We start from the raw sequence: 71,585 nt of genomic DNA on the forward strand, positions 1-71,585 counted from the left end.
TCAGACTGATAGAGTCAGTCCTAGATTCAATGACATGTGTCCATGAAAGGCAGAAGAAGATCGAGACTCAGACACACAAGGAGAAGGTCATGCGAAGATGGGGGCAGAGACTGCATCCAAAGGAAGGCTTTGGCAGTGATGCAGCCAAAGGAAGGCTGGAATCTCCAGAAGCTGCAGGAGTCAAGGAAGGACTCTCCCCTAGAGACATCATACAGAGTGTGGGCTTGTCCACAACTTGATTTCAGACTCTAACCTGCACAGCCGTGCGACCATCAAGTTCTACTGTTTTGAGCCACTAAGTGTGTGGTAACTTGTTACGGCAGCCCCAGAAAACTAATTCCAGGGGTGAAGGATAAGGGGTACAGGTTTCTTTACTGGGTAATCAAAATGTTCTAAAATTGATTGTGGTTGTTGCCAAAACTTGGCCTCTGTCCACCAGTGCCAAACAAAAACTCAGAGACAGAGTTTGGGGTGAAGGAGAAAAAGGTAGCTTTTATTGCTTTGCCAAGCAAAGGGGGCCATAGCAGGCTAATGCCTTAAAGACGGTGTCCTCCACTGGGAAGAATTGCGGGGAGTTATAGAAAAAGGAGAAAAACAGGGTTCTGGAGAAGAGTCAGGGTTGAGGGCACATACGCCTTCTTCTTTCTTTGGGGGAAACTTCACTCACTGGGGTTGGTGTCGTGAGGTCTCTGGGTGATCCTGGTGGCCTCCTGGGTTATCTATTGTATCTCGATTTTTCCTAAAATAAAAACACCTGTGAAAACAGCATATGGATCAGAGATTAGGGCAATCCAGGAAAGTCCTCAAAAAAAAAAAAATCATGTGCCTATAATCTTTGACCCACCAACAACTGTGCTCAGGGTGCCTAATCTGTAGCTTACGGGTGACGGTGTGTAGGGTGCAGTTAAGCCAGTTAGAAGCACAGGGAAGGCCTCCAAGCTGTTTAATTATAAACTGGTCATTTCTAAAAGAAGCATGAGGCATATAACTTTTCTCTCAGGTGTATAAGGTGCCTGCATCATGGGGACGGCTACACAACTCAGGGCATATTCTAAAAGCCTTTGAGTTATGCACTTTAAATGGGCGAATTATATGGTATGCGAAGGATATCTCAATAAAGCCATTAGGAAAAAAAGCGGTCTGGGGATTTGTTTTTCTTCCAGCAAGACAGTGGCAGAGGCAGGACCAGAAGATGGAGTATTTGCTTCTTAGCCCTGGGCTGTCTGACACTGCCAAACCACTTCCTCTGGATAACATTTGTTGCCACTGACCCGTGGCGTCTGGGTCCCTGGTCCCCTGGGCCACCAGGGCACCATCAGAAGACAGTATATTCAGACAGTCGAGCCCTGGTTGTAACTCTCTCTCATGCACGTCATCACCCCCTCCCGCTTGTGTTTACCTTTCTCTTTTCTCTAACCCTCACATGGACACCAAGCCGCACGGCCCCCCCCACAACCCCGTTTCATGTGCCAGCTTCACTCCCCTTTTCCCCTTCCATCACCCCCTCCACATTGGAAACCTCCAGGGGTGGAATCCATTTCCATTCTCTCAGATGTCAGGGGAATTGAAAGCATGGCAAATATTTCCTAGATCTAAATTACCCCGACCCCGGAAGGCTGAACTTGCAGTATAATCCAGGTTATGAATTGTAAATCAGAAGCCATGCAAAGTACTTGCAAAAAATTCAATAAAGGTCTTGCTCAGAGCACAGCAAAGCCTGGCCTAGAGGGGCAGGAGGAAGCAGCTGGGGCTAGAAGGAGGGAAAGGAAGAGGGTGATGGGAGGGGGGCAGTAGGGGAATGAGGCTGGTCCTGGCTCTGCTTGGGCAAGGCTCTCATGGCCAGGAGCTGCCCATCTTCCTGTTGTGGGAGTCAAGACGTCTCCCTGGCCTTCGGATAACATGCCCTCCTAGATTTAAACCAACCTTGCAAATAAGAATGCTATATTTACCAGCCTGCCCCAGGGAGGTTTCTCCTTTGGTATTGTCAGACCTCCTGCAATGCGAGGTATTTCCAGGTGCTTCTGTGGGTCCATAGGGGTGACAGTCACTGCTCTGTATGTAGCAGGGAGCATCCTGCCTGATGTGACATCTATTTTCATTTCTGTCTTAGCGAGAAAGAAGGCAGAGAATTCTGTGGACTCGCAGATGTAGCCACCCCTTAGAACAATGAAGGAAATGCAAGGTTCGCTGGGCCCATCCAAAAGTTTTACTTAAGACTGGAGGTTGAAGGGTGAATGGCTCCACTCTATGGCTGGGAAGAGGCTGTGTGAGGGGCTTTGTGTTTCAAGGACTGGTGATTCCAAGAGAAAGGATGGGGGTGGGGGTCAGGGGGCAGGTACTTCTGATCCAGCTGCCTGGGGCTGGAGGTTCACAGAGGCTCAGCAGTAGTTCTGGGTCCTGGAAGGGCCATATTATGTACAGTTACATCTCCATGGGCACCCAAAGTGTCCATACTTATAAAAGCCCAGGACCAGTTTATCTCAGGGACTTCATTTCTTCCTTGGTCTTCTGGCCATAAGATAGTCCTTCCAAACGTCTTACTTGGTCAAGGATGGAAGGAAAGCAAGAACTGGTGATTGGGTTTTCCCGCTCAAACTTGGCTTCACAGGTGTCCCATCATATCTGTATAGATGCCCCATGTGGGTGACCATTGGCTCATGTCACATCCAACTGAAGCCCACCTGCTGGGCACTGTGCCACCTGCCAGGAATATAAGGATAAAATGAGGTCCTTGAGCCGGTCTGATGGTGACAGGTTGAGTCCTTCATCCCTGCCTCCCAGATGCTCAGAAGACCCAAGTCCTGGGCGTGGACTGTACCAGCCTCTGGGAAGAGTGTGTGCTGCCTCCGGTCCCAGCAGGACCTCGAAGCTGTTGTAAAGAAGGCTTGAATTGCCTGGGTTGGGAGTGAGGGCTGCTAACCTGGGGCTTGAGGAGCCCCAATGTTCCCAGCCTATTAATAGTCATGATGAGAAGGATGTGGAAAACCTCTTTGGGTGCTTAGGGCTCTGACAGGCAATTAAAATGCAGTGCTGCATGTGGCTGTAATGAGGACATCGCTAATATTGGGGGCATCCCTAGCTCTGGGCTGCATGCTATAGGACCAGCCTCATCAGTGAGGCTCGGCCAGGAAGAACTCAGTGCAGCCTTTTTCCTGTAGGAAGATCTCTCTCTCTCTCTTCCCGTCCTTGCTTCTCACCCTTAGAACATGGAGGAAGTGCAGTGCAATGATATGAATCCGAATCTGTTTACAAAATCTAGGGGAGAGTTTTTATTGTGGCTCAGAGGGTTAAGAACCCAACTATTATCCATGAGGATGCAGGTTCCATCCCTGGCCTTGTCCAGTGGGTTAGGATCCAGCGTTGCTGCAAGCTGTAGCATAGCTCACAGATGTGACTCAGATCTGGTGTTGCTCTGGCTGAGGTGTAGACTAGCAGCTATAGCTCCTATTTGACTCCTAGCCTGTGAACTTCCATATGCCTCAGATGCGGCCCTAAAAAACAAAAAAACAAAAAAACAAAAAAAAACTAGGGGCATACATGGCTCAGTTCTGCAGTACCCATGGATCTTTGGCAAGTGTGGCCCCCATGATCCCCACCTCCTCATATTCATGTGCTCATATAATCCCCCAGCCCTACCTCGCCCACCTTCCCGAGTGTGTCTTAGCCTAGGGCACTACTTCTCTCCAGCAGAATACAGCAAAGGCAATGGGACATCACCTCTATGATCTGGCCACATAAGGTTGCACTATGTCTTAGACCCTCAGTCCAACCATCCAGAAGGACCTGAATCCTGCCAACACCCACATGAGCTTGGATGTGGATCCTTCCCTGGTTGAGCCTTCAGATGAGACCCCAGCCCCAGCGGACTCCTTGCCTAAAGATAGAGGACCCATGAGCCTTGCCTAGACTCCTGACCTACAGAAAATGTGAGATAATAACTGTGTTTTAAGCCACTACGTTTTGGTATCATTTGTTACTCAGTGGTTGAAAACTAATATAGCAAATTATTTAACCTTTCAGTGTTTATATTCCTCATCTGTAAACAGTTCTAATCTGACGACTTTTCAGGGTTGCAGAGAGGATTAACTGATTAGAGGCACGCAAGGTGTGTTGTACAGTGTCGGGCACCCAGGAAGCAGGGAGTAGCAGATGCATTATTAATTTGCATCATCCTAGATAATAACGGCTGTTCTGCGCCACTATGTGTAGATCCTTGGAGCTGACTGGCCCTTAATGCACATACATTTATGCAGCTCACTCACTCCTGTACGGCCCTGTCTCAGATGCATCCAGGAGAATACCAACAAGACCACATGTAGTGTTTCAGTAACAAAGTCTGCTTACATGTGCAAAGAGTTTCTAGTTTACGAAGCGCACTAATATTGCACTCACTTGACAGTGAGAATCAGGACATTTGAATTTTTGGGGGGAGGGTATAGCTTCAGAAAGAATGGTACTTTCTTTTGGGCCCCACAGCCTGGTTCCTGCCTTTCCTGGATCTTAAACAATCACGGAAGACTGAAGCCAGAAGGGACTTTTTTCCTTTTCCTTGTTAAGAAAATTGAGGGAAAAATCTTGTAAGTTAAAACGCGCCATTAAAAGCGTACAACACAGTGGCATTTAGCACACTCGCAATGTTTTGCAGCCACCACCTCTACTTAGTTTCAAAACATTTTTCAACACCCCGAAAGGAAACCCCAAGGCATAAGCAGTCATCCCACCCCCTTCCTCCACCCTCCAGCCCCCAGTCTGCTTTCTGTCTGTGGATTTGCTGCTTCTGGTTATTTCATAGAAGCAGAATCATGCAGTATGTGACCTTTTGTGTCTGGCTTCTTTCTCTTAGCACATTTGGGTCTGGCTTCCTCCTCTTAGTATGTGGTGTCATACATGTTTTTGCATGTGTCAGTGCTTCATTTTTGTTTATGGCTGAGTCATAGACCACTGTGTGGGTATAACACTATTTGCTTATTTGGGGTCTTTGAGGAGAAGGAAGCTGAGGGCTCGCCCAGGTTAGGTGGGCCGTCCCTGGCAGTCAGGGCCAGGATCAGGTGACGTGGCACCAGTGCAGCTGTTGTTTGCTCAGATCTGGGGGCTTGTCTGGGCTGTCTGCTGGGTCATATTTACCCTTTGTGGTTAGGTAGGGCCAGCGGCCTGGGGGCAGGAGTGATGACAGACATTTCCAGGGCTGGCCAAAACAATCCTGCACACTCTGTCCCTTGGTTCATGGTCCAGCTGGATGTGAATGATCCGGTGGAGGGACCTGGGCTTAGGGGTCAGTGGGCTGGAAGGAGCCTGGGACCTAGATGATGGGATAGAATCCTTTTGCCTTGGGAGGAATAAGCAATACACCTTCATTATAAGTTGATTTATTTTATTTTTATTATTTTTTTGTCTTTTTGCATTTTCTGGGGCTGCTCCCGCGGCATATGGAGGTGGGAACCTAGGGGTCGAATCGGAGCTGTAGCTGCCGCCTACGGCGGAGCCACAGCAACACGGGATCTGAACCACGTCTGCGACCTATACCACAACTCACGGCAACGCCAGATCCTTAACCCACTGAGCAAGGCCAGGGATTGAACCTGCAACCTCATGGTTCCTAGTTGGATTCGTTAACCACTGAGCCATGACGGGGACTCCAATGATTTATTTTAAAAGACCAGCTCAGTGGTGTTCAACCTGGGGCAGCGCCCCCCCCCCCCTTTACCTCCCAGGGGACATTTAGCAACGATTGGAGATATTTTTGATTGTTACTGGGGGATACTACTGCCATCTAGTGGCTGGAGGCCAAGGATGCAACTAAACATTCTATGATACACAAAACAGCCCCGGCAGCAAGGAAACTCACATCTGTAGGGTCATGCTGAGGAACCCTAGTACTTCTGTCCTCTAGTTCTGGATCCTTCTATGCTGTCTGTTCACGTGACCTGAGTTTAGACTTCTGAAGACTTGCCTGCTGACCATCAGAGCCTGTCCCTGCCTGATCCCTGATCTGGCCTCATTCCCTGTCTCTTCTCTCCTCACTGAACTGGCCACCAGAGTCCATCTCACCTCAGCATCTCTCCATGACCCCAGACATGCTCTTTGCTGCCTCCATCCAGCACAGCCTTCCTGGACTTTGGAGAGAGTGGCCATAGTGGGGCCAGTTTTTGGATTCTTCCAGCCTACATCACAGTCTCCTGAAGTCTTCTCCAGCTTCCTGGACCTGCCATCTTACCAGACATCCTGAAGCATCTTGCATCCTTTCATGAGGTTCTCTCTGGCTCATAGCTCCTCTGGCTTCTCCTGGGCCCCCAAATGGTGGTGTCTGCTGAGTTTAGTCCCATCTGCTCTTGCTGCCCAAGAAATGTGTCATCAAAGCTCCAGCTTGTGTGCTGTACTGACAACAGCTGATCCAATTTTTCTTAATTAGTACTTTTGATTATTAGTAACATTTTACTTAAGTAGAATTAATTACCCCATCACTAGCTCTGGCCAGCTATGTCTTCTCACCACAGTTTCCTATTGATATTCTTTTGCTGAGACCATAGCCCCCTCTCCTTCTGAGGGGGGCAAAGGCTCCTGGGAGTAAAGTCCCCCACTCCATGCACCTGTTGGGGATGCCAGCCAAGACATCCAATCAAGCCAGCAATTGAAGGGGGTGTGTTGCTGGACCCCAGGCGGAGAGACGGGCAGCTGCCCAAAGTGATTAGCATCTTTATTCTTCTGGGTTGAGTCTAACTCCTGGAAAGGTCCTTTTCTGCATGTGGCTGGGAGGTTCCAGAACTGGTATTCAGCCAGGGGGTGCGGTGATGGGAAAGATAGTGGAATCCATCCAGCTGTTTTCAGCTGCCTGCTTTAAGGTGGGTAGGGGAGAAGGCAGAGAGGTGGAAGCAGTGGCCTCAGCCCAGCCAGTATGTCTGGATTTTTCCAGGAGCTCCCACCTTTGGATCCAGACTAACCATAGCCCAGGCACTGTCTTAGGGAAAATGCCATAACGATGCCTTGGCAATGTTTTTCCTTCCACGCCCTGCTGCCATCACTCCAACTGGGACAGGCACGGTGTGCAGGACTGAAGCCCAAGCATTCACAGCTTCGGGAACGAGCATTATTATGTGCTGTGACAATATTTGATGAATTCATATGCGCCTAGGGGAGTCGAATAAGTAGGTGAATAAAGTGAGAATATTCTTTGTGACAATCAATATTCCCTCAATTGAACCATCTCTGCAGATCTGACATTTTGATTTTTCTTTTTTGGACACATTAACCGAATTTATGTTTCCATACGGTGGCAATGACAGGGAGAAGAGGTGGAGGCAGCATCCACAGGCCAGGTATGGCGGTGCTTTGGGGGCGCCTGGGTAGGCCGATGGGAACAGGGCCATTTGCATCAGATCCCAGTTGAGTGGGAGCCAGCGCCCCACCACTCGGCTCACTGCTGCGCCTCAGTTCTGGGAGGCCCACCTGCCTGTGGTTGTTTCAGCTCCAGCCTCCAGCCCTGGAGCCCTGCCTGATTCAGGCTCCTAGGGCAGCAGCCCCCTCTGCTCTGGGCAGGAGGGGCTTGACGACTTCTTGAGGGCCCTCCCAGGGTCCGGGTGAAGCAAACAGTCTCTGATCACTGCCTGGGTTCAATTGCTGACCCTGCCCTTTTATAATAAATATGACAAGTGCATGACTCTGGGCCAAGTTCATGACATCCTTGGCTCAATGGAGCCATTTGCCAAATAGAGCTGGTAATAAAAGGAACTTGTATTGAGAACTTCAGGTGCCAGGCAATCTTTTCAGAGCTTTGGATGGATTGATGCACCTAATCTTCACAATAACCCAGCGGGGTAGGTACAATAATAGCCCCATTTGCAGGTGAGGAAACTGAAAGAGACAGCTATGTGTTTTAGGCAGGTGAGGTTTTAAAACTCAGCTTGTCACTTAATAGCTGTATAAGTCAAGATTCTTCATGGAAAAAAGTATAACTCAAAGGCACCTAAGGAAAAAAAAAAAGTGACAGCTTTGGTAGCTGGAAACGATACTGGGGTTTCTTGAAGATTGGGGGGGGGCAGCTCTAGAACCTTCTAAGAACCCCTTCCGGCCTCAGCACCTCTGGGGTTGGAACAGGTCCTCAGCCCCATCCGCAGTCTTGTTCTCCATCGTAGCCCATAGTTATTTACCTCTGCTTTCCTTTGCAGAATGCTTTACAAAGCGGGAAAGCACAGAGCTTCAGGCAATGACTCTGGAATCGGATGGCCTGTGATTGCCTCTGGCTTGGCCACTTACCAGCGATGTGATTTTGGGCAAAGTCCTTTGCTATATGAACCGCTCTTTCTCATCTGTAAAATGGAACAATAGAATCTTCCTTGTAGGTCTGTCATGAAAATTCATTGAATTAGCGCATATAAGGCACATACATGACCTAGTGCCTGGCACATTGGGAATTGGCTTCCTCTTGAAGCTTTCCCTCTGCAGGGCTGGCAGCCTTAGCTTGACCATACCGGCCGAGATCGTTATTTTTTTCTCCCTGAGGCTATGAATTAACCCCTGGGGAGGACTCTGATTGCTCACTCCTTATATCAATTGCTGCTACCAGGCAGAGTGAGATACTAAGATTGTCTAGAGCTGGTTCAAGTACATCTTTCCATGAGGCGATCTGGAATAAGCCCCCAAAGATCACGGGGTGTTGTTGATAAAAAAAACAAAAAAAAAACAAAAAAAAAACAGGCTGTGGAGAGCACACCCTTGCAGGTTGTCTGCTTCTAGCCTCTCAGCACCTCAATGCTGTTTTACAGTCTTGTAAATTGTAGATAACTGATAGCAATGCAAAATAATTCTTGTCTATAGACATGCAAATAAATTGAGTCCAGCGGTTCAATAGATTTCCCACCTCCCAGAGGAAGGAGGGAGTTTCTGTCTATTTGTAAATTCACCTCCACGTTCCTTTAGTCCATATAAATTCATGCTTTTTAGAGTTCTCCTTTGGATTGGTTGTAACTTCTGCCTGGTTCTCTTACTAGTATTAAGCCAAATAAAAGCTCTAATGTTGAAGTAGAAGAGTCATGATGTTGTCTTTTTTGGGGGGGAAATTATCCTTTAGTCCTGACAATTGGAAAGTTCCTAAGCAGACTGAAAAATGCTTACCAAGAGCCTGTTTCCTTGTGCCATGACATTAATCCAGGCTATTTTTCTTCAGGCCTCAGTTTTTTCATCTATAAATCGGGAGTCACATTACATATCCAAGAGGATGCTATAAGAATTTCTAAGAAACGCACGGGAAGCATCCACATAGGAGGCACCCAGGAGATGCTTTTAAAAAGGGAGATGCTGTTGGTGCAGGGTTATGGTTATGCTCTTGGTACAGTGGGTCTTGGTCATTTGTAATAGCAGCCAGTGGTGATCACAGGTGTTGAAATATAAAGAGAGGGTCAATGCACAAGATAACATGTGGCCAAACCAGACCTTCTGAGAAGAGCTGCCTGCTACCTACCTGTGCAGTAAGAGCTTCTGCAGGTGTCAGTAGGTGCATCCCACCCAAAGCGCATTCAACGTGGGAAAAAGCCACAGACAGGGAAATTTCGGTTCAGTGAAAGTACATCACCGGACTGGGTTTGCATTTGTCAGGTTGATGGTGGGAGATGGTCATGGAGGCAGCTGAAGAGAGGTGGGAACAGAAGTGGGTCTGTTTGTTTGCAGGAGATGCCTGGGCAGCCAGCGTTCCACAGCTGGTATGAATATCTGGCTCTTGGTGCAATCTCCTCCATCTTCCAACAGTCAACTGCATTAGCTGTCTGCTGTGTGGCCTCTTGGATAACTTGAATCTGTTCCTTGGTTGGGAGAAACCTTGGGTTCCCTCATTAAAAAGATCTGTCCTTGCAATGGAGTATTCCTCAACTACAAAAAAGAATAAAATAATGCCATTTGCAGGAACATGGCATTGCTGCAAACATAGAGATTATCACATTAAATGAAGTAAGTCAGGCAGAGAAAGACAAATACAATGTAATAGCACTTATATGTGGAATCTAAAAAAACGAAAATAAATGAACTTTTTTACAAAGCAGAAATAGATTCACAGACATAGAAAACAAACTCATGGTTACCAAAAGGGAAGGGGGGTGGAGGGCTAAATTAGGTGTTTGGGATTAGCAGATATACACTGCTATATATAAAAGAGATAAACAGCAAGGACCTACTGTGTAGAGCAAGGAACTATATTCAATATCTTGTAATAAACCTATCATGGAAAAGAATCTGTGAAAGAATATGTATATATACTTTCATAGATTCTTTTCCATTATATATGTCTTTATATATAGAGAGAGATATTCTTTCACAGATTCTTTTCCATATATATATATGTCTAAATGAATCTCTTTGCTGTACACCTGAAACTAACACAATATTGTAAACTAACTACTCTTCAATTAAAAAGAGGTTTTTTTTTTTTTTTTGGTCTTTTTGCTATTTCTTTGGGCCACTCCCGCGGCATATGGAGGTTCCCAGGCTAGGGGTCAAATCGGAGCTGTAGCCACTGGCCTACGCCAGAGCCACAGCAGCGTGGGATCCGCGCCGCGTCTGCAACCTACACCACAGCTCACAGCAACGCCGGATCGTTAACCCACTGAGCAAGGGCAGGGACCGAACCCGCAACCTCATGGTTCCTAGTCAGATTTGTTAACCACTGCGCCACGACGGGAACTCCTAAAAAGTGGTTTAAAAAAAGTCTGTGACTTACTGCAGGTGCAAATGAAGAAAATGGTCAGGTATGGGAGTGCCCATCGTGGTGCAGTGGTTAACAAATCCGACTAGGAACCATGAGGTTTCAGGTGTGATCCCTGGCCTTGCTCAGTGGGTTAATGATCCAGCGTTGTGAGTTGTGGTGTAGATCGCAGACGTGGCTTGGATCCCACGTTGCTGTGGCTCTGGTGGAGGCTGGCAGCTACAGCTCCGACTAGCCCCCTAGCCTGGGAACCTCCATATGCCGTGGCAAGCGGCCCTAGAAAAGGCAAAAAGACAAAAAAAAGAAAAAAAAAAGAAAAAAGAAAAAGAAAAGAAAATGGCCAGGCAAACCGTCTTGGACTTCATCAGGCAAGACACATGACCAAGGAGAGCCTCTAGGGGGCGGCTGTCCCTCCTGGCTGGAGGACAAAGCTGGCCATGCCCCCTCCCACTCATTTCCAAGCTCCTGGTGGTGCAGATCTCCAGGTGTGCATTTACTGGAGTCCTCTAAGTAGGCTCCAAATTGCTCAAACCCTAGTTACTGGATCCAATGGGGCTGCAACGAAGGACTTTCCAACCCCACCCCTTTTATCCTGGCTGCCCAGCTGGTGGGAGCTGTGGAGACCATTCATCTCTTATAGACAGATAAAGCTGCCATGTGAGTGATTTTGCAGCCCTCTCCACGTGGCCTGGCAATTCTTATCTTGCCCCCCCCCCCCCCCCCCCCGCCCGGGGTAGTCTCTCTTTGCACACCTGGGCTGGCCAGAGATGCTGCCTTTTCCAGCGTCCCCAAGGCAACCACTCTGTGTGAGCCAGGATGCCTGAACCATGGCAACCCTCCAGTTTCTGCTCCTGGAAGCCGTTCCCCAGCAGTGCTGCTGCCCTCAGCCGGTCAACATGACCTCTTAGGAGGGTACCCAGCTCCAGCGTAGGCTCCCTTCTGGAAAAAAACAAGTAACACAATCCCCACAGCCTCCCACTTCCCCCAACTAGTAGATCTGATGTTGGCTTTGTGAGGGCACTCAGTACACCACAGTTCTGATGGGTCTTGGAAATGAAGTGGAATTTTGCTGATCTTGGTAGGGGGAGGGCAACTTATGCCTTCATTCTGTTCTCTATGGTGACCCTCAGGCTTCGCTTAGGGGTCCTCCCTTTCCTTACCCCCACTCTCTTTCTTCGTAACCTGAGTTTTGGATATGGATCTGTATTTCTCTGCCTCCATCCATCCACCCATGAATTTACCCACCCACCCATCTACCCATTAATCCAACCCATCCACCCACCCCTCCACCCACCCATCTAACTCACTTACCCACCAACTAACCCATTCACCCACATATCTATCCACCTATCCACTCTATCTATCTATGATCGATGACCTATCTATCATCTTCCATCCTTCCTCCCTCCTTTCTTTCTTACTTTCCTACCTTCCTCCCTCCTCCCTCCCTTTTCCTTCCTTTCTTTCTTTTGCTTATCTATTTATCAATCTTTCTTTATATCTAATCCTATCTATCTATGATCTATCTATCCGTCTATTTTCTCACTCTCCCTCTCCTTTTGCTTCCCCTCAACACTTCCCTGATAGAAGTTAGAGTTTCCCAAAGGAATTTCAGCAAGAACTAAAGAAAAATGAAAAGTAAAACTTTTCCTCCAAACTACAAACAATGCATGACACAGTCAAGCTTCAGAAAGTCTAAGCACCTGCCTGACCCCCTGACAGCCAAGGCTCTTTCTCTTGGTGTGATGTCGCAGATAAGGAAATGGACTTGAGAGCCAGACTGTCTGGGCTCAATCTTGGCTCTGCTGCTGACCTTGGGAAAGTGTCTTAATGCCTCTCTCCCTAGGTGCCTCTTCTATAAAAGAGCAACTATAAGAGCATCACATGGGACAGTTACTTAATATGTGCAAAGAACTTAACCAGGGCTTGGGACATAGTCAGTGATATGTTCTATGAGGGTCAGTTTTATTGCTAGTACTGGGCACATAAGCTCTGTCTGAAAATCCTCTCTCTGAAGATCCTCCTAGGCAACAACCCAAATTTTGGTTCTTGAACAAGTCCTCCTTTGGTTCAAGGCTCCTGACCCCCTGGGGGTCTCCCTGGCTAGCACTTCAGGCAGAGAGGTGTGGCAACAATCAGACTGTCTGTGTTAAGACTGATGGGTCACCTGCAAAGCCCTGGATGTGGCTCATTATTTCAGGAGTACAGACTCAAGGAAGACTCTTCAAGCAGGATTTGGGGAAGCCAAGAGGAAGAGAATAGCAGAGGATGCAGGGATTGGGGATGAGGGCAGAGGCACTAGAAAAACTCCAGAAGTAATGGACCCTGCAGGTAGGGATGGCTGCCCCCTGGAGAGACTCCTTGAGACTCCCCAAAGGCTCAGCCAACAGAGGAGAGCTTTCTTTGCTTGTCCCCTTTGCCCAGGGGTGGGAGGCAGTGGAACCCCTTGGTCAGTGGGATGTGTCTCCTGGGCTTTGCCTGGTTGAAGCTGCTGACCCTTTCCATGCTTCATTCATCTTTCCCAGTTGCTGGGAAACCAGCGGATTTGTGCTGATGGGGGAAGCTGTCAGTGAATCCAGATGGCTCCTCCTGGACATGTGGGGACTCAGGGGTTTCTGAGGTCATGAAACAGTGATGGAGCTGCCTGGGCAATACCACCCCAAGCTCCTGAAGAACCCCCTTCTCCTCTCTGCCCCCTAAAAGCCATGGGCAAGCAAACCTAGATAAAGCAGCATGTCTCCACTGAGTTGGGCACGTTGCAGATGAGACATCCCCTTGAGTATTAACTTCATGAGGTGAGCATTTTCATTCTCATGTAATAGATGAGAAAGGCACCCTGTTAAATGATTCTCAGCTAGAAAGTCACAGGGCAGCCTTCAACCCAGGTCAGTCCGACTCTGAAGACTGTGTATTGTTCACACTCCACCTGCCAGGCTCTTCACCTCAGCCTCATCGCTCAGGCAGGCAGGAGCCACTGCAAGATGAGGCGGTACCTACTTGGAGAGTCAAGATGCGTGTTTCTCAAAGTGTGGTCTGTGGGCCAATAGTGTTAGAATCAGCATCTCCTGGGAGCTCCTGCTGTGGTGCAACAGGATCGGCAGCATCTTGGGAGTGCTGGAATGCAGGTTCGATCCCCGGCCCCCCACAGCTGTGGCGTAGGTCACAGCTGTGACTAGGATCTGATCCCTGGCCCGGGAGCTCCATATGCCGAGGGCGGTCAAAAAAGAAAAAAAAAAATTCGAACTCGCACCTCCTGGGGGCTCGTTAGCAATTGCAGATCCCCAGGCTCCTCCCCAGACCCACCGTCATCCTCAGCTGGGGCTGCCGTAACAAAACATCACAGACTTAGGGGCTTCGACAGTCTTCTGGAGGCTGGAAGTCCAAGATCAGGGTGTGGCAGGAGCCAGTTCTGCTGAGGACCCTCTTCCTGGCTTTCAGACCAGCCGCCTTCTTGCTATGTCCTCACATAGCGTTTAGAAAGAGAGCTCTGGTTTCTTCCTCTTCTTCTTAGGATGCTAATTTCATCCCCAGGGCCCCACCCTCATGACCTCATCTAACCCTAATGACCTCCCAAGGGCCCCATCTTCAAATACCACGACATCCGCGATTAATGACTCAGCACACAAATTTTTGGTTGGAGGGGCAGTCACAGGCACTCAGTCCATAACACCTGCTGAGTCAGTAGGTGTTTCTGTCGTTCCCCAGAGTTTGGGAATTATGGGAGATTCTGTTTGGAGAGGTAGAGCCCTCGGATCTTTCAAGCCATGTCTGCCACCTTCTTGGTCTGCTCCTGAGGAATGTTCTGTAGACAATGAGACGACACCAAATGCTTTGAGCTGCCGGGCGCCCCAGAGGCTTTTCAGCATTTCTCAGAATAGCAGATCTTGAAACCTGGGTCCCGACCAGATAGAAGGCTGCCTGGGACCAGTTGTTGGAAGAGAGACGGCCTTGTTTCTCTTGTGCCTCTGCAGAGAGGATGGGAATTGGTTTGATTCAAAAAGACTGAGCTGCAGCAGCAGAGTCTGAAATTAGACATCTTGAAGAACTTCCAGACTGTTAGGAGCCTTAATAATTTTTTCGAGTGTCAGGGAGATAGAGATAGAGGATAATTGACCCTGGAAGTGTGTGTGTGTGTGTGTGTGTGTGTGTGTGTGTGTGTGTGTGGTGTGTCGTAGAAATGGCTATTTTTCATTGATCTTCGACAGCCTAACCTCGCAGACATTCATGACCTGTTGTAGCCGAGACATAAACAGAGCCGTCATCAAATATCACTTTGCTCTCTGTCTTCGAGAGAAGGGAAAAAAAGCAAACAAACAAGTGGAGGAAAGAGATTTCATGTTTTTCTAATAGAACGAGGTAAGGAGCAGGGGAGAAAAACAGTTTCTGTTCAGCACTTCGGAGCATCTGTCGCAGCCATCCCCCCATCCCCCACCCGCGGCAAAGCAACAAGAACCGCAAAGCCAAGTTCGATAAAGATGAAGAACGGTGTGTCTGGGCTTCTCTGGAATGAGCCGGTCGTTGTCCCCAGTGAGGCCTGGAGGGAAGAGAGAGACGAAGAGCTTTTGGAAATTGGCCACATCTTGGAGCTGGTGGACGCTTCTGAGCTCTGGAAACAGAAAGGCAGCTAAGAGCAGATGAAGGCCGTCGGGGGCTGGGCCTGCGGGCGCCCGAGAGCAGCTGGGGTTGTGACAGGTGTCAGTCAGCATTGACAGCCTCCAGGTTCAGCTGCCACAGCTTTCCAGCCTCTCCAGAGCCTTGACTGCCGTCGGCCTGGGAGTGGCAGGTGGGAGGGAGAGTTTGGGGGACTCCAGAGAGAGGGAAGTCCGGAGGGGGGGCATATACTTTTGGGGAGCATTTGGCTCCTGGCCTGGTTCTGTCCAGGTCATCTTTTTTCTTCCTTTCTTTCTTTTCTTTTTAAGGCTGCACATGTGGCATAGGGAAATTTCCAGGCTAGGGGTTGAATCAGAGCTGCAGCTGCCGGCCTACGCCATAGCCACAGCGATGCTAGATCCAAGCCTCATCTGTGACCTACACCACAGCTCACGGCAATGCTGGATCCTTGACCCACTGAGCAAGGCCAGGGATGGAACCTGCATCCTCACGGATACTAGTTGGGTTCTTAGCCCGCTGAGACACAATGGGTACCCCCAGAGCAGATTTTTGACTCTGCTCTGGTCCCTGCCTTTCCTGATCCGTAACCGGCTGGGGCAGGGCTGGACCAGTGGTTCTCCACATGGTGGGGTTGAGCCTGGGCGCTGCTCCTAAGCTGGGCTGAGAACCACAGGTGTGGAGTCTGCATGGCTGGACTTGGCCCCCAACAACCTCAAACGACTCTCTGAACGGAGAAAACACAAGTCCAGTGGGTGAGACTCTGCTCTCTCCACTGGAAACAGCTGAGGATGCTTTGAATCCTTGTAACTGGGGTCACGCCAGGGCCTCTTGTCACCATGGGAGGGAAGGCGGCATGGATTATGTGGTGGCCGAGAGGGACCCAGATAAGTTGATGGCAGTTCCAGCTCAGGGATCTGTGGGGTCAGCCTGGAGCTTGATCGTCTAGCTTCTCAAGGATGTGACTTCTCCGTGCCCACCTCCTCACCTGCGAGATGTGGATGGTGCCTGCAAATAAAGTTCAGTGTCCCTAGTTTTGGTTCCCTGATGCGACCCGCACCCTCCACAAGGACAGGGATGGTGTGAATGTATGAACGGATGGAAAAAAGGAAGGAAGGGAGGGAGGGAAGGGAAAGGAGAGAGAGAAGAGACCCACGACTTCCAGAACCTGGCCAGTGGCAGAATATGCCCATCTGCTTTGAGGCAGCCCCTCTGGGAATGAGCACCCACAGAACAAGTCTGGACCCGTGTCAGGATGAAGGGAGAGGGGTTCCTGTCGTGACTCAGAGGTAACAAGCCCAGCTAGCATCCATGAGATTGTGGGTTCAATCCCTGGCTTCACTCAGTGGGTTAAGGATCCGGCATTGCTCTGAGCTGCAGTGTAGGTTGCAGATGCTGCTCAGATGCAGCATTGCTGTGGCGATGGTGTAGGCTGGCAGCTGCAGCTCTGATTTGACCCCTAGCCTGGGGACTTCCATATGCTGCAGGTGCAGCTCTAAAAAGCAAAAAAAAAAAAAAAAAGATGAAGAGAGAGGGAGCCCCACCCCGGACGTCTTCCCCAAACCAAGTCTTTGCCCCCCTGGTGGGCAAGATTCAACATGAATCGCCATTAGCACGCCAAGAACTGTGGTTGAAGCTCGGTTACTTTTCACAACTAGACAAAGACAACCTTTTTTACTTGCTATTTCTTTCTCTTGCTGTCACATCAAAGCTATTTTATGGGTATATGTTCAAGAACTGTTTTTTAATCTTCCAAATTATAGCTTCTCTATGTGTTCTTGTCAGTGTAAATCACATCACGAATCCCCAAGCCAATTTTTTTCTTTCTTTTTTTCCTGGTGTCAAATACGACTCCCCTCAGGACCTCCACTGTGTTCTATCTGCCCACTTAGGTCCCTGCCGTTGTGTCACTGCTACCTCTGTTTCTCCCCAAATCTGGCTTCCTGTACTGGGCAAAAACATCCACCCGGTTCTGCTCCTTATACTGGGGCCGGCTGTGACATTTCCGCATAGTGGTGGGGAGGGCAGGAGCCTCTCAGCAAACCACATCCTCAGGCTTCCCCAGGAGAAGTTTGACTCTCAGAGGCCCAGGGCTCCTGCAGCCTGGGCACGGCTCTGGGCTCGGTGGCCCCAGCCTCCCTCCCCACCACCCGCAGGCAGCGCTAATTGCCTGGCACCTCGGCCGCTCTTGTCGCATCAGCCAGCCTCCCCAACTAATGAGTCATCCGTACGCGGCCATTTGTTTGTACTGGTTTCAGACAGACTAATGCTTTTAATGGCACATAATCATTTTTCAGAAGTCATTTGATGCCACTAATCATCTCCGTAATACGCCGCGATGGAACGCGTAATGACATTCGGAACAGGACAAATGGCAGTGCGATGCCTGGCTTTCCCCCTCTAATCTATATTTTACCACGTGCCCGGCTGCTAATGACACCAAGGGCTGTTAATAAACAACAGCCTTAAGGGCTTATTCCCCCTCGGGGTTTGGAAGGGCCACTGAGTGCCCTTTAAAAATAATTCCTGAAGGAAAGAGGAGAAGAAGCTGTTTCTAGAAAGTCTCTCCCCTCCCTCCACCCAGGGGGTCAAAGGCCCGGCTCAGATCTGATTTGCTGGTGGCGAGAGTCCAGTGGGGAGACCCTGCAAGGAAGCGAAGGAAACACATGCATGCGAGAAGGCCTGATCAGGGGGGTTCACGCTGGTTCTCTAGAGCTGGAAATTTCCAAGGAGAAATGGGGCTTCATGGAGATAGGTGAAGACTGGCCTCTGGGGTGATGGGCTGGGGTGGGCAGGGTCTCTTCTGGCCTTCTCCTGCCCCACCCCAACTTCTGGGGCCTTGAGTCAAGGTGAGGGGCCAGGGTCAATGTGTGGTCTGAACCATCCCTCGAGCCATCCCTCCCATTAAAATGGTTGCTTGGGGCTCTCAGAAGCCTTGGAAGCATGTAGGCCTCTGCCCTGGATTTCTGTCCTGAGGGGGTTCAGCTCAGCTCTAAAGGAAATAAAATCAAGGTCCCGATGGGCCCCTGAGTGCGAGAGGCCTTCACATTTTCCATCATCAGATGGCTTCACCGACTCTACCTTCTTCGGTTTTCTTGGGCTGCACCTGTGCTGTGCAGAAGTTTCCTGGGCCAGGGATTGATCCTGAACCACAGCAGTGACCGTGCCAAATCCTTAACCATGAAGCCACCAGGCAACTCCTGACTCATCCTTCTTGAGGACAAGTCTTTTGAGTAATGACTTACTCGAGATAGCATTTTACCCGGACGTCCAACCCAGGGTTGCAGAATAAATTGCAGCAATTACCATAAATAGTCACGGTGGACAGGCTGGACGCCACTTCAGGAGACCAGGGTGCAGGGGGGCCACGACAGCAGCCCCACAGCAAACGTCTTGGGTCCTGGCAGAGAGCATGTCATTCTCGGGGTCCCCCGCACCCTGGCATGAGGAGGGCTGTCTAGATGGGAAGGCTGAGCTCTTTCTCCATCATTCTCTTTCCTGCCTCTGCCTCCTTCTTTGGGGTCTCCAGGGAGGACGCTGGCCAGTCTCTCCGTGCACCCTGCTAACACACTCTCAGATCTGGGGTGCAGGTCAAGGAGAGTCTCGAGGGGGCTCAGGAGTTGGTGGCCAGGGGCCAGGGAGGCAGCACGGGGTGGGGCAGTGGTTAAGAGCAGGCTCGTGGATGTCAGAGGGATGTGATTTCGGCCCTGGCCCTGTCACTCAGCAAGTGAGCGACGCCGGGCAGACAGTCCACCTCTCGGAGCCTCGTTTGCTCATTTATAAAACCGCAGGGATGACATCTTTCTTGCTGAGAATCACGGTGAAGATTAAATAAAACCACACATGAGAAATGCTGAGCGCAAAGTAGGCCGTCATGCAACATTAATTATCACAGTTGCCGCCCTGGGCAGGTCCGAGGGCCTTGTTGGATCAGAGAGCCCCTGGGTGGGGGCGACAACGGGAATTTGGACGCAGGTTGGTGACTCAGGGAAGGAGCTTGAAGGGACGCGTTGAGCAGCATCTGCGGCCATTGACAGGGGTTTCCTCTCTAGTGCTGCACCCCTTGGGCTCCATCCCCTGTTGCTATTACGTCAAGAAGAGGCACTGAGATTCAGCTGAGTGTCATCTGTTAGCAAGTGGGAAAGCCCCCAGCGTCCTTACCAATGTTTAATAATTTAGCTGAAGCTGCTGGATGAGGGCTGGCCGCAGTGTGGACATCCATTTTAATAATGTCCTTTCCCATCGCCCTCAAGCTCAGGCCCCGGGGATCCTGGGCTCCAGTGAACCCAGCACTTCCCTGTCTGCCCAGCTTCCCTCCTTTGGGTGGGGCAGGCGGTGCGGGCAGACAACCCAGGGCCTGGCTCAAGGAGGAAAGGCCTTAGGAAAACGCACCTCGGAGCTGCTGGCCAGGATGGCTGACCCCGAGGGGCACAGGCTGCGGCGTCTGGCCAGCCTGCACCAAGGCCTGCCCAAGGGGCTCCTGCGGAAACCCATAAAAGCATCAGTAACTGCCACTTCGGCATGAGCGGTTTTCCGTGCCCTGCGCCGGGCTGAGGTCTTCTCTTAGACGATCTCAGGCGGTTTTCCCCCAGGTCTTGACAGATGCACATCAGAAGGAAGCAGGGTCTCAGAAAGGTAAAGTCCTTTGCATGGTTGGGAAGTCACAGAATTAGGGATCCGAGCTGGTGTTCAAATCCAAAATTCTCTCTCTCTGCTATATTGGTGAGATGGTTCTTCTCTGTTGAATAAAAACTGAGAGGGTTCCTGTTGTGGCTCAGCAGGTTCAGAACCCGACATAGCGTCTATGAGGATGCGGGTTCAATCCCTGGCCTCGCTCAGTGGGTTAAGGAGCCGGCGTTGCCGTGAGCTGTGGTGTAGGTGGAAGATGTGGCTCGGATCTCGCGTTGCTGTGGCTGTGGTGTAGGCCGGCAGCTGCAGCTCCGATTAGACCCCTCGCCTGAGAACTTTCATGTGCTGTGGGTGCGGCCCGGAAAGAAAACACGTATTGTTCCATTGCTTTTATTAAACTCTGCTGGGGGCAGAGAGAACACATATGTCGGGGTACTTTCCAGTGGATGTGCTGCCTGGGAAGGAAATGATGGGAGACACCCCCCCCCGCCCCCCAGCCAGACCCGCCCTCCCCGCAGATGCTCCATTTCAGGACACCTTCCAATGGTTCAGGCCAAGAAGCCGAGTGTGACAGGGTTGTCAGTGCTCAGAAAAAGCTCAGCAAGTTCCAGGAGCCCAATCCCCTAAGCAGAGTTTCAGGACCGCTGGCCCCTCTAGCTTCTCCCCCGGGAACATGTACATCAGCAAATGGGTGCTTGTACAGCGTCGCCCCGAGGACTCGACAGGTGTATCCACGGCTGTTCCCGAGAAGCTGTGAAGTGGGGGTTGTCTCCCTGGTGGGATGACCGGCCTCAGGTGGCGCTGCCTGGAGCGGGGGCTGGGAGAAAAGTCCCCACGGTAGTGCCTGGACTGCTGGCCCCCCCCGCTCTTCCCCCCCTCTTTCTGTTTCTATGGCCCAAGTGTTTCGTTGGAGCCTGGGCGTCCGAGGACAGCAGGCCACAGGATAGCTATAATTACCTGCAGGCAGCGGCTGGCATGTCTGTCTAGTAAAACCCTCAATTTCATTGTTTCAGGAGCACAAACATGCTGCGTAAACACATCTCAGACTGCCTCTTCTTTCCGCCTCGCGCTGTCAGTCCCCCAGGGTCTTACGGCTGGCTGAGTTTTTTTCTCCCTACCCACACCAGGAGGACTATTTTTCCCGGGTCACCCGCCCACAAAATGTGGCATTTCAGTGTCAGGTGCAAGAAAGCTTAGAGAAATCACCCTGTGAGGCAGGCAGGTGGCGGATCCCCACACTGAGGTCCCCTGAGTGTGAGTCCCTCGCACCCTAGCACCCCGAACGGTGCCTGGGCTCTGGGAGGGGATCCGTGAGTTGCTTGCTCAGGAAAGGAGTGGGAGAGGGATTGGACTGCTCCACCTGTGGTGTCTGAACATCCCTGTCTCTTCCCAGCTCTGTTTTGGTTTTGGTTTGTTTTGTTTTTCCTTTTTCAGGTCTCACCTGCAGCACATGGAGGTTCCCAGGCTGGGGGTCGAATTGGAGCTGTAGCGGCCGTCCTTCGCCGTGGCGACAGCGATGCTAGATCCGAGTCACATCTGTGACCTAGACCACAACTCCCAGCAACGCCAGATCCTTAACCCACTGGGCAAGGCCAGGGATCAAACCCATGTCTTCATGGATACTAGGCGGCTTCGTTAACCACTGTGCCACGATGGGAACTCCATCCCTTTCTTCCTTTTAAAAGGAATTTACCACATTTATTCTTTTTTTACCATAATTGAAGAATAGCTGATTTACAATCCAATGGTAGTTTCAGTCCATAGCAAAGTAGTTCAGTTACATGTATATATATAACCAGATTCTTTCCCATTATAAGTTATTATAAGATATTAAATATAGTTCCTTGTGCTATTAGTAAATCCTTGTTTGTTTTATACACAGTGATGTATATCTGTTAATCCCATATCCTAATTTATCCTCCCCCATCTTCCCCCTTTGGTATAACCATAAGTTTGTTTTCTATGTCCATGAGTTGTTTTTTTTTTTTAATATAATTTTATTTTTTTAAGCCCGCCCCTGTGGCATATGGAAGTTCCCGGGCTAGGGGTTGAGTTGGAGCTGCTTGATGCGATGCTGGGTCCTTAACCCACTGAGTGAAGCTGGGGATCAAGACCGTATCCTCACAGAGAATATGCCAAGTCTTTAACCTGCTGGCTTACAATGGGAACCCCTATTTCTGTTTTTTAAATAAATTCATTTGCATTACTTTTTAGATTCCACATATAAATGATATAATATTTGTCTCTCTATCTGACTTACTTCACTCAGTATGATAATCTCTAGGTCCATCCATGTTGTTGCAAATGGCAAAAGTTTCTTCTTTTTTATGGCAGAGTAATATTCCATTGTGTGTGTGTATACGCCATATCTTCTTTATGCATGGATTCATCTTAAATGCAGTTTATTAAGTGAAAGTAACCTGACTCAAAGTATACTCTGTGTATATGATGCTGGAAGAGGCCAAGCTGTCGGGATAGAAGACAGACCAGTGATGTTACAGGGCCTGGGAGAGGGAGGACAGGTTGTCACAAAGGGTGAGAGGGAACTTTCTGGGGTGATGGAACCATTCTCCATCTCGAATGTGATGGCAACACGACCGTATGCACTTGGTAACACTCTCAGAGCCATCCATTTAAAAAGGGTCCATTCTACCATGTGGAGATTGTATCTTTCCTTTTCTTTTTCTTTTTTCTTTTTCCCTTTTTTGGCTGCCCCTTGACATATGGAGTTCCCAGGCAGATCTGAGTCACAGTTGTGACCTACACCTGCAGCAGTGCTGGACCCACCAACCCACCATGCCTGGCTGAGGATCCAGCCCGTATCCCAGCGTTCCAGAGATGCTGCTGATCCTGTTGCCCCACAGGCGGAGCTTCTGGAAATTATATCTTAGTGAAAGGAAATGAAACAAACAAAAAAGTCTATGGACTCTGAAAGAATGGCAAACCCTTCAAAAGCCTCTCTCTGGCCTTTGGGGTCTCCTGTGGTCGTCTGTGTCCTGATCTCTCTCATTGCCTTCCGCCTGGCAGCCATGGGAGGTGCTGGCTTTTCCTGCGGATGCAAAGGGGTTCAGGACTCTGGCTCAGCTGGACACTCCTTTGGGGAAACGTAGCCAAAGCTGAAAATTCAGACCTGGATGCCTGAGTGTCAGCTAATGGAGACCTGATGGTTCACAACCAGGAAATAACTAATGACATCAGGCTCATCAGGTTAAGAAAGCCAGAGCCCAGGAGGCAGGAGGTGGGGCGGGCGCGGTGGGGGGCATCGGCAGATGTGAGTGTGTGGTGGGGGTGCGGTCCCCGCTTGATGGATGGTTTCAGTCAAGTGGCAAACCCACAGGCGTAAAATTGTCTCTTGTGATAGGTCAGCTTCAGTTCCTGCAGGCGGCAAAGGTCCAGTTAGAGTCTCCGTCATTAAGCAATATAGACACAGGTAATTTGCTTCACTCTTCAGATGCACAGTTAAATGACTCATCATTATCTTATTACTGCAATCAGGGGGTGAAAACGTAGCTTGCCTGCCATTTCGCCTCGGCAGCGCTTTCCAGAGGGGTCAGATGTTCACAGCCTCCTGGCTCCCTTCCTTCACAGTTTCTCTCCCTTCCCCAAAGCCCACCCTCTGCTCCCCCTGCCTCCTTGGGCCACTGGCTGGATGCTCCCCCAATGTGACCTTCTGCAGGTGAGGACATTAGGGCTCAGAGAAGGGGTGTGTTTGGCTGCAAGTAACAGCATCCAGCTGAAAGTGGCTTCAATCACCTCTTTTTTCTCACTCAAGAATCTGGAGGCAAGTGCTCTGGGGTGACTTTAGCATCACCATCAGGCCAGGGTGCTGGTCGGCCTCTCTGAGGTTTTCTCAGCCTTTCTATTTCATTGAAAGATGGTGGCAGCAGCTCCCAGCCTCCCCTCCTCACCCATCCATGTCCAAAGGTAGCAAGGAGGCATCCTGAGCAAGGGCTACTTTTGCTTCTTCTTCTTCTTCTTTTTAATCTTTTTTTGCTTTTAAAGGCCTTACCCGCGGCATATGGAGGTTCCCAGGTTAGGGGTTGAATCAGAGTGCAGTCGCCAGCCTACACCACAGCCACAGCAATGCCAAATCCAAGCTGCATCTGCGACCTACACCACAGCTCACGGCAACGCCGGATCCTTAACCCACTGAGTGAGGCCAGGGATCCAATCCGTGTTCTCATGGATACTAGTTGGGTTCATTACACTGAGCCATGACGGGAACTCCTGCCTTTGCTTCTGTCTCTCTCTGTCTCCCCACCACCTCCTCCGCATCCTCTGCTTCCTTCTCCCTCTTAAAACATAATGCAGGACAATCCTTCCCAGAGACCCTGAACAGGTTCCCTCATTGACCAGGACTAGCTGTAAGGAAGGAGGGAAATGAAGCCCTGGTGATTGTAGCATTTAGAGCAGGAGGTGAGCTTTGCAGGAAGAGGATGCGAGGAGGGCCATGGAGCAGAGAGTGGATGGTGCCACCGAGAGGTTCAGCATCTTGCCTGAGACCAGCATCTATGCAGTGGTTGGGGGGTGGGGATGCTCCATATTTGCCCCCAGAGCCCATTCTCTGCACCCTCAGCCCCAACTTCTGAGTCCTCCTTTGGACGATGTGGGGGGTATGAAGAGCCAGAACCAGCTTCCCCAGCCCCCACTTTGGAGCCCAAAACTACTCAAGGAGAATGTCATGCATACAATTAAAAAAAAAAAAAAGACCTTAACACTCTTACAAAGCAAAGTTCCCAATAAGTCCAACCTCACAGAAACCTCCCAAATCCTAATATCTTGTTAATTTACTGTGATCAGGGACCCCGATGTATTAGATGAGAGAATGTTTCTGATATTAGGGGCTTTCTCTTTTCAGTGGGAAAAATGCATTGAATTCAACTACTTCCTCTACTGTGTCCTAAGCTCCATTCCCTCTGCTTGGTTTCTGGCCGCACGTGCAGCCTATGGACGTTCCCAGGATAGGGGTCGAATCAGAGCTGTAGCTGCTGGCCTACGCCACAGCCACAGCAATGCAGGATCCAAGCTGCATCTGTGACCTACACCAAAGCTAATGGCAATGCTGGATCCTTAACCCACTGAGTGAGGCCAGGGATCGAACCTTCGTCCTCATGGATGCTAGTCAGATTCGTTTCTGCTGAGCCGCTAAGGGAACTCTGGTTTCTGGGCTCTTAAATGGAGCCAGTTTCCTTTCCCATCCTCATCCATCCCTTGATTCAGAAGGTTAGAAACAAATAAAATCAAACAAAGCATGTGAAACCAGAGACTACATTTTCACACAGTATGGCATCAGAGGCTCCAGGCTCGGGGCCTTAGTATATTTTCACTCCTCTCTTAATTTACTAAGTCTCAAAAGATATGGTCTGAGGCGTTCCCACTGTGGTGCAGTGGGTTAAGAATCAGACTGTAGTGCTTCAGCATCCTTCAGCGCTGTGGGCTGAGGATCCTGCGTTGCCGAGGCTGTGGGTCACAGCTGCGGCTCAGAGTCAATCCCTGGCCTGGGAACTTCCATGTGCTGCCTGTGCAGCCATTAAAACATACAAAACCAAAAACATATGGTCCAGTGGGACAGTCCTCCACATTCAGAGAGCATTTCCTCTTATGTGTTCTGATCTGGCCTCTCCCTCAGATGAAATTGCTAAAGGAAGCTGATAACCCACCAATGGGGAGTCTCAGGCTCGGCTTCTGAGACTCTCCCGGCATGGCTCCCTTGTCAATCTGGGCCGTCACCTGCTGGGAGGTGACCTCTGGCTTCAGGTCCTCGTCGAATCCCCTTCTGTTTGGTCAACCTGATGGTTGATCGTCAAGCTCAGCATCATGGGACGGGCAGCCCAGCTAGCCCCTGTCTTCTGAACGGCTAAAGAGCAAGGACTCCACCTTCTGTTTAGTGATGCAGCAGGCGTGCCCTTGGAAGCAATGGCCCTGTGTCCCCCTCCCTAAGAAACTGCAGCTGCTGCGCTTTTCTAGTTAGCGCATCCTTTGACTCTGTCTTCGTTTCTCCCTGCTCTTGTCAGGATTGCTTTGGTTCCTATAAGCTATGCCTGATTTGGAAGGTAAAAAGCAAGAAACAAAACTTGTGAAACCAGAAACATTAATTTTTCACACTATACTACATCAGAAGCTCTGGACTGGGTGCCTGCAGGCCCTTTCTCACTTCTCTTAGGGAATGCAGCCCTGGGGCTTCCCTTAAGATTCAGAGGGTGTTCCCTTGCATATTTCCAGCCTCTGATTCTCCATCAGATGAAATTGCCCAGGGCCTCGCCGTCAGATGAGCGGGCCATCGCTGCGCAGGTAGGATGCTGAAAGGTGAGCCATCACAGAGGCATGAACAATACTGAGCTTTAGGCAGCTTTGAGGAAGGAAAGAAAAACAGGTGGGACAAGAAGGGAAGTCAGGAAAAGGAGAGGAAAGAGAGCGAACATTTATTTATGATTTAAGTTCTTTGCACACCTCTGAAGGAAGCACTTTTGCTCTGTTTCCAGATGATGGAGAGACAAAGAAGGGTTAGGTAGCTTTCCAGGGGTTACACAGTTGGAGGATTTGAAGACATCTGCATGTAACTCCAGCACCCTGGGGTCCGGGCGGGCAGCGTGGCCCGCAGAGCCACTGGATTCACACAGTGCCCCAGCCCTCTGCTCAGCTACGCAGGCCTCGGTTTCCCGGCCTGAGCTTGCTTTTGGCTGCCACTCTCAGTGGGAGGGGGTTCCTCCCTGCTCCCTGGGAACTACATGGGCCTATGGCTTCTCCCTGGGAGTGGGAGTGGGGTTGGGGCTGGATTCTCCTGGTCACAGGATGCAGGACTCACGGCTGTGGGGATCAGGGCTGGGCTGCCGACAAGTGTAGGAAATCGCTGGCCAGCCCTCCAGGAAATGTGGCCTTTCTGGGGGTCTTGCAACAGCCCCTGAGATATCTGTGGGCGTGGGATCTGCACCCATTCCTTGCATTACAGCTTCTTCCTTTTCTTTCTCTGCACTGGCTTCTGATGCCGCCTCCCCTCCCCCCCCCCCTTCTTCCCCAAGAAAGGGATCGGCACTCAGGAGAGGGCAGAGGGAACAGTTTTGTCACACAGTGTCCGGCTGCATTGTATCCAGAGAAGCCCAGACCTCTCAGTAGAGTGGTTGCAGCTCAGACTGGGGCTTATTCTTCCTTTTTCACCTGAAAGAGAGAGAGAGAGAGGAGAAGAAACGTTAGAAGTCCTAGGGAAATTCTAGCCCTGCTTAGAAAGATGAGCTATCAAGTCATGGGACAGCTGTGGTCACGTGACTGGTCCCAGCCTCAGCTTTCTGCCCCCAGCCCGCCCTGCTGCCTGTGAGTCATCCTTGTGAGGCTTCTGCTCTCCATGGTGGAGGCTGTCTGGTTGCCAGAATTCCACCACTGAGTCATCTCACACCGCACATGAGTTTGTCGGGACATTCTGACTTCCACACAGATCAGAGGCTCCATGGGTCCAGTGAGCAAGGCAATTGGGGCTGGTGGAGATTTTTGGGCGGCTCAAGAGAGAGAGACGGGGACCAAAGAGTATAAGAATGATAGGTCACATGTGTGTGCGGCTTGGACGCGAGATGCTGGAGTTGATAACCTCATTGAATTGTCCTCACTCTCTTCCGGGGCGGGGGGGGAGGCAGTTGTATGATTTTATAGACAGGAAAGCGGAGGCACAGAAAGGTTGCGTAAACTCCCTCCCAACACGTACCAGTGAGGAGTGAAGATGCGTGCAAGCCCTGGTCTTCTGGTTCCCACGGCCCCACTTTTCTCACGATGCCACGTTGTCTCCTTGAACGTCTGTGATTCCACCATTCAAAGTGGGCTTTCTACTTGCAGGCTGGAACAGTTCCCAGGGCACCGGTGCTCCTGTTGGCACCATAACACACCAAGAAGAAAATAGAGCACGCCACACAGATCGGATTTTGCCTAAACCCCAGCTTGCAAGGATTAGGGGTGCACCTTGAGGAAAGATCAAAGCTGGACCGGAGGCTCTCTTTGCTCCACTGGATGAGCTGTGCAATGTCAGGGTTTGACTTGGCTCCATAGAGCTGGTTTTAAAAAGGCGTCTCACTCATAGCTATTCAGATTTCAGAAATAAATGCTTTGCACCACAGATCAGAACGCCCGGAGTCAACAGAGCTAGTGACATCTTAAGAAATGCACCCGATACTTAAGGCTTTCATCTTAATTATACATGTTCAAATCATAGACAGATTTTCTCCTTCTGGTCCTGAATATCAGAGCTGCCAAACCCAATTGAATCATCTTCTTTTAAATGCATTTTGCAGTATGCGTTTCGCCGTTTTCCCAATTTCCATTGTAAACGAGCACCAGAATTGTGCTGAGGGCCCTTTTCTTACAGGCTGCATTATTCAACCAGCAAATGAAGAAAGGAAAATGCTGATTGCAAGAGAATTAAAAAGTGGTCCTGGGCGGCCTCCTGGGTTTGGCTAGGACTGGATGCGGCCAGGTCCAGGGACTGTCTTTGTGGGAGGATTTCTGTCCCCTTACCCCAGACGGGGACAGGTGGAGGAAGCTCTGAATGCGCTTCCTGGGCTGGGTGGGAAAGACAGCTGTGGACATCAGCCGGCCCGTCGTCATTGTACCGCCACTGCCATCAACATAGATGCCCTGGGCTTTAATTTCCGTGGTACCCTGGCTCAGGCAGGCTGGGAGATGCAGCTCCCAAATGAGTGCCAGGGAACGATTTGACTGTCACAAGCGTAGTGCCACCCGCAATGCCCACTGGCTCTGCCTTCTCAGAAGGGGGTGGGGGTGGGGTGGGGATCCCCGACTTAGGAGGGTGACAGCAGCTGGCGAGAGAGCAGCAAGCCAGGAACCCAATGCCTGGAATTCTGCTGAGGTCAGACTTCCATTTCTTTACTTGTCCTCTGCTCAAATGGGCACGCCCTCTTATTAGCACATGCCCTGGCTCTTTGTGACTACCCTGGGCTTCTGCTTTCTCCTTTCCTGCTTGTTGGTTTCATTTCAAGGCCAAAGCCCAGTGAGGTATCAGAGCAGAGTTTGTTAGGCCCATTTCATGGAGGGGAGGACTGTGCCTTTGGCTCAGACTGAGCTCTGGAGCCTGGGGGTCTGCAGTTGGATCTCAACCGTGGGCCAGTTATACAACTTCTCTGATCCTCAAAAGGTGATCAAGTCATGGGCTTGGAGCCTTTGTGATAGGATCAGTGCCCTTATAAAACGAAATCAACGTAGCTCTGTTGCCCTCTTTCCACTGTGCGTAGACGCCGTGAGAAGTCAGCCACCTGCACAGAGGGCCCTCCCGGGAACCCCAGCGTGCTTGACACCTGACCTCAGACTTCCAGTCCCAAGAACTCTGAGAAATAAACTTAAGTTGTTTGCAAGCCACCTCGTCTGTGGCATTTTGTTATAGCAGCCTGAATCGACTCAGTTGGTGAACACCTGCTAGACGCTAGGCATCTACGTTGTTTAAGCCACATTTTTTTTTTTTTTGGTTAATTCAAGGGCACCCTTTTACAGGTGAGAAAAGTGAGGCTCCAAGATTTTATTTTATTTTATTTTTTGTCTTTTTAGGACTGGACCCAAGGCATAGGGAGGGTCCCAGGCTAGAGGTTGAATCAGAGCTGCAGCTGCTGGCTTACACCACAGCCACAGCAACACCAGATCTGAGCCATGTCTGTGACCTACACCACAGCTCGCGGCAATGCCAGATCCTTAACCCACTGAGCAAGGCCAGGGATTGGACCCGCGTCCTCACGGATACTAGTCAGATTCATTTCCTCTGAGCCATGACAGGAACTCCTATTATTATTATTTTAAATTGAAGTATAGTTGATTTAAAATGTTGTGTTACTTTCAGGTTTATAGTAAAATGATTCTATTATACATCTATCTATCTACCTACCTATCAATTCTTTTTCAGATTCTTTCCCCTTATAGGTTGTTACAAAATATTGAGCATAGTTCCCTGTGCTATGCAGTAGGTCCTTGTCAGTTATCTATTTTACATATAATAATGTGTACCTGTTAATCCCAAACTCCTAATTTATCCCTCCTCCACCCCACTCCTCTGAAGAAGTGTTGGATTTTTGTTGTTGTTGTTGCTTCTTTTTTCTTTTTACGAATGCGACTGCAGCATATGGAAATTCCCAGGCTAGGGGTCAAATTGGAGCTGCGGCTGCCTGTCTACACCGCAGCCACAGCAACACCGGATCCAAGCCTCATCTTTGACCTACACCGCAGCTTGTGGCAACACCAGATCCTTAACGCACCCAGTGAGGCCAGGGATTAAATCTGCATCCTCACGGACACTACGTCAGGTCCTTAACCCTCTGAGCCACAGTGGGAACTCCAGGATTGTTGTTTTTTGAGGGTTTTGGGACTTACATCTTCACTCCCCCATGGAACCACCCAGAGCCTTGCACATGGTCAGGTCTCCATGTGCCCATTAAAGGGTAGAATATGGTGGCCATAGCTACCCGGATGGCTGGGAGAACCCTCTGAAACACCCTCAGCCCTGCTCCCAAAGCAACAGGCAAGGCCAGCTACATAATTTGTAGAGCCCAGTTCAGAATAAAAATGCAGGGCTCCTTGCAATGAAAGCAGACGTAAAATTTTTCCCTTTCTGTCAGGCTGTTTTCCTTTGCTATATAATGCTGCACTCCCTTTGCATGGGAATACTTGCAGGCTGAGTGCAGATGCTGACAGGTGCTTGGGCCCCCCACCCCATAGTTTGGTGCATGGGGTGCACACGCTGGGCCCTGGCCCGCTGCCACCCAGGCTCCCCCCAGGGATGGGAAGGCAGCAGCAGTTGCTGGAGGGGGTGAAAGAGTGGGCAGCTGGGAATCACCCCCAGGGAGATGGGCAAGCAGAGGAATCCCCCCACCCCCTGCCCGGCGCACGCTCCATGGTCCCATCAGACTTCACTTACAAACAGAAAGTTCAAAGATAAAAGTATTAAGAATTTTAAGAAGCGCCCTTCGGTGCACAGAGCCCTGTGTGACTGTGGTAGCCACATGCTCACGAGGCTGGTCTTGACAGCTGGCGGGCTTCTGCAGATGCAAACATGTTGCCATTTCTCCCTGGCCACTGGCTGGCAGTTGGCATTTCTTTGCATGGGCAAGATTCCCTGGGTGACACCCACTGGCTCAGTGCCCGGGAGATTCAGTCTCCTGTCTCTGGGAGGTGCAGCTATCTCCAGGCAATGCCCCCCAGCTTCACCCTCCCCTTCGCTGGCTCTGCCCAGGCCTGGGGCTCCTTTAGGTGGGGTGCTGGCTACAGTGGGACTGCCCGCTGCCACGTCCCATTTGCTGTGCGCAGGCATGAGTGGATAAAGGTGCTAATAAGACAGAGTGCTAATTAATTGCGGCAAGCTCTATTGCTTTATGTGTTCATGATGAAAGGAAAAGGCATTTATGGTTTTCTTCCTTCCACGAGCCCTCCTATACAATTATTTCATCTGCTGCAGAAAATGTGCACATGACTAATAATTGTTAAATCTGATCATCATTAGCCTGCAAGCTCCAAGCAGCTGGCTCAGCATATTCCTAGCTCCCGGCCAGCACGGTTAAGTTCAGGGAGGGGATGGCAGGCATGGCAAAGAGGAGGGGTGATGACCCTGCTTTCTCGGGGTCGGGGGGGATGCGAGAGGACTGGTCCTGCATCCACAAGGGGTCTCTTGCCCTTTTCTGGGAAGAAGCCTGACCCCGGCTTTCCCATGCAAAATGATGCATAAGCCGCTCAGTTTCTTTGTGTGTGTATTGGGAGCAGGGGCTGCCCTATGAGAAGGAGCGGTGCCTTTGTACACACATCTAAAGCATCTTCCAAAGAGAGCCCCCCGCTTCCGTTACAGGTTTCTTTAGTGACTGAGGGGCCCAGGGGCCAGGTAAAGAGAATCCAGGAGTCCGTGTGGTCAGAGAGAACAGAGTCAAAGAAAATGAACAGAGGCTGCTTTCCGAATTAGCAGGGGCCCTAGCAGGGAGGCAGGAAGCAGCTGGCCCATCACAAGGATCACGGAACAGAGTGTAACGGAGGATCCTTTTAGAGGTAGAGGTGGGTGTGTGAGCTGCTGTTTCTGGCTTCTGTCACACTGCTAGCTTTAACATCTGCCCTGTAGGCATAGGCTGGACACATCGTGTTCCCAGCTGGATGATAAGCGGTGGGTCACCTGGCCTCGGCCCCCTGCACCACCTGCTCTCCTGGGGGGCAAGCCCTCCCCACCCTGGGAGGGTGCTTTTCATATACGATCTGGAGCCCACACCCCCAAGCAGCTCTCCCACCCTCCCACTTCCAGGCCACTATGCATCTGCTCTAGTCACTACAGGGACAGGTATCAGACATCTCGGCACAGCCCCAGGGCCAGTGGACATCATTCAAACTAGCCTCTCTGGCCTGCAGGTCTCCCTCTGCCTTGGGATGCACCCTGGTGCTTCTCCATGTGGGCCTCCTCCCTCTCAGGATCTGCGAGTAGAATAAACTCCCTTGTGAATAGGAGTCATCTGAGCTTTTGGCCTTACATACGTAAATAATAATAAAAAGGCAGTTAAAACCATAGGGTTAAGGGAAATCACAAGGAATAGAGAGCTACCCAGGGAGAAGCCAGGAAGCATTACCACCTGCAGGTCTGAAGGGGCAAGAGGCAGCATCATTAACAGATGCTGGCCAAAGCTGTCACTTTGGGAGAGGGTGCCTGACAGATGTGGCCCTAAGGGGAGGAACAGAGTCAAGGTGAAGCCGCAGCCTTGTGGGGGGCGGGGGAGCAGGGAAGAAATACCCCCGCTTCTCTCTCTTCCTGTGACCCATCCCCAGCCCAGCCTCCCATTGGCTGAAGTCAAGCAGACACCCGAAACCAGCATCCCGGAGCCCCAGTGGGGCAGAGCAGGTAGAGAACGGACTGCATGGAGTTGAACCAGAGATCAGGAGTTCCCATCATAGCTCATCGGAAATGAAATTGACTGGTATCCATGAGGATGCGGGTTTGATCCCTAGCCCTACTCATTGGGTTAAGGATCCAGCGCTGTTGCGAGCTGTGGGGTAGGTCACAGACACAACTTGGATCCTGAGTTGTGGGGGCTGTGGCTGTGGCTGTGGCTCTGACTGGCAGCTGTAGCTCCCATTCGACCCGTAGCCTGGGAGCTTTCATATGCTGCACCTACAGCTCTTAAAAAGAAGAAAAAAAAAAGAGGAAAGAAACAGATCACAGAACCTTGCTCAGTGAAGGACCAGTGAATGGACTGGGTGACTCAGAGAAGACTCTGAATGATAAGGAACCTCTGTCTGGTGCCTGGGGAGACAGATCCAGGATGGCTGGAGTTCAGGGTCATCTCGACCTCACGGCTCAAACGGCACAGTCCATCCAAACCCTCTCCAGGGATCTTGCTAAAATGCAGACTCTGACTCAGCAGCCTGGAAGTGAATGCATTTCTAACAAGCTTCCAGGGGATGCTCCTGCAGCTGGTCCGTGGACCACACATTGAGGGGGGCCAGGCGAGGCCAGCCTAGGTCTTCCTTCCTCCCCGTTCACAGGCCCCTCGTGGGGGCTGGGCTGTCCGACCATCCCTATCACCCACTTCCATCTGTCTGGTCCTCCTTAGCTCTTTGTCCATCTGTTTATCATTCTGGAATGTCTTTGAAATTCCTGTTTGTCTTTCCACCTCTTGTGAAGGTAGGTAAAGGCATTTCTTACCATCTGGCCAGAAACCAGCTTCTCTAAGATAGCCTGACCTGGGGTAACTTAAAAGGAGAAAACTTTAATTGGCTCCAATTAACACAAACAAATTGGTTTGACATCACGGCAATTATCAGTTTTCCCTTCTCACCCTGAATCTGCGGTTCATTTCTCAACTTGCCAAAGAGACGCCCAGAGGGACTTTGGAAAGGTGGGTGGCCCCCCTCCCAGCGTGAGTGAGCTCTGTGGGCCCCTGTCTCCCAGGCCCTTTGCAGCCCCGGGTCTGGGGTGGGGAGGAGGTGGCGAAGGAGGGACCCGCCACTTCCTGGGCCTCTGCTACATGCCAGGCTCCACGCTGGGGTGACATACTTACATGGCTCACCTGCTCTCTGCAGAGACAGCAGGTGCCCATTTTTTATGGAGGGGGAAACTGAAGCTTGGCTGAGAGTCCTGGTGAAACTAGGCTACGCTGGTGTCTGGTTCCAAAAATCAATGCCGTTGGTTCACTAGGCTGCATGGATTCCCAGCAGGACCAAGGCCAGGGACAGACAGCTGAGGCACAGGCCTTGGGCCCTGGATGTAAGGGAGGAAGTCCAAACTCTGTAATCAGGGCAGGTACATATGGTCACTATATTTAAAACAATCAAAATGAGGGCAAAATATCCATGATGAAGTAATTATCCCTATTTGGAGTTCCCGCTGTGGCTTGGCGGGTTAAGAACCTGACACAGTGTCCGTGAAGATGCGAGTTCAATCCCTGACATTGCTCAGTGGGTTAAGAGATCTGGCGTTGCCAGATCCTGCGTGGGTTGCAGATGTGGCTTGGATCTGGCGTTGCCGTGGCTGTGGCGCAGGCCCCAGCTTCAGCTCTGATTCCAACCCTAGCCCAGAAACATCCATATGCTGCAGGTGCAGCTGTAAAAAGAAAAAAAATTATCCAAACTTCAAATAAAGACAGGATCAAATAGGGCCGGGAAGCTGAGTGCAGGGTGGGCTCTGGTCTTTCTTTAATGTTTATACATTTAGTTCATCGTGGGTTTTGGGCTCAGGGCCATTCTACGTAGTGGGGTGATAACTGATTCTGCCTGCTTCTGCACCTGCCAATGAGGACACAAATGCTTTCCTCCAAGGTGCGCGAAGAACTTGGTCCCCCAGAGCACGTACCAAAGAAATGTTCCCTCTCCTTCTTTCTTCTGTCTTGTCCCATCTACTTTTCTTTCCTTCCTCAAAGCTGCTTAAAACTTAGTTACTACCCATGCCTGTGAGATCACTCGTTTTCAGCATCTTACCAGTGTGTCTGACAGCAAGGCCCTTGGCAGTCTCGTATCTCAGGGAGACAGGGCCGGGAGGTACAATGAGTTTTTTGGGCGCCTCCTTAAATTTTGTGCTGGAGGCCAGTGCCTCACTTGCCGCATCCTAGCCCTGGGCCTTCTTCAAATGCTTAAAAAAAAATCATTTCTCACCTCCCCATCTTCCTTCCTCTGTCCCCGGCTTGCTCACCCAGGTAGAACTGCAGGAAAGGGAGCCCACCCCTCACTGGCCGTGAGGCTGGGGGAGGAGCCTGGCGAGGAGGGTGTTGGACGGGGGTGGGGTGGTGGGGAGGGCAGTTGTAGACGCCAAGCACTGATGATGTCGGGACAATCCCACGTTGCCTCCCTTTCAAACGAGAAGCCAGGATGCTTAGCAGTCTGCCTTTCCCATCTTTGAGTGATGGATTCCTTCTGGAAGTAGAGGGTGGGGGCTGGGGGAGGTAAAGATGCAGAATGGCCGTTCTCTGCTTTAGGTGGCAGGGGCCTGGGCATCTAGGATGCTCCAGGCACTGGGTGAGAGGAAAGTGTGTAGGATGGTGTGACCCGCCTGGACCCCTCTGCCCTCCTGGACGTGGACAAGATGCGACATCAGGGGAGCACGTGGCCTCCCTCTCTCCTAGCCGCACTGACTGTGGTCCAGACCTGGGGGCTGCCTTTGGAAAGCCTCTCCCCTGCTGCTGAGCAGCCCTGGGGACGGAGCGGTTTCCTCCTGGGCAGCGGCCCTGCTCCCGCCTGAGCAGGGAGGCAGGATCACCGTGCCCGCTCCCCTGGAAGTGTGTGAAGATTAATTAGGTGAGTCTTCAGGGGTTTGGAAGTGAGAAGCGCAGCCCTTTACTCTCCGGGTCCCTTCTTGGGGTGGGGGTGGACCTTCCAGTGGAGTGGAGAGAATTCTGGGGGCAGCAGTCCTGGGGGGAAGGCTGTCCGGCCCTCCTTGCCTCCCCCTCCTCTGTCCCCCAGATCCAGGGTGTTCCCTCCCCTCTGCCTCCTCCCCCGGCAAATCAATTTCAGCCAGGAAAGGAACAAGGCTATTACCATTAACACCACTCCGCCCGGAGTCGCTGGGTCTTCGCTATTCATCATTCCTAATTAATTAAAAAGTAATTACTTATGGATCCGACTTTCATTATTTACACCCCCCGGGCTGTGAGGATATTACTTCCCTCCGTCCCTCTGGTACCCTAAGCTGCTCTGGTGCCAGCAATTGCAGTGCCAAGCGTGGCGAGGGCCCATCGCATGCCAGCATCCTAGTCGGTGGAGGGATTCGAGTTGCCATCAGAAGCCGGGGGGGTCTTGGGGATCTGCAGCCCCTTCTGAGAGCCCAGAGGGGACTCTGAGGAGCTGGAATGGTGCTGGTCTGTCTGCTCCCCCTGGCAGGTTAAACTTCTCAAGGCTTTTGCTCAACCTGTGGTCATGGATCAGCAGCCTCAGCCTCACCTGATGGCTTGTTAGACATCCATCCCCACCCTGCACCTGCTAGATCAGAATCTGCATTTTAACAACATCCCTGGGGCCTTCCGTGCATGTTCAAGGGTGGAAAACACTGCCCCAGTGGACAGAGAGCAAAGCTTGTTTGTGCCAACTTCCCCCGACGCCACATGTGCTGTGCAAGTGCTTTATTACACACACCACCCCCAGGGGGCCTGTGCCTTCTGGCCCCTGCCCCCGACACTCCCCTCCACTAGCATGGAGGGTGCGGCCAGAGTGCCCACAGTTCTGATCTGTGTGCCAAGCCCCTACCCCCCAACCCAGGGTCCTCAGTGACTAACGATCCTCCTCATGTCATTGCTGCCAGGATGAATCAGGATGAATTATATGGAAGCACTTTGGAAATTGTAAGTGGCACTTCAAATGGCATCAGAATAAATTTTCACCCAGCCCATCACTGTCCACCAGCTTCCCAGGCTGTTCCTGGCAGGTTAGTCCTTTTCAGTTGCTTTCCCGCCCTCAACTTGTACTCGTCCAGGGTTCTGTCTGCTCCCTTCTGTCTGGTAAATGAATCTGGGCTAATTGCTCATGCGTGTGGGGCTGGTATGTTCCCCTCCTCCCATCCCATAACAAAGTCGTAACATAAAAGAGCTTTTGACCCGTGGGGTTTTCTCTCCTCTAAGGCTTGTGACGTGTGCAGCTGTGGGCAGGGGACTGCTCTGTGCTTCGGTTGGCTCGATGTCAGATGGGGAGGCTCCTGTGGGCGGGAGTGGCTCTGAGGATCCGGGAGCTGCTGGGACACGGGACACCAAAGTCATCACAGAGATTATTATGACGGTTGCCCCATTTGGAGACTTGCCCCAGGGTCTCCAGGAGTGGTCCAGGGCACCCCTGCGCCTGGAGAGATGCCTGGAGGTGGTTTGATTGTCTGGGCAGAAATGGACACCTTAGGGACATGGAGGCTCGTCTGGGGAAGTCTAGGGTGCTGTGAGTTTTCTGGCTGAGTATCAGGCTTGAGGTTCAAGGTGATGGCCAGACCTTCCATGCTGTTCCCTTGGCAGCGTCTTCCACTGGTGGACTTGGGGGTTGAGTGTGCAGAGGTGGTGGTTCCTCTTCTTCTTCTTCTCCTTCTTCATCTTCTTTTTAAAAAATAATTTAGGAGTTCCCATCATAGCTCAGCGGAAACGATTCTGACTAACAACCATGAGGACGCAGGTTCGACCCCTGGCCTTGCTCAGCAGGTTAAGCATCCAGCATTGCCGTGAGCTGTGGTGTAGTTTACAGAAATGGCTTGGATCTCGAGTTGCTGCAGCTGTAGTGTAGGCCGGCGGCTACAGTTCTGATTCGACCCCTAGCCTGGGAACTTCCAAATGCTGTGTGTGTAGCCCTAAAAAGACCAAAAAAAAAAAGATATTAAAAAATAATAATTGACATTTTATTTATTTATTTATTTTTTAGCTACACTGTGGTACATGGAGTTCCCAGGACAGGGATCAGAGCTGAGCCGTCACTGCAACCCATGCTAAATCCTTTATCTCACTGTGATGGGCCAGGGATAGAACCTGCATGCCAGTGCTGCAGAGATGCTATGATCCTGTTGTGCCACAGTGGGAACTCCAGGCGGGCAGCTCAGATTGAGGCTGCTCTCTGCCTTGAACGGGATCTCTGGATGGGTTCAGGAGGGCAGTTCTGCTGGACTCCTGCAGGACACTGGCCACACCAAGGGGCTGGCAGCCACAGCTGCTCTGTCCCTTTCTCTCATCTCCAGTGAATCTGCCTTGATGTCTAACCGTGCACCAGGGGTGACAAGAACAGGAGCTGGGTGGTGGGGATGGGATGGGAGACAGGGATGGGGGCCTGGAAAGGAGAGAGTGGAAGGAGGCGTGGTGGGGTGAGGGAGGGGGGTCTGTACAAGTGAGGAAAGACTCATGCTACAGGCGATCCTGGCAGTTCAGACCCTGTGCCCTTAGATGGGGCTCTGGACTCAGAGGAGGGAATCCAGTCTGGAAAGCTGAATCTGCAGATCTTAGATAGGGAGATGCGACAACTGCCACCCTGGACGGCCCCTGGCCCTTTGTTACCGGCCTCTCCCAACTCCAGAGACATTTTCAGCCATCACAGCTGTGGTCAAGCTGCATCTGTGGTCCCCACGGCCGCTGGCTCCCAATTCTGGAGGTGGAGCCCCGTCTCCCCTCCCCCTACTTACTGAGGTCATTTTTTCCCCCAATAGCACATGGCAGGATAATGTATTGCAGTATTAACTGGTGTGTTGTTTTCATTGGAGTAGAGGAGCCAGGCTGACTGGAACGATGCGATTGGCTTCTGTGTATTTCAGGGTGAGTCTTTTGGTGCTTGTCTTGGGGCCCTTGCAGGGCTAGAGGCAGAAGCTATGCAGACCTCGCTCTGTTCTCCCAGTCTTGGGAAAGCCTTGGCTCACCGAGCAGATGGTGCTGGGGGCCCAGAGCTGGAGAGAGGGGGGCTGAGGCTTTGTGGGGACAGACGTAGAAGCAGCAAACAGAGGGAGGAAGAGCAGGAAGGAGGAGATAGAAGTTCCTTGGGGTTTGCTTTTTCTTGAGATGCCCTGGTTGTTGGGGGGTGGAAAGTAGGGGCCCTGGGCACCAGGGCTCAGCAGAGTCTAATCCTGAACCCAGCACAGATGCTCGGGTGCTTCTGGACTTCAAGGGACCACAGACTCCACAAATGTTTTAACTTTGCAAAAATCGCTGGTTGTGGCTCAGCGGGTTAAGAGCCCGGCACAGTGTCTGTGAAGATGTGGGTTTGATCCTTGGCCTCTATCTTTGGGTTAAGGATCTGGCGTTGTTGCAAGCTGCTGCGTAGGTCACAGATGCAGCTTGGATCCTGTGTTGCTGTGGCGGTGGTGCAGGCTGGGGGCTGCAGCTCCCATTCCACCCCTAGCCTGGGAACTTCCACATGCCGAGGGTGCAGCTGTAAAAAGAGAAAGGGAAAAAAAAATAGAATCACTGGTTCTTTCCTGTGATCCTGGGCAGAGAGAGGGGCAGGGAGGGAGCCCCACCAGTGCCTTAGATTGAGTTTCCCGCCACCCTGACAGGACTCAGATGGACTTAAAGAAAATAAAGCCCAGCTCCATTTCCATGCAGGTGGAGCAAAGGGCGCTCCTCCAGGAGGAGACTGCACATTCCTCCAGCTGCGTAGCCCTGGAAGAAGGCAAGATTGCTTCATGGCACCCATATCTTTGCCCTCCTTGACATCTCAATGGCTCCATCCATCTGCTGCCACCTCGCCCAGTTAGCGGACTTGAGGAAGGGAAGCGACGGGGGTGGTGGCTGTTTCCGGCCTTGGTTCAAAGTATTTACCATCCGTGTTGACACACCTGTGATCCTGGAGGAGCTCATCCCTGAGACACAGTCTCTGAGTCACACTTTAAGAACAAGCTTTCTTTGTGGTCTGTGCATAGGTACGTGTGCTTGTGTGTGTGTGTGTCCACTGACAGTGTTGCGTTTTGCCTGAGCCTTGTGCTCCGGAAAAGAGCAAAGATGAAAGGAATCCCCTCACCCTTCTGTTCCAGAAAACTGCTCACTGCAGAGAACCAGCCTTCCCCCATATGACTTAAATAAGACTCGTGGACCTCTGATAAGGCCGGACACAGATCATCTAAATTCTCATTCTTTGCCCTGCACATGACTAGCTGAACTGCTTGTCTCCACTGATCCATCAGGACCAAATGCTTCTTAGCCATACTGTGGTTAAGCTTCTCTCCTTCCTCCAGCCCCTTACCCTCTCAGCTCGCAGCCCCTCCTGAGGACAGACTGGCCTCGGGGCAAAACATCCTCTGATCCGATTCCATCACGGCACCTTTCATCCCGCTTCACTGCACCTGATTCTTCTAGCCTTGTTTGCTCCTATCCATAAAAGAAAACTCTTTTCTTCGCCAAACCCCTGAGATGCTTACAGATCTTATGGTCAAAGCATCCCCTCTGCTGCAACGGCCCCCTGCCCCTACGGCAACAGTCCCTTCTTGCCCCCGCCAAAATAGTCCTTTTGAATAAAGTTTCTCCTTGCTGAGTCTGAGTTTGTTTCTGTTTGACACCAGCCTCCACTGGGGCGGCCGGTACGCTGAGAGGAGCTGGAGAGTCTCGGATAATAAGCCTAGTCCGAAGGTGGAGACAGGGCTTGGGCAAAAACAAACACAGGTCCAGGCAGAAGACAGAGGACAGGGTCGGGAGAGACGTGGAGGCAGGTTAAGGTTTTGTAAGTTCGGAGGGAGGGAAGATCTGGGTGAGGGGCTTGCTGTCTGCGGGGCCAGGGATGGCATGAGGCAAATTACCTGTCGTGTCCAACCTTATTAAGGGAATGAGAAAGGCTATAAGCTTGCATCTTACAGTGCCTAACGCTTTGGGCAGGAAAATTCTTCCTCTACCAACTTAGGTCCGGGTGACCAGGGGTCTGCAAATGAATGGATGATCAACGGAGTAACGGGAGAAAAGACAAGACTTTGCAGAAGAACTCTTGAGAAGCTCTCCCAACAGCCAAGGGTAAGGGTTTATATACCAGTTTAATGGTGGGGGCGGGAGGTTAGGGCTTCAGTGGGAAAGTCTGGAAGCTTCTCTCAAGGCTTGTGTTATGGACCGAATGTTTTGCCCCGAGGCCAGTCTGTCCTCAGGAGGGGCTCCTGCCCTTATTCATATACTGAAGCCTTGGCCCTCAATGGGATGATATGCGGACATAGGGTCTTTGGGAGGTCGTTAGGGTTAGATGAGGTCGTGAGGGTGGGGCCCTCATGATGCAATTAGCTCCCTTACAAGGAGAGACGAGGGGAGCCGGCTCACTCCGCACCGTGTGAAGACACACGGGAAGGTGGCCCTGCGCAAGCCAGGAAGAGAGCCCTCAGCAGCAGTGTGGTCCATTTACAAAGTTGTGCCCATTTCTGCTGTGCAGCAAAGTGACCCAGTCATACAAACAGATACGTTCTCTTTTCTCCTTCTATCTTCCACCATGGTCTATCCCAAGAGATTGGATTATAGCGCCCTGGGTTGTACCGTAGGATGGCGCTTACGTTCTTAAACAGGATGTCCAGTGTGCTATGAAGGGAACCCAGGAAGCGGTGTGCTCCTTGAACTGGTTTCAGCTCCTGACTGTCCCTGCATCCCCTGGTGCTCATTGGCAATGCAGAGTCTTAGGCACCATCGCAGACCTAATCAGTCAGAATCTGCATTTGTTTGTTTTTTTTTTTGTCTTTTTTACCATTTCTTGGGCCACTTCAGCGGCATATGGAGGTTCCCAGGCTAGGGGTCTAATCGGAGCTGTAACCACCAGCCTATGCCAGAGCCACAGCAACGCGGGATCCGAGCCGCATCTGCGACCCACACCACAGCTCACCGCGATGCCGGATCCTTAACCCACTGAGCAAGGCCAGGCATCGAACCACAACCTCATGGTTCCTGGTCGGATTCATTAACCACTGCGCCATGACGGGAACTCCCAGAATCTGCATTTTTAACAACATTCCCCGGGGTTCCTATGCACATGGAAGCGTGGGAGGCCCTTCTGTGGCCGATCTTCCATGGTCTATGGCACCCCTCCCCTCAGAGCTGACCCTCTTAAACTGTTCAGTCTTGCAGCCGCACCAACTGCTCTTGTGCCGGCAAGTGAGACTTGCAAAATTCAAGTCTTCTGCTCATCTAAGTGTCTCGTTATATCCTCAAAATGTTTATCCTTATGCTGGTGAGAGTGAGCACAAGCATCCGGTCCCATCTGTAGGGATGACTAAGGCTCAGCGAATTATAAGTGATCTGTCCTATTTTAACTGGGACAGGGAGTGGCAGGTCCATCTCAACATCTTACACTGAAGCACATTTCTTTGGAAATTCTACTGGTTGGACTACTTTTTGTGGCTATAAATGGAAAACCTGACTCAAAGTGGCTTAAAAGAAATAAAGGGAATTAATTGGCATTTGCGTCTGAAATATCCAGAAGTAGGGTATGCTTCAGGTGCGGGTTGATTCAGGAGCTCAATGTTTTCTCCATTTCCCCACGGTCCGCCCCCCACCCCCCAAGGCCTTGCCTTCTTCTCACGATGCCTGGTGCCTCACTGCCTGCAGAGATAAATGCGCTTTCAGTGCAGATAATTTTGGACCCTCACCGTCTGATGCCACCCAACCCACCTGCTATTGAAGCTTCTAGCCTCTGAATTGTCTTGACATTTTCTCTAAATCCCTCCTCCCATTTCTATTTCTGTGCTTTGTTCATGCTCTTCCCCTCTTTTTTCTCCCATTTTTAAAAATAATCTCCCTTTATGACGGTAAATGTGAGGCTTGCTCATTGTAGAAATTTATAAATCCATGGAAAGTTTGGAGACGAGCGTTGAAAAGCTCCCTAACCCCATCACTCAGAAATAACCGCTGTTTGCATAGGAGCGGAGCCTTGGCCCTCAAGACCTTACCATCTCAGCCTCTCACTGGGACGCACACGGAGGTCTGCATTTAGAATCCTTTGACTTGGCTGAGGAGGGAAACAGAGGCAGGTGAACTTGAAGCCCCTGGGCTGAGATGCAGCTCTGCCTGGCTCTGTGCCCCTTCCTATGGGAACTTGGAGAGAAAGTCTTTATTTCCTGTGCAAAGTGGCCTCCAAGTGAGAGATCAAACTTTAGAGAGAGCTGCAAAAGCAATTAACTTCACTCAAAGTGAAGGATATTGTTTTGTGCCACTAGACAGCTTTTTTTTTTCTCCCTAGAAAAAATTACGCCCTCAAAATCAACATTTGATTTAGTCTTTGTTCATTTTAAGAATGATGTGAGGATATGAACAGGCAACATGGGACTTTATAAAAAAATATGATGCTGCCGAAATAATTTGAAGCCTGGATATAGCTTTGCATTTGCTTCCTGGAAAGCCTGTACCGATTTACGCTCCACCAGCAGAGTGTATAAGGAGGATCTGGTTCTTTATAACCTTAGCAGCCCTGAGAATTATAATTTAAAAAATGTTCACCTAATGGGGAAGTATTGCTTTGTTGTGCGTTTCTTTGCTTACAGTGGACCGGAATATTTTTTTCCCTAGGGTCGTTAACCTCCTCCATTTCTTGTTTTTCATAATAGGTTTCGGTCTTTGTCCATGTTTTTTCTCCTTACATTGCATGAGATCTTTACATGTTACACGTGGATTATATATACGTCCTTGTTTTCCACATCCTGAGGATCAAAGTCCCTGAAGTTATAAAGTTACACAGGAAAACCAAATTTGCCAAAACACAAAAATAACCACTCCCGGGCTGCCCTCTTGTAAATTCTGCCCCTAGGAGTTCCCCTGGTGGCGCAGCAGAACTGAATCCGACTAGGAACCGTGAGGTTTCGGGTTCGATCCCTGGCCTCGCTCAGTGGGTTAAGGATCCGGGGTTGCCGTGAGCTGTGGTGTAGGTCACAGACATGGCTTAGATCTGGTGTGGCTGTGGCTGTGGTGTAGGCTGGCAGCTGTAGCTCTGATTCGACTCCAAGCCTGGGAACCTCCATATGCCACAGGTGCGGCCCCCAAAAGCAAAATAAATAAATAAATAAATAAATTCTGTCCCTACCCGCACCCTCTGCCCCATCCCTTGTACGTAGTTACTGCTAGAGTATTTCTCCACACTTCGGCACTAGAGGTGTGGGTTGGTCTATTCCTCTTGGCCGTATATTATAAAGGTTCTTGAGTATCATGCAAAATCATTTCAAATTTTGCCAAAGATGCAAAATTTCCTGAGGTTGATCGAAGTGATTATGGAGAATTATTTGAATCCTGTGCAAGGCTCCTGGCAAGAGAGAATGCAGCAGAATCCAGCCAGTGAACAATTACAGAGGAGAAAATCTACAAGGCTGATGAAATGACAGGCACTTCAAAAGAGAGAGATTTGAATGTTAGAGGATTAAGACCGGCCATTGGGAAAATTGATGACGCCTACAAATTTTTTTTTTTTTTTTGCAAAAATGCCCTCTTTATGATTGTGCTATGAAAGTCAAAAGTGAAATTAAGGATGGTGTATCACACTACCAGACAATCTTGTCAGAAAAATTCTGCCCGCCAAATCAACTTGTGATTTATTCTTTGTTCACTTGAAGAATTAAAAAAGAGTTGTGTTAACGCTGGTTAAATATAAGCTAAAACAAACTGTTTCATAATTTGCCATTTCCTTTTAAATGTAAAGTCACAAACATTCATTTCTTCCCATTATTTTTTTTAATGGATTCACTTTGTGGGTTTTTTTTTTTTTAAATTGTAATTGATACACAGTGTTGTGTTCGTTTCAGGTGTACAGCAAAGGGAGTCAGTTATCTGGGTACATATATTTATTCCTTTTTCAGATTCTCTCTCTCTCTCTTTTTTTTTTTAGGGCCGAACATGTGGCATATGGAAGTTCCCAGGCTAGGGGCTGAGTTGGAGCTGCAGCTGCCAGCCTAAGCCAAAGACACAGCAACGGTGGAGCCAAGCCACATCTGCGACCTGCACCACAGGCACAGCAACACGGGATCCTTAAGCCACTGAGCGAGGCCAGGGATGGAACCTACATTCTCATGGATGCTAGTCAGGTTAGTAACTTGCTGAGTCACAGCAGGGACTCTCCTTTTCCAGATTTTTTCCTTTATAAGGTCTTGCAAAATATTGAGTAGAGTTCTCTGTGCTCTACAGTAGGTCCTTGTTGGCTACCTATTTTATATGCAGTCATGTGTATCTGTTAATCCCTAACTCCTCATTTATTCCTCCTCCCTCCTTTCCGCTTTGGTAATCATGCACTTGTGTTCTGTATCTGGGGGTCTGTTTCTGTTTTGTATAAACGCTCATGGGTAGCATTTCCTAAATCCCAGCTTTCCTTGAGTGATAAGGAACGTGCCATCGCGATTGGATTTCCTTTCTACTAAGGATGTTTGTTTCCGTCTTTCCCCAGCTCAAGGCAGTGTCCCTGCCTGGTCCCAGAGGTCCAGGGTGGGGGCTCTTCTTGCCTGCTGGTCTCCGTAGGGCACATGGGGGACCCCGGACACGAACGCATCTTTGCTAGAGACCAGTTTGATGTGTGAAGTCTCAGGGCACTGACGGTGCCGGCTCCCATGAATGCTGTGCACCTGCTGGGCCAGGCCCTGAGGCCAACGAAATGACAGATTGTACACACACAGGCTGCTGGGGGGACGGTTCTGCGTCAAAAAGCCCTGGATGCACAAGCAAGTCCTGTGCTGTAGTTCTGGGCTGGGGCTGCAAATCGCACCACGTGGGTCTTAGCCCTGCATTAAGCCTTCTTCCTCCCCTGGGGCTCTTCTCTCTCTCTCTCTCTCTTTTTAATTTTTAAATTTTTTTTTTGTCTTTTTAGGACTGCACCTGCAGCATATGGAGGTTCCCAGGCTAGGGGTCAAATAGGAGCTGCAGCTGCCAGCCTACACCAGAGCTACAGCAACTCGGGATCTGAGCCGCGTCTGCAACCTACACCACAGCTCACTGCAACGCCCAATCCTTAACCCACCGAGCAAGGCCTGGGATTGAACCTGCGTCCTCATGGATGCTAGTCAGATTCGTTTTTGGTGAGCCGTGACAGGAACGCCTCTTCTCTCTCTTCTTGACCCTAGAAGCTGTTTTGTTTCTGCCTGACATCCCGATGGCTAAAACATTCTCCCACCCTTCTGCCAAAGGTGGCTGCCCTAAATTCCTACACTCACCCCTTGGATAGGGTATCAGCTTTACTGTCTTAAAGAAACTGGACAGGGGTTTCCGTTGTGGCTCAGCGGGTTAAGGACCTGACATTGTCTCCGAGAGGATGCAGGTTTGATCAAACACTGGCCTCACTCAGTGGGCTGAGGATCCAGGGTGGCCACAAGCTGTGTGGCATGGGTTGCAGAGGCAGCTCGAATCTGGTGTTGCTGTGGTGGTGGTGGTGTAGGCCTCAGGTGCAGCTCCAATTCGACCCCGAGCTGGGAACTTTCATATGCAGGTGATGCAGCCTTAAAAATAAAGAAAGAAAAAAAGTGGGACAAAAATCAAATTGAGGTTTTAGCCGGCAGTAGGTTACATTTTCAATACACTTATAAGGCTCTAGGACCCAGAGATGGTTAACAGTTCTGTAGTTAAATTCATGAGTCTTTCTTCTCCATAAGTTTCTGTTGCATTTGAGAGTCTAAAAGATTTATTTCCACTTTGATTTTTTTTTCATGTAATTTCCAAAACCTCCAGCACGTATTTCTGTCGATGGAGTGAGGTGTGCTGGATGGGGTATGGGTTACTCGCGGCGGCAGGAGAGTTGTGTAGAAACAACCGCACCATCTCCGTGGGACACACCAGTGAGCTCATGTACTCTCTGCAGGACAGCCAGGATCCAGCTGTGCCTGACTCCGGGCTGTGGCTGCGATCAGGGCTGCTCCCTGAGTCTCCTTCCCCCTCAGACCCGCAAAGGATGTTCTTTGTTCTGGGGGCTGGCACAGGCCTGAGAGGGCGGGCTGGTCATGCAAGTTCGAGGCAAGCCTCGGCATCTGCTCCTGTCCTGCGGGTCAAGGCCAATTCAACAGGCAAGCCCGGAGCTCCCGCTGTGGCTCAGGGGTGTCTAACCCAACTAGTATCCATGTGGGTTCGATCTCTGGCCCTGCTCAGCTTGGATCCTCTGTTGCTGTGGCTGTGGTGTAGGTCGGCAGTTGCAGCTCCGATTTGCCCCCTAGCCCGGGACCTTCCGTATGCCCAAGGTGCGGCCCAAACAAACAAACCCAGGCAAACCCAAAGTCAAGGTGGGGGGATGTCCCCCTTCCTCCCTGAGGCCACAGCAAAGGCAGGGACATGTCCCGTGCCACTGGGAAGCCAAGCGCCCAGCCTGAAATCCTCTCCACCACACTAGTCAATTTCCCCAGTGTTATCTCAAAGAGCCACCCTTATTCTTTAAATTATGGGCCCAGGGAAGCAAGGCGAAGGAAAAACTCTGTGATGCTCCAACCCTCTTATCACAGATCGGGCAGGACAGATAGGGCGGCCGAAGCCCAAGGTGACTCAGCTGCTGGAGCTCTGGGCCCTGCCAGGCAGTTCTCCATCCAAACAGCGGATCCTGTCCTGTGCTCCTGGGTCCCAGGGCAGATCAGCCCTGATCCCAGGTTAGCTGGGTGTGAACGCGTGGGATGTGCACACACGCACGTATGCATGCACACGGCTGACTGTGTAGCTCGGTGGAAGGACAATGCTTCTCCAAGCCAGTCCAGATTAGGAACAGTAATAACGGCAGCCAGCCTTTCTGCACTCACACTAAGTTCTGGGCGCTGTTTGAGCTCCTACACCGGGAGGCGTGGTGGGGGGAGGCTGAGCATTGATTACTTTCCACAAAGAGGCTATTGTCCTAACCTTTCTCTTCTCTGTGCGGTGATCAGCTGCTCCTCTCCTCTCTGTCATTTAATAAGGATGGGGCAGGCAAGAGATGCTGTAAAATCCAATTAATTCAGGCTTCAAAAGGCACGGTCTCCATGTGGTGCCAGCTCCCACCACCACAAACGGCAGGTGGCCCGAGAGGCAGGTGCACAGAGAGGGGGCTGCTGGGAGCCTCCAGATTCCCCAGGGGGGAAGCCCCGAGGTTAAGGTCGCTCCCAGATCCTCTTGGCAGGGCTGGGGAGCGGGAAGGAGTGGGGTTGTGTCATGCACTGTGTGGCGTGTCTGGCTGCCCAGGTCCCCACCTGCAGCCCCCTCCAGCATCCCCAGCTCCTCTCCCCTCTGTTTTGACCAAACTCTCTGCTCTCTGTAAACCAGCTCATGCACTGGGGTGTGCATGTGGGGGGGGGGAGGGGGGCGGGATGCCTGAAAGGGGAGGCCGTTGCCAGGTTTGTTTGCAGAATCAGTCCCGGACCTGTGCTGGCAGCCAAAACCCATCTGAGGTGAGCGGGGAGGAGGATGCTTTGCTGCAGGCAGATGTTTCTGTTCTCAAGTGGAGACTGAGGATGTGGGGCTTCGGAGTGTGCAGATGGGTGGGGTGGAGCGGGGGCCCCGCGGGGCTGGGAGCAGGATCCATGCAGATGGTGTCAGTCGAATGCAATTTCGGCGGCGGCAGGCGATTTGGGTAAAGCACAGAGTTAAACCTTCCGCTGCACAGGAGTTTCTTGAGGTGTTTTCAGGTGCCTCCCACCCCTGCTGCTGCCCCTTTCCCACTCTGTGATAGTTCCCTGTGGAACCCAACCCCTGTCATCCGCAGGGACTTCGGCCCAGGCCGATTGCACCTCCTGACACTCAGGTCTCATGATTCCCGGAAGTCTTCGCGGAGGGTCCCTCCACTTGCGCCAGCCTCCGCTGGGGAGGCCTCCCCTTGGGGTATCTCCAGCATCATCGGAACCTCCCACCATCTCGCCAGGAGCTCCCTCGCTCCTTCCGCTGACCCTCTGACCGTCTCCTCTCCACCTGCAGGAGTTTAAAACACTCCCACAGATTCTTTGACACTCCAGCCACTGTGAAGACGGGTCTGTCCTCCTTCCCTTAAATCTGGGCCACCACGCAACTGTTCCTCCCAACAAAGTGTGGCACAAGTAGCACTGGGTGGGAAAAGGCCAGACAACTTCTGCTTGAGTCTCTTTGACATTCGCCTTGGGATCCCTGAGCTACAAGGTAAGGACTTCAACTAGCAGGGTGTAAGGAAGCTCAGGTCCTTATGTGAAGAGGCCACAGGCAGCTCAGGTCCTTATATGAAGAGGCCACAGGCCTCAGCTGCAGGCCCAGCTGAGGTCCCAGCGGACAGCCAGCACCAGCCACCAGACAGGTGACGGACTTCCCTTCAGCTTATTCCAGCCTCCAGCCACAGCGTCTTCCTTGCAGAAGTCCCAGATCACCGAGCAGAAGTGCATCATTCTTGCTGTGCCCCATCCACATTCCCACAGACTCTCGGAGCGTAATAAAGTGGTTGATTTAGGCCACTCAGCTTGGAGTGGTTTGTCATGTCGCAATAGTAAGTGGGCCTGTTAGTAATTTCCTTTCTTCCTAAATCACATCATTCATCTTTGCAGCCTCTCCAAGGCTGTCTCAGACATGAACTGCGGTATCTCAAACCACTCCCTGTAGTGGTTGGGAACAGGAGATGGTGGAAAGGGGGGTTGTCATAAGATTGCCAGATAAAATATAGGATGTAGGTTAAACTTCAATTCCAGATAAACAACGATGAGTTTGAGTATAAGTGTATCCCACGCAATAATTGGGATATACTTATACAAAGTCAATTGTTTGTCATTTGTTTGAAATCCAAATTGTATGGGGTATCCTTGCTTTTATTTGTAAAATCTGTAAACTCTAAAAAGTAGAGGCCCAAGTCTCCAGACACTCTTCCCAATGTCCCAGCCCTTGGCAGGTCATGCTGCTTCTTCTGGGCTCCTATCTGTGCCTGTGCTCAGGACATCCATATGGAGCAGGCTTAGAGAGCAGGCTCTGGAGTCTGTGGTTGCCAAGGATTTCCCAAACTTCAGGAAGCTGTCTGCAGGGATCCAGCTGATGGCTGCAGCCAAAGGAGGAAGCTGGCTCTGTCCAAAGGTTGAATTCCTTGTTCAAGGTGAGGATATATTTTTCTCTCTGGAACCAAACAGAGAGAAGGCCATCTGGATGCTTCTCCTTGGCCCGGGCACATCTCTCTTCCAGTATCCCGAGCTTCCCCAATAAAGCAGAGCAAGAAAGCATCTCTGCTCCTTTTCTGAGCCAGTCATCCCTTTTCCCCATCATTTGGGTTCATTATCCAGTAATGAAAACCAGCTCATTCTCAATCTGCCACCATGTCTTCTACTAAATAACAGTGGCCGAAACAGTCTGCAGTCTCTATCTAAATCCACAGTTCTCTCATTTTACTTCTTGGTCCCAGCTCATTAGGCAGAGCCAGTGTAATGAGTGGATCCATCCCTTCCTCTTCTCTCCCTCCCGCCCTGCCTGGGCCCTGATCCCAGGGGAGAGAGCCAGTGGGGAGAGCTTGGCCAGGCACCCTAGTCAGCCCTGTCCCAAGTAGCACATATGGGGGCCTCGGCTGTTCATTCATTCATTTGTTTTCTCATTCAACAAATATTTGTTGAGTGCCCAGTGTAGGTCAGGCACAATTCTAGTAGCTGGGGCCAAGAAGCACCTTGGGAAGTCAAGGGACAAAATAAGACAAAAGAAAACCCAGGAAAGAAATGGTGTCGCTGTCCTGATTTGAAGGGAAATTATTTGAGGAGGGTTGGAAGATGGGTGGGAAGGGCAGCTGGTAGTTTCCTGAAATGTATCTCATCTGTAAACGCCTCTTATAAGATGGGTGTTACCAGCCCCATCACTCTTTTCTTTTTTCCCCAGCAGGTTTTGAAAAAAATTAAAAAAAGGAACAGGGTTTGGGGCAAAATGCAGCCTGGTGGGTGAGTACAAAGTTGCATGTCCAGCATGTAATGTCCCCCATCCTCTCACCGTGTTAGTTACCAAATGCCGTGTAACAAATCACCCCAGATCGCAGTGGCTTAAGCCAGCAAGCACGTGTTATCTCCCAGTATATTCTATGAGTCAGGAATCCAGGAGCAGCCCAGCTGGGTGGTTGTGGTTCAGAGTATCTCAGGAGGGTGTAATTGAGGAGTGGGCTGGGCTGCAATCTGCTGAAGGTTGCCTGCGGTCCCACATCCAAAATGACTCATTCAAACCACGGTTTGTGCCTCAGTTCCTTGTTGGCTGCAAGCAGGAAACCTCTCCATAAGTCTGCTGGTGACATGGCAGCTGGCCTCCTCTGATAGGTAACCTAATCTCAGAAGTGATGGACCATTGATTCGGCTGCAAACCAATTCAGAATTCTGCCACCAGCAAGAATCCCCACCTTCCCCCGGATACAAGCTAAAGTCATGGCTATAAGACTATGAAGCATTTATCATGAACTGACCCTGAAGTCCATTTCAAAAAAGTGAATTTCAAAATCAGAAATGTTTTGGAAAATGGCTACATCTCTGGAATAAAAGTACAACCACAAATAGGGACAATTTGAAGGAGATGCCCTCGTTCAGATGGTGGAGGAATTCTGGAATGTTCCTTCCAAAAACTTTTGTTAGGAATTCCCATTGTGGCTCAGCAGGTTACGAACTTAACTAGTATCCATGAGGATGTGGGTTCGATCCATGGCCTCACTCAGTGGGTTAAGGGTCTGGTGTTGCTGTGAGCTGTGGTGTAGGTCACAGGTGTGGCTCAGATCTGGCCTTGCCGTGGCTGTGGCATAGGCTGACAGCTGCAGCTCCAGTGCAACCCCTAGCCTGGGAACTTCCACATGCTGCAGGTGTGGCCCCTCCAAAAAGACAAACAAAAAATTACCCAAGGGAGTTCCCGTCGTGGCGCAGTGGTTAACGAATCCGACTAGAAACCATGAAGTTGCGGGTTCGGTCCCTGCCCTTGCTCAGTGGGTTAACGATCCGGCGTTGCCGTGAGCTGTGGTGTAGGTTGCAGACACGGCTCGGATCCCGCGTTGCTGTGGCTCTGACGTAGGCTGGTGGCTACAGCTCCGATTCAACCCCTAGCCTGGGAACCTCCATATGCCGCGGGAGCAGCCCAAAGAAATGGCAAAAAAGACCAAAAAAAAAAAATTACCCAAAAACCCCAAAGTCCCCCCAAACCTTTTTTTTTTTTTTTTACTTTTCCCTCAGACCTTATGATTCACACTGTTGGAGATGATGAGTCTATCTCTAGTTTTTTTTTTTTCCTTTTTTTTTTTTTCACTGGGTGAGGGCAGTTGAAGCTGGTTTTCGTGGGTTTTGTCAGGGAGGGAATTTTTTTCAGGTTAAGTCCGGGGAGGGGGGGCGGGGGGAAGGACTGGGGGCTGTCATGTCATCACCACCTTTCTGGATGTTGTGGAAGCTCTGGTGCAGGTGTCCCTGGAGGCCGGCTGTCCTGGCTCCAGAGTACAGCTGTTCCTGATGGCCCCTTTCCACTGTCTTTTTTTTTTTTTTTTGGCACGGGGCAGGGGGTGCAGATGGAAACACACAGACATGTCTGAATCTGTCCCTGGCACGTGGCCAGCGTCCTCCTTCTCCTCCTCCATTTTTCCTATCATGTCACTTAGGGCTGTCTCTCTAGTTTGGGAAACAATCGTTCCCTCTGATCTGCATTCAGTCCATTTTCTCCTCCTGCCAGAACAAATCATTTGGCGACATAAACACTGTCTTCGGTGATCACTTGCAAGCGCCTTTCCAACAAGTGCGCTTTGTTTCTTTTTTCAAAAAACAGAAACAAAAGGTGGTGGTGGGAGGGGAGAAATTCTGGAGGATATCAGAGTGGGCTCTGTTTCTTTCTTCCATCCGTAGCATTTCAGGAGATTTGATAAAAAGTTCTGACAGCTGGCAGGCTAAGTCTGCTTTAACGTGAGAGCTCCTGACGCCCTCCTGATGTGGGAGTGGTTTCAGGGCTGGTGTCTCAGCAAGAAAGAGGTTGCCCTCTCCCTGCGTTATCTTTTCACCACGTGCAGAGCCCGCTCAGCCGGGCACACTGGAGTGGTGTTGAAACGGAGCCAATCCCTCACCATCTGGCCCTGATTGTAAACATGTGTATACAAAGCGAGTGTCACTTCAGCTAATTCGCGAGGGCCTGGCTGCTGCAGCTGTCCCGTGGGTGGGGGGCAGAGTGGGGGCCCTGGAGGACGCCAGGGTGCACAGGTGGCAGGCCTTTCTTCCACCAGGGTTGGCGGGCAGCCGTAGGAAGGCTAGGCTAGGCTGCCAGGCTTCAGACACCCAGGCTGGGGTAACACGGACCCACATTTTCTTAGAGCCGATGGCGGCTTTCCAGCTGGCTCTCTGGCCATCATTGCTCTAGTATTCAATTGTGCTCCTCCTCATGGACTCTAAATACCCTCAAGGCAGGCTGTGCTACTCTCCTGTTTCTCGCATCAAGAGACTTGAACTTGAGACATTAGCATTGAATTAAAATAAATTCCTACCAGCAATTTCTTCTTCCTGTCAATGCAACAGGCTTTCTGCTCTGCTTGCATAGATTTCCACATTTCTGCCTTGAAGGGGCAGAGGAGAGCTGAATCCTCACCCCTCTGGGGTGGAGGGAGCTCCGAATGAGCTCTCTTTGTCCCTTGAGCCAGAAACCTGGAGATCTTGAGTTCCTCTCCCTAATACCCCAGGCCTCACTTCTGCCATCTTTGCAATAGGACCATTTTTTTTTTTTTGTCTTTTTAGGGCCGCACCCACAGCGTATGGAGGTTCCCAGGCTAGAGGTCTAATCGGAGATGTAGCTGCCGGCCTACACCACAGCCACAGCAACGCCAGATCTAAGCTGTGTCTGCGACCTACACCACAGCCCACGGCAACGCCGGATCCTTAACCCACTGAGTAAGGCCAGGGATCGAACCCACAACCTCACGGTTCCCAGTCGGATTCATTTTCACTGCGCCACAATGGGAACTCCTTTTTTTTTTTTTTTTTTTTTCTCCCCACAGGCATATGAAAATTTCCAGGCCAGAGACTGAACCCATGGCACAGCAGTGACCTGAGCCACAACAATGACTTTGCTGGATCCTAAACCCACTGAGCCACCAGGGAACTCCTATCCTCAAACCTTTACACACACCCTCATAGGCCTCTCACCCTGGGTACCTCCATGCAGATGAGAGAGACAGTTCAGACAAATGAGTGCTGCCAAGTGCTGGGCCCAATTAAGAGTGACGGCCACTCAAGTCACCACGTGCTGACCCCAATGTTCATGGCAGCACTATTCACAATAGCCAGGACATGGATGCAACCTAAATGTCCTTCAGCAGATGAGTGGATAAAGAAGATGTGGTACATATACACACATATAAACACACACTGGAATATTATCCAGCCATGAAAAGAATGAATAATACCATTTGCTGCAATGTAGGTGGCACTAGAGATTGCATCCTAGGTGAAGTAAGTCAGACAAACAAAGAGAAATACAATATAATATCACTTATACGTGAAATCAAAAAAAAAAAAAAAGATGCAGGAGGTCCCGTTGTTGCTCATCTGCTTAAGAACCAGACATAGTGACCATGAGGATGCGGGTTCCATCTCTGGCCTCGCTCAGTGGGTTAAGGATCTGGCGTTGCCTCAAGCTGTGGTTAGGTCACAGAGGTGGCTAGGATCTGGCATTGCTCTGGCTGTGGTATAGGCTGGCAGCTGTAACTCCTATTTGACCCCTAGCCTGGGAACTCCCATATGTCGCGGGTGCAGACCTAAAAAGTGCCCCCCCCCAAAAAAGATGTGAATGAACTTATTTACAAAATAGAAGTAGGTTCACAAACATAGAAAACAGTTACTAAAGGGGAAAGTAGGGGAGGGATGGAGCAGGAATTTGGGATTAGCAGAAACAAACTACCATACAGGAAATTGAGAACCAACAAGGACCTACTGTATAGCACAGGGAACCATACTCATTGTCTTACCTATAATGGAAAAGAATCTGAAAAAGAATATATATGTCTATAGATAAAGACTATATCTATAAAGTGGTATGTATAATGGAATCACTTTGCTGTATACCAGAAACTAACACAACTGTGTGAATTAACTATACTTCAATTTAAAAAAAGTCATGGCATTCTGTCTCCTTTGCAGTTGGGGCCCATTCTACCTGCACCTCCTGAAGTCTCTCTGGGAAAATTTTGTTGAGGCTTCCCTGGGTAGGTGCAGCTGTTGCTAGAAGGAGGCTTCCCTGGGGGCCAAGTCGGCAGTCTGGGTGGGCTGACACCTCCCAGCCCCCTCCTTTCTCCTGCATTCAGTCTGGCTCCAGCCCCCCCCCCAGTTCCCCACAGCACCCCCAACTCTGCCCAGAGGAGGGAGTGACCCTTTCTCTTAACGCCTCCCTCCCGTGCTCCTCAAAAACACAACAAAATTAATTTTCTACACAAGTGAAAAAAATGTACTTTTCCACACAGCCTCGAGGACAAGAAAAGGAGAAAGTTAATTATATTCATTATTTTCTTCCAGCCGGGACAGTGGGGCAGTAGGGCTGGGAGAGCAGAAATCAGCAAGGCCAAGAGTATCCCCAAGATGGTACCTTGGGGTGCAAGGAGGCTGCCCTGCTGGCGTTTTGGGAAAGGTGGGAGCCTGTGCTTCCTGTCCCCAGAAGTGGCATCTGGAGTGGCTTGGCAGGACCTCACTGCCGTCAGGCCATCTCACTGGTGTCACTCTGCCAAGGTCATTTCCATAACAGCACTGCCCCTGGTGAGTTGGTGCCACAGGGAGGCCACTGAAATGTGACCACTTGGGAGACAAGGCCATTCTCTGTCCTCTGAGAGCCTGAGAAGCAAGGAAGAGGTGAGGGTGGTGAGGAGAGAATTCACCAGGGAAAGAGGCAAGCGTGGGGGATTCAGCACCCCGACCGGCCAAACCCAAAGAATTGAAATGAGACAATTCCTCTGCGTGACATCCTCCCCCTCCTGCCGTGACAGACACCTAATTAAAACTGGACAGAAACAGGCAAGAAAGCCATTTAATCTAGACTGTATTTGCTTTGCTAATTTAGTTGTCCGTGAGTGTGTGGGGGGTGTATGTGTGTGTGTGTGTGTGTGTCTGTTTTCCTGTTGGGTGAGTGTTTATAAAATCTTAATTAGGTTGTGTGCATTGGAACCGAGATGGAAATACGTCTCTCTCTCTTTTTTTCCCCTGTAATGGCCTTCCTTCCCCAGGGGACATTAAAGCTCCATCCACAATATCCAGGGAAAGTAGTAATGGCCTTTGACGATGGGTGTCGGGCGGGGGCGGGGGTGGGGAAGAGTCTCTCTGATGCAATCACAGATGAACGCAGGATCCTTTACTTTTTTTTTTTTTAAATCAAAATCTCAAATTGGATTCAAAGCAGCTATTTATAACCTGTCATGAGAAGCTGGCATTTCAATATTGATCTCATATTGAATAAATTTTTAACACCCTCGAATGTAACGGATAAGCAGGAGAAACGCACCAGGCTCGCATGTAGTAGGTGCTCAGGGTTCGTGGGAAGGAATTGAATGAACAGCAGGATGCAAGTTAGGGCAGATCCCATGACGCCTCTTCTCTCCTTTGCCTGTCTCTGCACAGCCTGCCTGAGTCCCACTCCTGGAACTGATGCCATTCTCTTCCAGTGCATTTAAGGGGAACGTTCGTGCCTGGGGACCATCAAAAGGGGCAAGTTGCAAGAGAGAGGATAATGAGTGAACAGGAGGTTTGGCTTAGATGACAACCTTGGGGCAATCAGACTGTCACTCCAAAGAAGCAGCCCCTTGAAAGCAAGCCAACTACTTGGATGGACAGTGTCAAGGGGCTCACTTGCATTCAGGGAATGGGGCCAGGATGCAAGGTCCAGATATGGCAACGCTGGAGCCATTTGTGTTTCATACAACCTCTCAAACCTCTCCGAGGGTCCCCAGCACCTGCAGCTTGTGAGAGAGGCTGAGATCTTTGGATGGTTGAGGGACAAGGGCTTCTCGATAAGGGAGCTGTGTCACTCACCAGCCCTCACCTTTTCAACGAGCCAGGCAAGGCATTCTGGATGCTGCCTCCATCACCAGCTCTCAGGGTTTCCTGCACATGCCCACCCCCTGCACACCTCATCAAAACGCAGAGTCCCATTCAGTGCGTCTGGGTTGGCGCCTAAGGTTCTGCCTCTCTAACCCATTCCCAGGGACCACACTTTGAGTAGACAGGGTCTAGAGCCCAGAGCAGTGATTCTGCATCACCTAGAGGACTTGTTAAAATGTCGATTGCTGGTCCCACTCCGGGGCTTCTAATCTAGAAGTTCTGGAGGAGAGTCCGAGAATGAGCATTTCTAACAAGTGCCCAGGTGGCAATGAGGGAGTGAAGCGATGACACATCAAGAGTCACTGGTTTGAGGACTGAGACTTGCTCCAGGAGCTCAGGGCCCAGCAGGGGCAACGAGATGGTGGCGGAAACAGTGGACAACAATGCAAGCTTCCTGGGGAATAGATACCCACCGCACGCTGCAGGTAATAGAGGAGGCAAGAAAATTGGGTTTTAAAGAGTCAGTCAAGTGCAGGTAAGAGGAGAGGAAGGGGGCCCAGGTGGAGGGAACTTTCTGTGTGAGGCAGAGGAAGGAGAAAGATCCAAGCTTGATCCCTATAGAGCTTCCTCCCCCCTCCCAGCTCTTTTTCCCCTTCAGAGGATCACAAAGAGAAGAGCTGTCCACCCTCTGCCTGGACCAGGACATGCTCATCCATGACTGCATATTTTTAGAACTCCTGAGGGGCTTTTTTTTTTGGCCATCCGAGGCATCTGGACCTTACCCAGACAGGCTTGAGACCCACCAGCTTAGACCCAAGTCTATTCCCATTTGCCCAGCTGCACTTTGTTGGGAGTTAGGCAAAGGACTGCCCCCCTCTCGTTTATTCATCACACCCCTACAGCATCTCTCCCCCAAAGCAGGTAGCTGAGCATCTGGTAAACATCTGCCTTGTCCCCCCCTCCCCACCCCCAGATCAGCGTGACCTCCTTTTTTTCCCCTGTGGACTCTCAGGATGGAGGGGCAGATGGAAATGTCAGCATGTCTGTGTTGATGCTCCATTTGGGTGTCACCCAAGCGTTTGTTTCTCTGTCAGATTCCGGCTGCGGTATTTAGATGGTAAACCACTGCCGCCAGACACTTGCTGGGGAGATCAAAGCAGCAGGCAGCATCCAGAGACATCCTGGGCTTCTTCTGGCTGCCAAGTGCTGGCAGGTCTGGGCTGTGGACGGACCCCGGGTAGAAATCACCGCACCCAGGACAAATTTGGTTCAGCACAGAGCTTCCTCTGCCCTCCCACACCGACTCCCCCAGCTACCAGAGCTTATGCTGGCTGTGTACCTGTCTGTGCCCAAGCTCCCCTGGGATGGGGCCATGGTGCTATTCACTCTCAGGGCTGCTTGTGGGGCTCATGACTGGACATCAGGGGGAGGAAGGAAGGGGCAGTCCTCTCTAGAAGTTTCCATCTGGAGGATCAGATAGCTGGAAGGAGGCAAGAGATGCCAGACACTTACCTCCTCCTCCTCCTCTTCAACCCTTTAGAAAAGCAAAGACAGGCTGGTCTCCACCCTTCTGTGGTCCAAGGGAGGGGATCTGGGGGGAATAGTGCCCAGTCTTGCATTTAGTCTTGGATGTCTCTCTCTCCATGTCCTCGAGTCCTTCTCAAGCATCTTCTGGGGCTGGAAGATCAAGGAGGGGAACCAGGAGAAGCCAAGCCTGCAAGATGCTTCTGGTCTTGGGCACAAGCTGGACGGAGCACGGTTGTCCTTCTGGGAAGTGGCCCCGAGCACTGCAAGTCCACAGCTGCTGCCCTGTGTCACTGGTGTTTATTGACCTTCCCCTCCGTCTCCCCTCCCCCGCCCCAGCAGAGAACATTGCGTCTTTCCACGCAAACTCTCCAAGACCTTCAGTTATTTAGTGCGGGCTCCCCTCCCTGTTTTCCAGGAGGCGCTGTTATTCACATCTCCCTGGTTGGATTTCTGAAAGAACGGTTTGTCTCATCTTGACAAGAGTTTTCGAGAAGCTTGTAAATGGGATACACTTGGGTCCTTCTCCTCTCTCCCCTTCCCAGTTCCCAGGAGGTTCTCGTGAGGCTCTGGTCCCCCCTTTAGGAACAAGCCCTCATGTTTGTCCCTGGAAGGTTTTTTTTTTTTAGCTTTCTAGCCGCCTGTCTCCCCGCTCAGAGGCAGGGAGGAAAAGAGAGGCTACCGGGGAGGGGCTGTTCTGGGCACACTCAAGGATGCGCTGACGGCAAGGGCAGCCACGGGGGCCCCTTCCCCAGTAAACAGGAAGATGTTGTCCCTCCTCCAGGCTTCTTCTTCCCTCCCCTTTGTCCCCAGAGGGTGTGTGGGTGCTGAGTGTGTGAACCGGCTGCTGCAGGAAGTCATCAGGCTGGGCTCAGGAGCGGGGATGGATTTGCGGCTGTGATGGGAATGCTCCGTTTCGCCCCGCAGACCCAGGGTGCAGAGTGGGCCGTCTGCTCATGGCAGCAGCAGACCGTGAGCCAGGGCGTGGATAAATGCCAGGTGTGCTGTGCATGCAGGGGTTGAATCAGCGGATGCTGGAGCAGGCAGGGACCAGCCTCAGGTGTTGGGGTAGGGGGTGGTTAATATCCCTCCCAGCCCGAAAAGCTTGGGTGTCTAAGGTTTTCAGAATAAGAAAGAATTGACAAGCCCTGGGTTCCTGCTGTGGTGCAGAGGGTTAAGGATCTGGCATTGTCTCTGAAGTGGTGTGGGTTCAATCCCTGACTGGGTGCAGGTGGGTTAAAGATCTGGTATTGCTGCAGCTGTGGCTCAGGTCGCAGCTGAGGCTCAGATTTGATCCCTGGCCTGGGAACTTCCATATGCCACGAGTGAGGCCAGAAAATAAAACCAAAGTAAAGTAAAGTAAACCAGCATCTATCATTCGCCCTTGAGTCCAGAGAGAGGGAGCAGCAATGGTAGCATGAACTGAAGGAACTGGTCCCAGCTCCTTAACCGTCCCCGGGTCTTTATCTCCCCTGCCTGCCTCTCCCCCATCACAGCTCCCTCACAGTCGTCCCCCTCCTCCCTAGCTTGCTCACGCAGGCACTGCACCAGGGTCATTTCAAGATTCAACTCAAACACCACGCTCTCCATGTTGCCTTGACATCGCCTCTGTCTCCTCTCCACCCCCCTCTCACCCACCCGAGCAGGAAGTAGTCTCCCTCCTCGGAATTCTCGGACCACTTTCTCTATACTTTGTCGTGGTACACATCAATTTTTCCTTTTTATCCAAGTTAGCCACCTGCATATCTTATATCATCTCCGAGTTGGCAAGCTTCTTAATGACAGGAGTCATACCTCATCCACCTTTATGGCCGCACTGCACCCAGTCCTGCAAATGTTGATTGAATGAGTAGAAGCTCATCCTAATGACATCTTGGGGATGTGTGTCATCCTAAGAAGGTCGTTCATCTCCGCTTTGCTACTGAAGTCGGGGGCCTCGCCAGGTCTAGGGGAGGTGGAGGGTGGGGAGACTCGGTCCTCTGAGTGGTCAGTCAATTAACAGGCACCCCCTGTTACGCCTCACATTACTCTGGGATGGTGTCAGGAGCTGGGGGTCTATAGACGGGACTTAGGGAGATGGCACTCTCCACCTCCCAGCCCCTAGCAACTAACAACTCCCTGATCCTCCATTTAGTCCATCCAGAGATGGTAATTGGAATCCCACCTTGGAGCCTTCCTGGTCCTCATAGGACCTCCTCCAACTCCACCGTCTTGACCCTCCTAGATGCACCCTTTTTCCTTGCTTTGCGTGTCTTTAATGGACCTTGTTTCTTTGCTCATGCAGTCCCTCCCTTTTCACTGACTCTGTCCACCCTCTACATATTATTTCACGTCAGAGGGTCTGTTATATTTATGAACTTTAATAGTCAAGGCCGTATGCCTCTTCCAAGCAATCTTTCATGATCTACTTGTTAAAACTCACTGCTTCTTCCCCTGAGATGTCCTGCATCCATTGGTCCATTTGCCTTACAGCATAGCTTTTGTATTATTTAGGAGAAAAGACTAAGCTGCTGCACCAGGGAACTTCAACAATGTCGTAGTGGCTTAAAACACAAAGTGCATTTCTCTCTCACTGGGTACTGGTGGGGCCTCTCTGCTCTTTGCAGCCATTCAGGGACCAGGTTCCTTCACTCTGTTGCTCTGCCATCCCCTCAGGATTATTGCCATAGACGTGATGAAAGTAGAGTTGAAGCGGGTTCAATCTGTAGGAGGAGAAAAGAGATTGGAGAAGGTCTTGGCTCAGATGTGATCTTCTCAGTGAGGCCTCTCTTGATTGTTCTAATAGTCAGGTTCTGCTGGGATAATACTGGGTAACAAATAATCCCAAATTACAGACTGTGGTAGGCGGTGTTCTAACAATGTTCCTCCAAGATTCCCCTCCTTGGGGATCAAATGCTAATTCGATCAAATGCTAATTCAGCATTCCATCAAATATGAATCTAGGTACTGCTGGGAAGGGACTTTGCAGAGACTGCAGATGTAATTGAGGTTACTAATCAGATGACCTTATCCTGGACCATCTGAGTGGACCAATGCAATCACATGAGTCTTTCCAAACAGAAAGCAAGGCAGAAGGATCGGTTAGAACAGCACAACAGAAGAGGGACAGGGAAGATGCAGCAGAGAGGGAGGTCAGAGCACTTCTAAGAGTGGGATGCTTCAACAGGCGGTTGCTGGTTCTGAAATCTAAGGCTCCTGTGTGAGCACCAGAGAGGCACCCCTAGGAGCTGAGCAGCTCCCAGCTGACACTCACAAGGAAATGGGGATCTCAGTCTTACAAACTTAAGGAACTGAATTTGATCAACAACATGAGTGAGCTTGGAAACAGATTTTTCCCCAGAGCCTCCCAAGAGGAGCCACCTGGCTGACACTTTGATTTTGTCCTTTTGAAACCTGGAGGTAACCCAGATGTCTGATCTTCAGAACCGTGAGACAACACATTTATGTGGCTTTCAGCTGCTAAGGTTATGGCAATCTGCTGCAGCAGCAATAGAAAATGAACCCAGAGGATCTCAGACCACATTTTATTCCACCTGTGTGGGTCTGTATGTCAGCTGTAGTTTGACTCATCCAGGCTGGGAGAGGCTGGGCCAGGCTGGACTCTTGGGCAGATTCTAATCAATTTCTTATCTTGGTTTAGCTGGGCGTGTTCTTCACATGGCAATGGCAGAAACACAAGAGGCCACACTGAAGCTCAGGAGCATGTGTAAATCCTTCGTTACATCATGTCATCATCAGACATCCTAATGGGCCAAAAAAGTCATGTGGCCCAGCTCAGAATAAGAGGGATAATCCACCTACAGGGTGGGGGTGGGGGAAAAACTGATAAGTTACTGCCAGGAGCCAGGATATAGAGTTCTGTTGGACGAAGGGAGTGGAAACCTGGAGATGACAATCCATTCTGTATGCACTCCCTGTTAAGAACTCAACCTGGAGTGTGTGTCGTGGCTTGGTGGAAACAAACCCATCTGGTATCTGTGAGGATGCGGGTTCAATCCTTGGCCTCACTAAGTAGGGTAAAGTTCTGGCATTGCCGTGAGCGGTGGTGTAGGTCGAAGATGTGGCATGGATCCCGTGTTGCGGTGGCTGTGTCATAGGCTGGTGGCTGTGGCTCTGATTTGACCCCTAGCCTGGGAATTTCCATATGCTGCAGGTGCAGCCGTAAAACAAACAAACAAACAAACAAACAAACAAACAGCAAAAAAGATTTCAACCTCACCCCCCTAGAGCACTTATCACCTTCTAACAATTTAATTCCCCTACTTCTTATGTTGTGTGTGTGTGTTCCACATCAGAATGTGAGCTTCACGAAGGTGAGAAATGTTGTCTATTTTGTCCTCTAATGTATCATAAGCTAGATCAAACCCATAACGTAATAGGAGGTGAGTACATACGTGTAGAATGAACTAATGAATGAATGATCTTACCTGTGACATCATGACCAAAGCCCTCACTGTGGTCTGTGACTCATTTTGGTAGGAAAAGAAGTCCCCCCACCTCCACTCCAGTGAGCTGGACAAGAAACACACCACGATACAAAACCAACTCAATTCCCTGTGCTGGTGTTGAATCACCAATGGTCTCAAGGGATGGCATGAAATTCTAAAAATAACCCTCCCGAAATCCGCTGTGATAACAACCCTTTCCTCCCTCCTGGCCACTGGGGGGGCTCATGTCTGGAAATTCAAACAATAGGACACACCAACGCCCCGGAGGCCTCGCTCCAAGGGCTCAAGTAATGATCCTGGGGTTTTGGCAGGACGTTTTGGATGCCGCTTGGTTTCTCTTGAGCTTGAAAGGACGGACCGTCCCTGCCAAGTGGAACCACTGTGCCAAAAAGCTGGCCTAGGTTGTAAGCACCTTTCGGAATCAACTCATTACTGTGTTCAACTGGTGTTTGGCAGGTGCCAGGCACGGGCATCTGTTAACCCGTTCCGTGCTCACAACAACAGATGCTGTTACCCACACTTTATAGACAAGAAAGGAGCTTACTTTTCCAGAGTTCTGTGGCTGGAGGTGATGGAGTGCAGCTTCAAGGCCAAGCCTGTGACTCAGAGGCTGAGGCTTAGTCACCTCTTTACCTAAGTGGATGGTTCTAGAAATATGGAAACTGGGCTTGCCTGGGGTATGGCCATATGGTGTAGCAGAAGCCTTGGTGTGTGTGTGAGTGTGTGTGTGTGTGTGTGTGTGTGTGTGTGTGAGAGAGAGAGAGAGAGAGAGAGAGATCATCTATAAACCATGACTGGTTTCTTGTGTACCCTCACTGCAAATTTCTTTCGAGGACTCCTGATCGCTGAATATAAAGGCAGAGCTATGGTCCAAGGATGTGGTTTGCAGGTGGTGCAGAAGAGCACAAGTGCCAAGCACAGGGAAAGGAGACTGATGCAATAACCACAGTGTCAACCAGGAATCAGTGACCTCAGGACCAGGGGGCTCCCCAGAACCCATCGTCTTCATCACCAACACAACAGTATCCTTAATAATATCTGCCGAGCATTCGCTCTGCGTCAGGCATCCCTTCAAACCATCCTATAATGGAAGAGTATCATCATCCCCATTTTACAGAAAGGAAAACCGAGGCTCAGTGCAGGACTGTAACTAAGGACAACTACCCCTTGAGTGGGACTAGGGGAGGGCCTAGCTGGCTGCCTCTAGGGCCATGGGTCTCAATGTCTATGCCATATGATGCCTGGAGAAAGCAGACAGCTACATTTACTGAGTGCTCTAGGTACACACCCTCAAAATTTGAGAAGGGAGCCAGGAGGGCTGGGCGGCTGGGGGGCCCGGGGATCTGAGAGGCCCTGACCTCCCCAAGATGGGGGAGGGGGACGATCCAGGCACTTGTATTAAAATGCAAATTTCTGCCTTGCTTGCTGGTTTATCATCTAACTCGTTATACAATTTGCCAGTTATAGAAGAAAAATTACCATAATGGGGCCCTAGGGAATGGTTGTAAAAAGGAGACCAAACGTTACTTATCGGCCGTTCCACTGCAATTATCTACAGCGTTTGTTCTTTTTCTCCCCAGAAAAATGAAACCATCAATGCCAGCGACAGGGTGCTGACCAGGCGGGCGGGAGCACACGGGAGCAGCAGAGAGGCTGCACCTTTGATTGGTTTTTCTCCTTTTGATGTCCGCACATGGCTCCCCAGACTCCTGCTGATCCCTTCCTTGGGCAGCTCCCTCTGCAGAGCAGGGCAGGGAGAAGAGTTTTTGAGCAGGAAGACAGACAGAGGTTCAGGAGGTGAGGTTCAGCTGACTCCTTGGTCTTAGTGACTCAGGGCTGCCCCTCTCCTCGGGGCAGACTTGATGTGGGGGTGGACAACCCTACAGGACCCACCAGTATCATTCCTCAGTCCCGCCAGTTGCACATCTACAGGCATCCACAAGGGGGCAGTGGCTTGTGTGGGTGGCTCCCCTGGAGCACGCCTGTCCTGATGCCCGACCAACTCTTCCCACTCCTGGGACAGCTTTCCAACCTGTACCTGCTCAGCCTAACCCCCTCCCGGGCTCCTCGCAGGCAGGCACTGTGTCTTATTCAACTTGACTTTCTCAGTATCTAGCTTAGCACTTGGAACATAATAAGCAGGAAATAAATGTTAGATGAGTGAATGAAAGAGGCTGTCTGGGAACACGTGCCCGTGCGTTTTCTTTTCTTTCTTTTTTTTTTTTTTTTTTTTTTCTATTTCTTTGGGCCGCTCCCACGGCATATGGAGGTTCCCAGGCTAGGGGTCGAATCGGAGCTGTAGCCACCGGCCTACGCCAGAGCCACAGCAACGCGGGATCCGAGCCGCGTCTGCAACCTACACCACAGCTCACGGCAACGCCGGATCGTTAACCCACTGAGCAAGGGCAGGGACCGAACCCGCAACCTCATGGTTCCTAGTAAGATTCGTTAACCACTGCGCCACGACGGGAACTCCCCCTGTGCGTTTTCATGTTATACATAAGTCGTCTTCCCCGTGGCCTGGCTTCTTTCTGGTCCAGCCAAACCTTTTCCAAACCCTGGGCTCTCGGGTGATTTCTCCAGCTTCTAGAACCAGCGTATTCAGACGGTCAATGGGAGCAGAGAGCCAGGCTGTCTGGGCTGCCCGTGTGCACGGTTCAGATATTTTTACTTTTTATAAGCCTCCGGCTTCCTGATAATTCTTTTTCCATCCACCAATGAGGAAATGAGGACTTCTTTTGTCTTAGTTCTGGGACTACCGACTCCCCATTTATTTCTGCCACCATATGAGGGATAAACCTTCAGTGCTCCCCTGAGTTAAATTTACAAAGGACAAATTCGAGGTGACACAGCAAAGCTCTATAACTATTTTGAGTGGGTAGACCTTCCACGTCCAGTTTCTGGGACTCTCTGGAAGGAAGAGCTGTGGTGTGGCCATATGCATCCACACAGTTTCTTAGGAGTTATGCTCAAGCTGGAGAAGCTGGATGCTGACATCTGGGGTCAAGGGATTAGACAGGTTAGAAGTCACATTTCCAGCTTGATCTCTGACCGTCCACCCCTTTGAATGGCAAAACAAGCCAGTCTCCACATTCCTGGATGGCAAGGCCAATCCAGCAGCTTTCTAGAGAAAGCAAAGTCTTACTTGTACCTCTCAGCCTCTATGGGGACAGGCAATTCCACGTGGCTGAAGGTTCTATTCCAAAGAGTGAGACGGCGGAGTGGGTGGGGGGGGGGGTATGAAATGAGAGGATGTCACGCCCCCCACGGACGTTCCAGGGGTCAGCAGACTATGGCCCTTGGGCCAGGTCCAGCCAGCCAGCTGTTTATTCCAGCTCACCAGCAAAGAATGATTTTCCCTTTTTCAAATGGTTGGAAAAAAGTCAAGTGAATCATATATTCTGTGCCTTGTGGAAATAATACCAAGTTCAAATCCGTGTCCATAAATCGAGTTTTATTAGCAACACGGCCCTGCTCGTTCATTTGCACGTGGTTTGGGGCTGTTTTCACGCTGCAGTGGCAGAGATGAATTCTTGTGACAGGGACCCTCGGTAGGGTCTGCAAGCCTGAAAACATTAACCGTCTGGCCCTTTGCAGAAAATGTTTGCTGACCCTGCTTTAGAGCCCAGGTCGCCACGCGGACCCTGGCAATCTGAACAAAGTGGCAAAGTTTCTTGCCTTTTGAGTAGATTTTCTCTCCCCTTACTTACACTTTTTATTTTCTTTTTTCTTTTTTTTCTTTTTACAGCCATATCTGTGGCATGATCCTTAACCCACTGAGCAAGGCCAGGGATCAGACTCATATCCTCCTGGATACTATATCAGATTCCTTTTTTTTTTTGTCTTTTTAGGGTCACACCCAATGGTATATGGAGGTTCCCAGGCTGGGGGTCAGTCAAATCAGAGCTGCAGCTACCAGCCTATGCCACAGCCACAGCAATGCCAAATCTCAGGCACGTCTGAGACCTACACCACAGCTCACAGCAATGCCGGATACTTAACCCACTGAGCAAGGCCAGGGATGGAACCTGTGTCCTCTTGGATGCTAGTCTGTTTCATTTTCTCTGAGCCACGATAGGAACTCCTATGTCAGCTTCTTAACCCATGAGTCACAATGGGAATTCCCTACTAATGCTTTTTTGAATGAAGAGAGAAAAATATTAAAAGATGAAACTGGGAGCTAGTAATTCTTGGAATAGAATATTTTTCATGACCTGGCTCAGAGTCACTGGGCCTTATCATTCTTCCCCTGGAACAGAGCACTGCCAGGCGCTATTCATAATAGCCAAGACATGGTTAACCTAACAGCCTAAATGCCTCTCAACAAATGAATGAATAAGGAAGACGTGGTACATATATACAGTGGAATACTACTCAGCCATTAAAAAGAATGAAATAATGCCATTTCCAGCAACATGGATGGACCTAGAGATGATCAGACAGAGAAAGACAAATACCATAGGATATGTGGAATCTAAAGTATGATACAAATGAACATATCTACAGACAGAAATAGACTCACAGACATAGAGACCAGGCTTGTGGTTGCCAAAAGGGAGGGAGGGGGAGAGGGAGGGAGTGGGACTTTGGGATTAGCAGATGCAAAGTATTACCTATAGAGTGGATAAACATGAGGCCCTACTGTATAGCACAGGGAACTATGTTCAATATCCTGAGATAAACCATCATGGAAAAAGATATAAAAAAAGAATGTGTATATATGTATAACTGAATTGCTTTGCTCTACAGCAGAAATTAACACAACATTGTAAATCAACTATACTTCAATTAAACAAAATCATAAAAAAAAACTAGCGCTGCCAGGAAGTGATGGAAGAGTTAGACAGGTGGGTAGGTCGGTGCTGCTCTGGTGGCCCAAAGTCCCAGACTTTCCAGGACCGGCCCTATTCAAAGTGATCCATCTGTTTCTTCCTTGGATGTGCTTGTCCTCATTAGGCACGCTGCAATTTTTGGTTTTAAAGATACGATCCATGTAACAGCAGGCATGCGGTTTAAAATATTCTGCCAACAGACATTTGTTCATCACGTACGGAGGCAAATGCTGCACGATACGCTGGGTGATGTGGGAATGAGGGCCTGCACTCAAGAGCTATAATGTGCGTGATCCAGTACACGCACAACCCATTATCGGATGGAGACACGGTTAACCCGGTACCCACCGCTTTGCATCCTTGATTCTCAAAACCACCCCCGAAAGGAGGACAACATTAGCTCCCTTTCCAGATGAAGCAACGGAGGATCAGGACCCAAGGTCCATCATCCAGTGGGTGGTCTCTGGATCAGCCAGTCCCCAAAGCCAAGCCCGTTCCATTGCTAGCAAGAGCAAGACTTCAATGGAGAAAGAAGGAGAAAAAAATGGTCGTGGGGGATGTCCCTCTATGGCTCAGCGGAAACGAATCTGACTAGTATCCATGAGGACACAGGTTCAATCCCTGGCCTTGCTCAGCGGGTTAAGGATCTGGCCTTGCCGTGAGCTGTGGTGTAGGTTGCAGATGCAGCTCGGATCTGGTGGTGTTGTGGCTGTGGTGTAGGCAGGTGGCTACAGCTCCGATTCAACCCCTAGCCTGGCAACCTCCATGTGCTGTGAGTGCAGCGTTAAAAGGACAGAAAAAAGAAAAAGAAAAAGAAAAAATGGGAGTGCCATTGCTCTGCAGACTCAACTCAGCAGAAGAGAAGTGGAAAGGAGAGTTAGTTTATCTTGAGAAAAGTCTCCTGATGAATTCTTAGGGACCAAACAAGGAAGAAATTTCCTAAGCTCTCCAGGCCCCTCCAGCTGTGCTTCCCTTCTAGCTGGGCAGGGGGAGATAGAAGGGGGTAAGGCTGACATCCTTATTTCATTCCACGTTGAATTACTAGCTGGCATGCCTGTCTCCTTCCCTGGAGTATAAACTCCTTAGTTGCAGGGACAATCTCTTAGTCACCATTACATATTCCAAACAAGCAATGGTTAAGTACCTACTGTTTGCCAGGTATGATGCCAGCTGAGGGGCACAGTGCTTTGTGCTTTGTGTACAGCAGGGCCATGTACACATACTGATCCTATAAATGCTTAGTATATGAATGAAACTGCTGGTAAGTTTGCATCCATGTCAGGTTTTTTTCTAGGAGCTTCCAGAGACCTTGAGAAAAAGTGGGAAGATGACACAGGTATTCAGGGGAACCATGTTTCCCCATCAGCTTACTCCCTCCTGCATCTCTGCCATGACAGGGACCATCTCTCTAAGTGGGATTGGCAGGCTGATGTTCAGATTTGCTGTTTCTTCCCAAGTCCAAGTCCATTTCCCAGCCCTTTCTCTTGATCGTCACTTATTGGGTCCTGGAGTCTCTCCAGCTCCACCTTCATTCCCGTATTCAGGTGCCGTGGGCCCCTATTCTTAAAAATCACACGATCCCATCTCGGAAAGGCTTCAGGTATGACTAGGCATGAGGAACTGCCTTTCCCCTAATCCCATCAGGAAACCCTGAGCCTCACATGCTGGCAAGAGCTAGGATCTCATGTGGAGGGAGAACAGGCTTCCCTTCCTCTAGTCCCGAGATCCCGGTGGGGTAATTAAGGTCTCCAGGCTGGCTGTCGCTGACTTAGCCCTCTGGGCCACGCGTGGCTACTCAGAGCCAGGATTTGGTCCAGGTGGGACTGAGTGTTGGGAATAACAGCAGGAGACCCAAAGGAGGTGGCCGAACTTGGTGACCTGACGTTCAAGCTATGGCTTGTTCTCTGATGCTCCCAGGATGGGATGGAGAGTGGCATCACCTTGGCATCCACAACACGGAGCCATCACCTAGACAGTGGCCCTCCTCAAGGTTAGGCCAGGAGATGAAGGCCAGAGGCTCATTTCCATATTTCACTTCCTTTCTTTCTCTGCTTTCTTTCTCTCTCTCTCTTTCTTCCTTCCTTCCTCCCTCCCTCCCTCTCTTTCTTTCTTTCTCCCTTCCTTCTTCTTTTTTTTTTTTTTTTTACTTTTTGGCCACCCCCCAGCATATGGAGTTCCCAAGCCAGGGGTCAGATCCCAGCTATAGCTGTGACCTAAGCCACAGCTGCAGCAACGCTGGATCCTTCACCCACTCTGCCAGGCTGGGAATCTTGTCCCTATGTCCCAGCACTCCCAAGACACTGCCGATCTTGTTGCACCACAGCAGAAACTCCTATATTTCAGGGCTTCTTTGTCTTTTGTCTTTTTAGGGCTGCACCTGCAGCATATGGACGTTCCTAGGCTAGGGGTCAATTTGGAGCTATAGTTGCCGACCTATATACCACAGCTCACAGCAATGCCAGATCCTTAACCCTCTGAGTGAGGCCAGGGATCGAATCTCCGTCCCCATGGATACTAGTTGAGTTCGTTAACCACTGAGCCATGAAGGGAACTCCTTATATTTCAATTTCTAAGCTGAGGACATGCTGTCTCTTTGGTCCATGGACCTTGGCCCTCTGTGCAGGGGTGTGGCCTTACGGTCTGTGGCCTAACCACAGGTGACCACACCTCCAAACATCCTCAAGTCAACCCAACCTCCATTTAAGAGGTGTGTACACACAGCAAGTGGCCGTTTTGTTGTCTCAAGATGCCCCCCACCAAACTCCCAGAGGAACCCTCCCTGGGCACCAGCGCCCCCGCCCCCAAGCTGTGGGTGATGGGGAATATTGATGAGTGGCTGATTCACGAATCCCTGATTGTCGTGCAGGGATCAGCTGGCCAGGATGGGGTCCGCAATGGTCAAGATTTTAGGATGTCATAGTCCCGAGTGAGGCGGGATTACTGAGAAGGACACGGGAGGTGACGTGGCTGGTTAAACATTTAAAGCCTAAAATTGCAACAATCTCGATTGTTTGCTCCATCTCCTTCAACCTTTGGAAGAATCGACTGTTTGATTGACTGTGAATCTCTTTGCCTTTTCAATGTTTAACTTTATAAGTTGTTGACTTGAGCTAATGCCTGATGTATCTTCCCTCCCCTCCTGGACTGGGCGTGCTCTCCCGGCCCCAGTGAAAGACCAAAACACCGGGAGAAAAGACGAGACCAGCCTTGGAGAGCCGTCAGAAGACCACTGGTCACGTGAGAAAAGCTTCCCAATATCGCACTAATCTGAAAAGTGTACATGGTATGATCCTAACTGGGCTTTATAACACGGAGACGTATTTTTGGCCACGCCCTCGGCACATGGAAGTTCCCGGGCCAGGGATCGAACTCACACCACAGCAGGGACAACACCAGATCATTAACCCGCTGAGCCACTAGGGACAAGTCTTGATATGAGAGTACCAACATGTTAACAGTGCTTGCCTCTCGTGGTGGATCACATGATTCTAGTTTTGTTCTACCTCTCTGTGTGTTTCAGGTTTTTTGCAATCCGGTATGTGTTACTTGTACAACCTGAAAATAAAAACCTTGTGACATCGTTCTTTATTTGGTGTTATTATTGCTGTTATTATTATGTGATGCTTGCAGAGGCTAAGAGGAGTGGTACTTGTCATTTCTGGAGGGGAAAGGCCACATGGGGACAGCTGACCCTGGGATGGGGCAGGGCAAAGGTGAGCCTCATTTTCTGGCGGCAGGTTCATGTGAGCCCCAGGAAATGAGAGGGCTCACATCTTAGGTGTCCCCTGATGGGCCCCCATGATCTCTGCTTATCTCTGGAGCATCCGGCAAACTGGTTAACAGGATAGAATTCTATGTCCGGAGCGCAGTGTCTGGGGCTGGAGTAAGGTCATCCCCCGGTGAAGCCCCTGCTTAGTCTCGTGAGGGGCACTCCACTCCCTGGGGGCGAACTATAGTGGAGGAAGCCAGCCACCCAGAGGGAGTGCCCCAAACCCGTTACAGCCACAACCCACAAGATCAAGGGGAGGCAAAGGTCCAATTTCACTGTTGAGAATTCAGCCCTTGCTGGTATCACCTGCTACAGACTCCACCTCCTGGAG

The sequence above is a fragment of the Phacochoerus africanus genome, chromosome 14, assembly GCF_016906955.1.
Source record: "Phacochoerus africanus isolate WHEZ1 chromosome 14, ROS_Pafr_v1, whole genome shotgun sequence".
Lineage (NCBI taxonomy): Eukaryota > Metazoa > Chordata > Mammalia > Artiodactyla > Suidae > Phacochoerus > Phacochoerus africanus.